The sequence below is a fragment of the Anomaloglossus baeobatrachus genome, chromosome 9 (genome assembly GCF_048569485.1).
Source record: "Anomaloglossus baeobatrachus isolate aAnoBae1 chromosome 9, aAnoBae1.hap1, whole genome shotgun sequence".
Lineage (NCBI taxonomy): Eukaryota > Metazoa > Chordata > Amphibia > Anura > Aromobatidae > Anomaloglossus > Anomaloglossus baeobatrachus.
Window position 1 is genome coordinate 167,849,808 of NC_134361.1, and position 72,089 is coordinate 167,921,896.

The 72,089-nt window shown below is 43.0% G+C and overlaps 1 long non-coding RNA gene across 1 annotated transcript; it reads left to right on the forward strand.

The window, feature by feature from the left end:
* The first annotated feature begins 18,336 nt into the window (after positions 1 to 18,336).
* On the forward strand, positions 18,337 to 21,466 carry LOC142250607 (uncharacterized). The gene is made up of 3 exons (XR_012725235.1): positions 18,337 to 18,466; positions 21,133 to 21,166; positions 21,417 to 21,466. It is a non-coding gene; the product is annotated as an uncharacterized LOC142250607 (long non-coding RNA).
* Positions 21,467 to 72,089: the final 50,623 nt, after the last annotated feature.

A 72,089-nucleotide genomic window follows, 5' to 3' on the forward strand; every position in this document is an offset into this window, starting at 1 on the left:
AAACGTGCGCTTCGGGCAACAGCTGAAGCGCTGCGCTCCAAGACGCCACGTGCGCACGGCTCCCACACAATCTTCATAGATTATGCAGGGGACGCAGGACGCATGCAGTTACGCTGCGCTGCAGCGTAACTGCATGCATATACGCAACGTGCGCACATAGCCTTACAATTCTCTGGTGCCAAAACAATGGCAGATCTTAATGGCTACGGAATTGGAGGTCGTCATGGGCCCCGGAGTCTCCAAATCACCTGCTATTTCAAGTCAGTAAAATCTGCCTATACACTAATCTCTTGTGTGAGTTAGTCATGCGCTCTAGACACTGCAGCAATGACTGCAGTCACCTGTTTTGTTGTTTTTTTTTTTGTGGTTTTTTTTTTTGGGAAATTCATCTAACTTATACAAGCACTGGAGCTTCATTCACGCAACACTGCCTGCGAATGCTCATAACCATATACCAGCACTGAGCTACAACTAATTTAATCACTGATCATCTACGTATATGCACTGTATCTTGCTTAGAGATAAATGTTAGCTGTTTTTATCCTGCATTCTTGATCTGTCTGATTCCAAACTGATTTCCTCTCTGACTCGTTTGCGCCACACCACTGCGCTCAAGAGTATGATAGCCGGATCCTAATTTGACTTAGGCTATGTGCCCACGGGCGCTCGTACCTGCGGATGTATCCGCAGGTACAAGCGCATGTTTCCCGCAGCTATTTTTAGCTGTGAGATTACAGCGGAATAGCTGCGGGAAACATGCGGACTTTCATGCAAATTACCTGCGGACGTCCCGGCCTCTATCTCCATAGCGCAGGGCCGCAGGTAATTCCGCAGGAATAATTGCATGCAATTATACTTGCGGATGCGGACATCCGTAGCATGTTTGGCAGCTGCACTTTCCGCAGCGTGGACACAGCACTCCCCATATCCCATAGGATAACATGGGGAGTGACTGTACATGCTAAAACCTGCGGATTTATCTGGAAAATCCAGAAAAATACGCAGGTTTTCCGCAGCAAAATCTGCAGAAACAAAGTCCCGTGGGCACATAGCCTTAGACTATTCCTGGCAAAGTGTCGATTAGCCAGTTTAGCAAAAAACCTTGGGCACAAAAAATAGGTTACTATTTGACACTAAGTGAAAAAAGTTACCCTCATTAGTGACGCCTGAACAAGTGGTCAGGGCAACTCCAGAACTAGTTGTTACGAGTGAACTACCAAACAAATAAGTGGAAAAAATTACCCTCACTAGTGACGCCTGAACAAGTTTTCAAAAACGCGTGTCCTGGATACCCCATTAACACAAGTTGCCTCAAAGTATAGACATTTAATGTATATAAGCATGTTCCATAATTACCTTGAGTCTTACAGACTTTACAAAAAAGTTGGATTTGTTTTCTTACCTTATCTCTAGGCTGATATTGAGGAAGGGTGACTAATTGCCTTTGAGGGCTGCCCCCTCCCCCTCTTCCTCCTCTTCTGTCTCTTGTAATGTTGTGTCATAAATGTTTTTTTACAGGTAAAATATATCTTTGTATTGTGTTAGGGTACTGTCTCACTTTAGCGACGCAGCAGCGATCTGACCTGGTCAGGATCGCTGCTGCGTCGCTCCATGGTCGCTGGTGAGCTGTCAACAGGCAGATCTCACCAGTGACCAGCCCCCAGCCAGCAGCGACGTGGAAGTGATGCTGCGCTTCCACGGAGCCGGCGTCTGGAAGCTGGGACACTGGTAACCAATGTAAACATCGGGTAACCAAGCGCTTGTTACCCGATATTTACATTGGTTACCAGTGTCCTCAGCTTCCAGACGCCGGCTCCGTGCATAGTAGCCAGAGTACACATTGGGTTAATTTTACCCGATGTGTAGTCTGGCTGTGTGTAGGATGCTGGGAGACAGCGCTGGCAGTGAGAGCACGGACGCTGATAACTAATGTAAATATCGGGTAACCAAGGAAGGGGATTCCCTGGTTACCCGATATTTACCTTGGTTACTGCTTACCGCAGGCTTCCAGACGCCGGCTCCGTGCATCCTGATTGCTGCTCTCTCGCTGTCACACACAGAGGTGTGTGCTTATGAGCCTTAACAGCGGGAGAGCAGCAATAAAAAAAATGAACCAGAGCTGTGTGCAACGAGCAGCGATCTCACAGCAGGGGCCAGATCGCTGCTCATTGTCACATACAGCGAGATCGCTAATGAGGTCACTGCTGCATCACGAAAACCACGACTCAGCAGCCATCTCGCTATGTGAGAAGTACCCCTTAGCCAGTACAGATAGAAAAAAAGGAAATTAGCCAGTTTTGCAAAAAACCTTGGGCACAAAAAATAGGTTACTATTTGACACTAAGTGAAAAATGTTACCGTCATTAGTGACGCCTGAACAAGTGGTCAGGGCAACTCCAGAACTAGTTGTTACGAGTGAACTACCAAACAAATAAGTGGAAAAAATTACCCTCACTAGTGTGACGCCTGAACAAGTTTTCTGAAACGCGTGTCCTGGATACCCCATTAACACAAGTTGCCTCAAAGTATAGACATTTAATGTATATAAGCATGTTCCATAATTACCTTGTGTCTTACAGACTTTACAAAAAAGTTGGATTTGTTTTCTTACCTTATCTGTAGGCTGATCTTGAGTCAATTAATCAACCAAATACCAGAATTACTCATGCCACTAGTAACAAGTAATACAACAAAGATTTTGTCCCCAAATCAGGCAACAAATGAGTGGGTCATGTTTAAAATATAATTTTTATTACATACCTTAAAAACATTACAACCATTAAAAAACAGAGAATAATCCTGAGGGGACCTGATATATACCCAGACACAAGTATATGACATTCATCAACAGGAGACCAGCAATAATAATATCTAGCTAGCACAAACCCAATTAATTGGTATATATCATTTTCTATATATGTGACTATAAAGTACAAAATGGATCTACAGTGCCAAGAAAAAACACATTACTACACACTGCCCTGTTTACCATGCATTGTTTTAATATACAGTCATGCTGCTAGTGTCTACCATACAGACCCTAGGGCACTATAGCAAAGTGAAAAACATTTTTTTATATTATAACTGCATTAGATGGGTTTAAGATGCTAATATCATGCTAATGCCTGCTGCCCTGTATATAATGAATGACACTACTGAACATCTTTATGCCAAAATAGCTACCTGATTGCAAATATCAACAGGATCTGGGTGCTCGGTCCCTCCACCCCAACGCCGTTTCGCCCTTGCTTCTTCCGGGGGCGTGTCTAATGGTGAATGGGGCTGCCTATTTATGGAAACCTCGGAGCTAATAAAGTGGTGACAGCTGATCGCTTGTAAGTGACGCTCGTTGTAAGGGGTGTGTATTGGCTGCAGAATTCGGCATATCGTACCTCCCACAGGAACTACCTGCGTCGCGCGTGTGGAACGCAAGCCTGACACGCAAGCCACGTCTCCATGTACGCGCGACCAGGAAGTTCGGAGGTCCTCAGCCCGATTCTGCGCACTACCATTCACAAGGAACATAGAAGAAATCTCACAAATGTGAGAGATCGTAACTTAACCTAATCTATGCATATTCAGTAAATATGATTACAACCTTATTACATGCTATGCCTGCAAGAATGTTAAGATATGTCTATCCCTATTACACTAATATTAGATCATTAATAAAGTGAATCTATTTAATTTATTGTGTCTTATAATATTGTACAACCAACCATAATTTAATTATAAATATTCAGTGCCCTATCACTCAAACTATGTCCATAAAAAATTAATTAAATTACCACCTTTATATAATACGAATACACTATACAAAATGGATTATATAACAGTACATACATAATTATGAATATAAATATATCAAATATATACCTCTCATCTCTAATCATGTAAAAATACCTTTAAAGCAAAACCCTTGTAAATCAATAAACTTATAAATACACCCATATAAATATACATATGAATAATAATAAAAATACCCTATAAACCTGGACAATAACTCCTATATTACACCTAATACACCTATAACAAAATTTCAATGCCACTTAGGACAGACTATATCTATAACTTATTCCTTAACAATACCCCACCCCCACTAATAAATAAAGAGATCAGAAATTGTAGAAGATCTTCAGGAACATCAAGACGACCACTTCAATGATGATTCTCAATTCTGTCCGAAAACCGAAACCACCAAAAATACACTCCGACTATTGGAACTAGAAAAGAATAAAACTGTTAAAACCAATAAAATAAGACAGACTATACCCACCCATAAAAGACCTCATACAGTACACTATCTATATATTCAGGATAGCCAGGAATGCATTACAAAAAAGACCCGAAACCTAAATTTTCATTTAGACCTTGAGGCGAGAGGGTCCCAAATCTGAAAATCCATCGGCTTTCGGTTTGGGCCAAAATTTTTCCCAAATCTCCACCTCTCAGACCAAGAGAGACCTGGTCAATGCCTTTGAAGACTATTTCATTGGACTTGCATCCATGATGGATCTTAAAATGCCTTGGTAAAGTCTTGAGTGATGAAATATCATCAACTTCCTTGGCATTCTCAATATCACGTATGTGCTCACGCACACGTACTTTTAATTCGCGTGTTGTTAATCCGATATAGATCTTATTACACGTACATTGGGCGTGATAAATAACACCCTTAGATGCACAGTTTAATAACTTACGGATTTCGAAATTACGTGATCCATCAAAATTACAGAAGGTTTTTGCCTTCTTCATATTGATACAGGCTTTGCACATATTGCATGGAAAGAAACCTTGAATAGAGTTGGTGGTCCGATTTTGAATACATGTTGGAGGCTTGTAATAGCTCCTAACCAAAAAATCACGCAAATTCCTCGATCTACGCGCAACCATGAGAGGACGAGATGGTATAATTTTTTTCAAAATGGGGTCCATCATCAAGACATTCCAGTGGTTCTCCAGAATAGTTCTGACTTCCCTCCACTGTGAGTTAAACGTCGTAATGAATCTCAATTGGTTGCCAGTACCTCGAGATTTCTTTTTGCTGCTGAATAACAAATCATTCCTATCTGCTTGAACCGCCTTCTTGAAGCCATTTTTTATATTGCGGCGACTGTAGCCCCTCTCTTCAAAACGTTCGGCCAAATCCTTTGATTGATCAATAAAAGCCCCATTCTCGGAGCAAATTCTCTTGGCTCTGAGAAACTGGCCAACCGGTATGCCTCTCTTTGTAGATGTAGGGTGGGATGAGGAGGCATGGAGGAATGAATTCGTGGATGTTGGTTTCCTGTACATATTGGTTATCAGATCACCATTATCAGAGACATCAATCTTGATGTCGAGAAATTCAATACTACGGCCATATTTGTATGTAAGCCGGATGTTTTGATCATTAATATTAAGTCTGGTGATAAATGACTCTAGATGTTTAATTGATCCTTCCCAAATAAACCAAATATCGTCTATGAATCTCATCCATTCTTTTACCTGCGAAATCTCCGGTATCGATTCATTCAAAAAAATGTCCCGTTCCCAGGCACCAAGAAAAAGATTGGCATAGGAGGGGGCACAAGATGCCCCCATTGCCGTGCCTTGAGCTTGCAAGAAATATTTGTTCTTAAAAATAAACACATTATGTGTTAACACAAATTCAAGCAAGATAAGAAGCAGCTTTATCAGAGGTTTCTCCAAGTTGCTCATATTCAGAAACAGAGCTGTTGCCTTCAAACCATCCTCATGCCTTATGGACGTATAGAGAGACTCCACATCTGCCGTGACCATAACCATGTCATCACTTAGATTTACATGGTTGAGTCTTTGTAAGGCAGATGTGGTGTCTCTCAAATACGATGGTAGAGAAATTACAAGGGGCTTCAAGTAATAATCAATCATTATTCCAATTTGTTCACAAAGACCCCCATTACCCGATATAATCGGTCGACCTGGAGGGTCCAGGGGGTCCTTGTGAATTTTTGGAATGAGATAAAGAGTTGGGGTGCGAGGATGCAAGTTAATGATAAAGTCCAAACATTTCTTTGGAATAATGCCTTCATCTACTGCCCCTTCCAAGATCTTAATTAAGTCACCCTTGAAGGCCGGTATCGGATTGGTCCACAATTTCTTATAGCACCTGGTATCATTAAGCAACCTGAATGCCTGCCTCTCATACATCTCAGAGGGCCAGACAACCAGGTTGCCCCCCTTGTCTGCTGGTTTAAATAAGATGTCCTCCATAGTTTGCAATTTCTCAAGAGCCCTTCGTTCTTGCCATTTTAGATTGGAAACCTCTCTCGCTTTAAACGCATTGTGTACTTTTTATATAGTTGTCTGAGTTTCCATGAGCTCGAGAAAGGAAAGCTGTACCAATGAAGGTCTACTCTGAGCACATCTGTACTGAGCGCTGCTTCTTATTTCTTTTCCAGGCTCTGCATTGGTCAGGTGGGAAAATTCAGCAGCTCCATACAAGTTACCATGAGTGGTTTGAAGTTCGGCTGGAATTGTTTGTGGCATAATCGCATATGATCTATCTGGTAGGTGTCTGTGTGTTGCCACTTTTCCCCTGAACAATTTTGTACATCAGTTTATGGCGCCTATATTTAGCTACATTAATAGGTGATACCAACTCATAGTGATCAAACCCCTTTAATTGTTCAACCTCGTTCACATGAACTGCAGGAAAGATTATTATTCAGAAGTTTGTGTAAAGGTACATTAAATTGCCATGCCCTGTGGATCGAGCAGTAGAAGAGGACAAGCAGGCATAAACACGTGCTAGGTCCCAAACTTGCTGTAATTATAATTTTTTAATTATTTAAAAGAAAATAAAACGCCATACCAGAACATTCTTATTTAACTAACATTACCAGAAAGATAATCTAAACTAAAAAAACACACACAGAATTATTACAAATTCTTGTCCTTTTTATAAATTCGGTAAACGCTTCAACAGGACCACCGGATCCATCCTAGGACGAGAGGTCCTGGGTTCTTCAGTGCTTTAAAGAAAAAGAGATACTGATGTCAAAATAGACTTAAACATAAAGCATACCAACTCTAAGGGTACCCTTACGCGCAGCAACCTTTTGCAGATATCTGAGACCGGTCAGTGGTTGCTGCATTGTTGGGCCGTTTGAGCTGCCCAACAGACCAAGCACTTAGTGAGTGTGAAGTATGTCGGGCAGATGGTGCAGGAACGTGAATCAGACTTGCACAACCACTGATGGGGCCACCGAGTAGGGAATGCGCCCACCATGGCTGCGTATGGGTGACACTGCTTAGTGGCTATTTGCCGTATTTACATGTGGCAACAAACTATCGGCCAAATTCAGTCCAGACGATTCAACTTATAAGTGGTGTCTAAGGTTACCCTCAATCAAACTGCAGTAATAGTTTCCTTTAAATGATGTAAAGTATCTTTATGCTTTACAGTTTTCAGAAACTCGTGTCCTGGCTATCACATTGTCACAAGTTTCCTCAAAAGACAGACCTTTAATGTATGTAAGAATGTTCCATAATTACCTTGAGGAGCTCAGTTTCATCGACTGGGCCGCCCTTGACCGTCTTGTAATGAAAATGTGTCCATACAATCTAAAATAAAAATTATTAGATGCCTACAGCAACCAAGCCGAAAACTCATTTTACCTGAGCAATTTAAGACATCCAAACTGAGCTCAGATTGGTTTCCATGGGCAACAAAGACAGTTTGTGGTGTTTTTTTTTTTTTTGTTTTTTTTTCCCCATTTTCAAAAACAAGGCCTTGTGTTTCTCCCTTTCCACTTACTTGTTATGGAAGCGCTCCAGGTCTTTTGTGAGATTTTTAACTTCTTGGCCATTTAAGGAAAGAAAAAACTGTTGCACCGTGGTTGATTGCGGTTTCTCAAGTGTTGGCCGTAGCTTCTCAAAATATGTGCTAAAAAGCTGTTACAGTGAAACATTGTGTTATGGATTTGCTTGTTCTTTGAGAAACATGATGAAGAGAGTATGTTTTGGTGTTTTATATAGGATTTCTAACACTGACCTGCTCCTCCTCATTGTCCAATATAATGACATTGTTTCTTGTGTAAATAGCTGTGAAGGTTTGTTCATTACTGTCTTGTACCTGCTTCCTCTGCAGCCATTCTTTTACCTATTGGATAAGAACCATAGAAAATACATGACATATGACACAGCATTACATCTGTCAATAGTGTGATAACTAAGTAGCTTACTGTCAGTGCTTTTGGTACAGATGGTCTACGCTTGTGTTTTAAAATGAGGAGTGCCATGAGATAATATCCAACTAGAGCCTTGTCATTGTCACTGATTATTTTATCCGCGCTTGCCTTCTCAAAGATGGTGATAATATATTTTTTAGACACGTCTAGAATTTTGCAGCATTCTGTATTTGTGAGTGGCTGGAGACCCAACCTGTATGTGATAAAAAGAATAAGACAAAAGTTACTTTCACATTTATACATTCTGTATGAATACTTTGTCATTTCCAAAAAATATCCAAGCTTTTCCGTGTCTTTTCATTGAGTCCTTGTTCAATTTTCTTTAAACCCTCTAAAAAAGATTTTGCAGCGATTTTGGTTTCCTCATCCAGGTCACCAGAGTAGTGACCACCTGTCAGAAAAATCACCAATTGACGCACATTTCCTATATATGTTTTTATAGTTTTTTCGGCTGTTTTTAGATTTGACAATGCATCAAAATATGCCATGGTCTTATCAAAGTCCTTAATAAAATCCAGGGTGAGTTCCTCGGGGCTGACATAATGAAGATATCTGGCAACATTGTTTACCTGAAATGAAGCACATAATTATTCATTAGGATGGGAATCTTTAAGGAGTATTCATCAACTACATGCAACTCATCAAACTTGCCATTTTCACAACAGTAATCTCTGAATAGGTCTTCTGTAAATAATTGGTAAAACTTGTCAACATAGGGGATTTTATATCCTGTTTCTGTTGCAGCCCGGCCTCTAACAATTGTTTGCGCAGGTGTAACCTGAAACAGAGGTAGACATATTAGGGCACAGAGTATTTTTTTGCTCATAATTAGTATCCTCTCCATATCTATTTTATTGTATCATGAGCCTATCTGACAACCCTATCCATATGCAGGGACATCCCTTCTGCATCACCAGTGACAAGTGAGGACTTCCCACCCAACAAAGGCATCCCGTATAGCACACATTACATGTATGTCACATGACTCAACCAGGATGAGAAGGACACATGGCCAGCCCCCATGACAACTTTGCATACCTGCTTGCAGTGACTAGTGTGGGTAATCAGTGATTGCATGCATATATCCACTGGATACTGAGCTGATCCACAGTGTCCATGTACCCTGTTATCTGACTAAATAACTGATATACACAAAGATATATCCGCACATGCCTACTTATAATATTTAATCTTACAAATACAGTACTTGGGCCTAATGGTAACTAGCACTTACTGAGATGTTTCACCGCTGCTGCTGGCAATGTCACAATCTGATATCCTAAGGAGATAAATTTAAATCTGCATTAATACTTTGTAAAGGCATTCATATCTGCCACTCTGCTTTCCACCCAGTATCTCACATCTGTATATGCCACCCAGCTTTACTTTAACTTCTAAGTGCTGTAAGACAGGTTACCCATCATGGAGCACTGTTACGTTATTAGCTTGTTGTTGTTAATAATATAATCTATATATTTATAATTGCCTTATTCTGTCTGTCTGTCTTGCTCCGAAATTGTCACCATGACAGTGTCGTTACAGTGACAACTGTCGGATTGGCCGCTGGGCTCGGCCTTGCCCCGCCACCTGCATGGATTAGCCGCTCGCCCCGGCCCTCCGCACGCATCGCCCGCTCCAGCGTACACCGGCTCCCGGTATACATGTGCAGGGAGCCGGCATACGCTGATGCCTCGCCTGCTAAGCCCCGCCCCCGTCACACGTTGCCACGCTCGGACCCGCCCCCGGCGGCCCCAGCATTGGGGATGGAGCACGATGGGGGGTGTACAGCATTGGGGATGGAGCACGATGGGGGGTGTACAGCATGGGGGATGGAGCACGATGGGGGATGGAGCATGATGGGGGGTGCACAGCATGGGGGATGGAGCACGATGGGGGGTGCGCAGCATGGGGGATGGAGCACGATGAGGGGTGCGCAGCATGGGGGATGGAGCACGATGAGGGGTGCGCAGCATGGGGGATGGAACACGATGGGAGGTGCGCAGCATGGGGAGATATATGGATACATGGATACAGAGATATATGGATACATGGATACAGAGATATATGGATACATGGATACAGAGATATATGGATACATGGATAGAGATATATGGATACATGGATATAGAGATATATATGGATACATGGATAAAGAGATACATGGATAAAGAGATATATATGGAAACATTAATATAGAGATATATGGATACATTAATATAGAAATATAGAGATATATGGATATAGAGATATATGGATATAGAGATATATGGATATAGAGATATATGGATATAGAGATATGGAGATAAAGCATACCAACTCTAAGGGTACCCTTACGCGCAGCAACCGTTTGCAGATATCTGTGAGACCAGTCAGTGGTTGCTGCATTGTTGGGCCGTTTGAGCTGCCCAACAGACCAAGCACTTAGTGAGTGCGAAGTATGTCGGGCAGATGGTGCAGGAACGTGAATCAGACTTGCACAACCACTGATGGGGCCACCGAGTAGGGAATGCGCCCACCATGGCTGCGTATGGGTGACACTGCTTAGTGGCTATTTGCCGTATTTACATGTGGCAACAAACTATCGGCCAAATTCAGTCCAGACGATTCAACTTATAAGTGGTGTCTAAGGTTACCCTCAATCAAACTGCAGTAATAGTTTCCTTTAAATGATGTAAAGTATCTTTATGCTTTACAGTTTTCAGAAACTCGTGTCCTGGCTATCACATTGTCACAAGTTTCCTCAAAAGACAGACCTTTAATGTATGTAAGAAATGTTCCATAATTACCTTGAGGAGCTCAGTTTCAGCGACTGGGCCGCCCTTGACCGTCTTGTAATGCCAGGTGGAGAGCCTAAACCTGCCCTGAAATAAAAACATGAATATTAGAGCTCTCAATGAGTGCACCCATTAGCTTGGCATCACAGTATAGAAGTAAATGTATACTAAGGCTATGTGCCCACGGGGACAGTGTCCTGCGGATATATCTGCAAGACATTCTGCAGGAGCTCCCAGAAATCCGGAGCACAACTTTTCTTTGTTTCAATGATGCGGAATGTCCTGCGGATATGGTGCGGGCATTCTGCATTGAGGACACAGGACCATGGCTTCGGCACTGCATCCTGAGACCAACTTATGGTTGAAGTGGATGAAATATACCGCCAATCAATATAAGTCTAATTGCTTTGTCTGTGCAGGGGCGAGACCCCACCTAGGATCTGTCCCTCTAGATCTTCCCCCAGATGTGGAAAAATGTTTCCTGAGTCTGTTCACTAACAAATCCCTTAGTGAATTAAATTGTGAAAACTGGAAAAAGAAGTACCCCATAGTCACAGACACACCTAACCCAGGTCAAGGCATCACCATATATCCAGGAAAATACATCTGTTATACTAGCACTGAGGGGAACACATTTGTGGGTAATTTCACAGAGGGATATTGCAGCAGATATAGTAATGCCACCAGAGAGGACCTGGTCAACCAGACCCAGTCCATTTCTGATGTCTTCTGGATATGTGGGGACATGAAGATCAGAACTCATTTAGAAGGTGAATGGATGGGGGAATGCACACTAGCCAAAGCCATAATGCCCTTCTACATAGCAGCAGAAGGAGAGGAAGCCCTAACGTCAGAAGAGCTACACAGAACAAAAAGAGAGACAAATCCCGAACCCAAAGGCAGTTTTGACCCCCATGTTTACATTGATGCTATAGGAGTCCCAAGGGGGGTACCAGAAGAATTTAAAGCCAGGGATCAAGTCAAAGCCGGTTTTGAGTCATTCATACTACCTCTAGTGACCATAAATAAAAATGTAGACTGGATCAATTACATCTATTATAACCAACAAAGATTTGTCAATTACACTAGAGAAGCTATTCAAGGTTTGGCAGATCAGCTAGGCCCCACATCAATAATGGCATTTCAAAACAGAATGGCCCTTGACATGATACTGGCAGAGAAAGGAGGTGTTTGTAAAATGGTGAAATCCGCGTGTTGTACCTATATTCTAGACAATACGGGTCCCACTGGGAAGGTTACGGTAGCCATAAAAAAGCTATCTTCTCTACAAAAAGAATTAAAAAGGAATTCAGGTGTAGAGGATCCCTGGGACCAATACTTCTCATGGATGAAGGGATGGCAGAGGTGGCTAGCTCAGATAGGCATAGTGATCCTTGTTGTCTTAATTGTTGTAGCTATTGTTGTTTGTTGTGTTTTTCCCTGCATAAGGAAGATGATCGAGAAAGGAGTAGAAACGTCAGCCCCCACTTTCCTAGCTCAGGAGGTTAGCTATTCTGTAGATATAGAGCAGCTAGGCCCCCTTCAGTCTTTCACAGTCCCCAGCTAGGCAGTCAGAGTAGGGCGAGTACATCAGGCTCCAATCGAAGTCTGTACCAATGGGGGCAAAGGCTTAGCATTGCTCGTATAGCGGGCAGCAAAAAGAAAAGAGTTGCAGCCAGGTATTGGAGACTGATGGGTTAGGAGTAGGGTCAGAAGGTTAATAAAGTATTTAGGGGGGACTGTTGAGGAGGACCTTTACATAAAATACTTAATTAACCTCTTGACAAGGGATTGTGGGACATATGTTGTTTTGCCTTACATAATTCAGGTTTCAGATTATGCATGACACAGATATAAAGATGGCCGCTATTTCCTGTTATCCACACCTTGCTTGGAATGCAAGGAATGTCCAGATGAAAGAAGACCTCCATATAAGGGAAAGACTCCTTGGTCAAGCTAGAAGACATCACAGACCAAACCATCAGCATGGATCCACTAAATGACGTCCCTCCCATCGTCATGGTTTCATCCACTGGAGTCAGACCCGCCCATCAACAGCAACACGGATCTCCCCATTGGCTAGCTCATGAACTGTCCCACTAAATGGGCATATCTGAACTTGTGTACGCCCCTAGCCTATATCAAGAGGACGCATGAGTCTCCTCAGTCTGTTTGGTGCCATTACTGTGACCAAGAAGAGACTTCATATCCGACTGTGTCTGGTGTGAATTCTTTTATGCATGCACTTGGCCCATATCAATTCGGCCAGGCAGTAGGCAACTAGTGATCTCTGGTTAAGAGTTCACCCTAACACTGCAGTGATGGGTGAGTTCATACTTGCCTCCATCACGCAGCACCTCGCTTTCCGGCGGCCGGGTCACTCTGTCAGCGTCTTCACTGTGCACAGGAGAAAGTGGGCGGGCCTGAACTAGCTCCGGCTGTCACATGACCGGAGCTCGTGCAGGCCCCGCCCACCTCCTCCTTCCTGTACCTGGATCAGCTACGCTGCTGTGCACCGGACGGAGAAAGTGACTCCGGTGTCTGCTATCAAGGCATAAGTAAGTATAGGGGACCCTGCGGAGAAATCCGCAGGAATAATTGACATGCTGCAGATTATTCCGCACGAAAATCCGCACGATTTCCGCTGCGGAAAAATCCGCAGCGTGGGCACAGCATTTCCCAAATGCCATAGAAATGGCTGGGGAGTAGCTGTGCTGCAGATTTCTGGAAAATCCACGGCTTTTCCGCGAGAAATCCGGGCAAAATCCGCGCATTTTCCGCAGCGTGGGCACATAGCCTAACTGTCCAGTCAGAGGTTCCCCAGTACCCTCTTCTGCAGCCCTTTAGAAGTGTTAAATCAAATATTAGTGTTTGTTACAAAGCAGGTTTGATTTTGTATTTTACAATTAAATACCTTGATGTGCTGGCTTGTGCTTCCTGCATTTCTTCATTCCATGATCGTAGGACTAGCGAGTGGCCATGACAGATGTTTTCCAGGGTATTTTCTCGGTAATTTCTTTCCGCTGTCTCATTAGAATGGCCTAGATACCTGGCAAAGAGATGTTTTTCGTGGTCTTTCAATTTTGAGATGGTCCATGATTCAATTACCTTCCTAATCATCTTGCTGGTGACAAGGGGAAGACTAAACCTAAAATATAATGTAGAAAATCAAACCTATAGCTATGCACATAGACTTTCAGAAAGATTTTAGACTTTATAAATCTTACTTTTTATGGTAACGCATAAGGTCATTAGAGACATTGTGGATAGGCTCCCCTGAGCTAGATAGGAAGAATGTATTTGCTGAGTTTGGCTTGACCATATTGGGTCGCACTTTCTCAAAATACACCTTTAACCACTGTAAAAGCAAAAACAAATACAAACATGGTAAGATGGAAAATCCCAGAGTCCATCGCCTGGAGGAAAGGAAATCTTACTTCTTCTTCAGTTGGAGTAAGCGCAAAGCAGGCGACTTGTTGTGCAGAGGTCTTGTGTGCTTTCACCCCAATGACAATGAAGTCTTGCCCCTCATATCCGTAAGGCAACCTCCTGGTCCACTCTGACACCTGAGAGTGAAGGTAAAATATATCTTTGTACCATGTTAGCCAGTAGAGATAAAAAATTATTTAAAAGAACTGAAGTCCTCAGTGGTTGATACCTTTTAATGGCTAACTGAAAAGATGGTAATAGCTCGAAAGCTTGCTAGTATTACCATCTTTTCAGTTAGCCATTAAAAGGTATCAACCACTGAGGACTTCATTTCTTTTAAACAATTTTTTACCTTAGAGTGAAGACAGTTGAGAAAGGTTAAGTGACAGGTGTCATTTAAGAAGATGAGTCAGAGGTGATTTACTTACTGTGAAATTCTTTATTACACCTGGCCGTTGTCCTTGCTTTAAAACCAGTAGGGTCTCCAAGTAATTCAAGACGTTAAACTGATGTTCCCTTTTTTTGCCACCAGACTTGATATATCTCAATGATTTCAAAAAGGATGGCTTGGCCACTTCCAGAATCTTCAGATAGTGTGCTGGTGGCAAATGCGACGATGTTAATGCGTCAAATCTAAGATGGATAAAACATATGAGTGTTACATTCGGCCATGTGCAAACCCTGGGGACAAAAGAGTGATTGTAACCAAATATACACAAATTCATATAAGCTGATAACTCGCCTGTTGCTTACCACCTCCTGTGAGACACCTTTTGCCAGCATGGTCTGGATATCCTTGGTCACACCTTTAAATATTTTGAAAGCTTTATACAGCTGCGGGTTTTCATGTGCCAAATTGGTTCCTCGTAGCTGATAACGCACAAATCTCTTAAGGTGTTTTAAATAATTGCATGCCGTCTGGCTTGAGAGCCCGACTTCACGCAGTTTGACAAAGAAAGACTGTGCCTTCTTAATGTCCTTCACGAAATCCAAACTCACACAGTCATTGTTCATGTAATTTAGAAATCTTGAGACGTCTGCAACCTCTTGGTTCACCTTCTTTACTGAGAGGTTTTGAGGATTATTTAAAGAAAAACCTTTCAGAACTGGATGTTCCTCTTTAAAACATTTATACAAACCAGCTTGCTTCATTTTTTGTTTTAGTCCTGTCCATTTTATCTTTAGAACTCTATAATATTGGATGAAAGAACAACAGTTAAGACTTGTTATATTTTACAGTTTACGAGAAAGACTGTGCATGTTTCCTGACCTGTTCATATCCTCATCAGAGGAGACAGCGGATTCTTGCTCCTGCTCAGCGGATTCTTGCTCCTGCTCAGCGGATTCTTGCTCCTGCTCAGCGGATTCTTGCTCCTGCTCAGCGGATTCTTGCTCCTGCTCAGCGGAGACAGCGGATTCCTCACCGGATGACTCTTTATCCTCTTCATCACTCTGGTCTTCACTAGACTCTTCCACAACTTGGAAGTCTTTTGACGCTTCAAGATCCATTCTCTCTGGGACCGTGAGGACTGGACTACCCACAATCGCCTCTTCAAATTCCTTGACTTTACATACTGGTGAGTTATCTTGCTGCATCAGCCCGGATGTGGATGGATCCTCTTGTTCAGTCCTAAAAAGGACAATGTTACCTGTTAATGCTTAGTTACATGCGAGTATATTATAATGAAAAGATTAAGCAAACTCACTCTACAGGCAATCTCTGGGAGTCTTCTTTATAAGGAGCGGTTTCAGTTGAATGAGCACAGGAGGGTACGGTACTAGCACTGGGAGGAGAGAAAGCAGTATTTGTATGTGTGACACACACACACACACACACACACACACACACACACCTACCTCTCTTTTTCTTGGACAACTTCAGTCTCCTCCTCACATTCCCCCACAGGTGCTTCGTAAGTGCTACTGGCCCCTGCATCCTGCTGCTCCTGAACTTGGACAGTACTGTAAATTAAAAAAAGCCACCTGATTACAGGACATGCATATCAAATAGTGATGAGCGATCCTAGTTTAGATGGGGTGAAAAGCATCGACCTCCATCTGACCGAGAATCGAGGATCGGCCCTAAACTCTAACTGCAAACCAAAGCACTGGATCCATCATTAAGTTGGGTCCATCATATTGTTAAAGGCTAATATTACACATATACAAAGTCATAAGTTTTATCCAAAACTTTGATAGACCAAAGTGGAGCCTACCTGGCCGCAATTGGCTTGTGGAGTATGAGGTACCCTCTTTCCTCCAGGAAAGAGATTGTGTTCTCTGGTGTTTTAAGGGCCAAAATATCCTCATATTCCATGGTTGTCCCTTTGGATGCAATGTTGCGAAGAGTGTCCCTTGCATCAGTCAGAGTAGCTGTCCTCTCCTCGGCAGAATTGTGCTTCATGCACTGTCGCTCGAGATGTTTGTCCAGTCGGTCTGTTACTATATAGCAAACTGGGCAGGTCAAGTGCATCCTCGTTGGACCGCTAAAAACACAGTGGTATAAGACTTGTGATGCTCAGTGCAACTACTGTCAAAGGGAATACAATGTACACATTCATAAAGCGCTCAGAAAGTTGTAGACATGCCAAAATAGTACACTTCACACCACAATGTAACCCATATAAAGTTCCATGTGGTGTAGATACAGAATCACTGTCACGAGACTCTGCATATTGCATTGGGTAAAGTAATGTAGCTGTAGCCATAGAAAGACACCCGGAAGTGAATAAAAGAAATTATGCATATTGGCAAATGTCTGACACACATTGGTAGGTAATGTACCTGCGCACAGCAGCCGGTGGCTCCACGACAGCCGGGGATCTGTATTCAAAAACACACCATGTGAAAATAAAACCTAGCCTGTAAGAATCATATCTACCAGCCTCTCTACCTGCAATAAAAACAGTCCTAACACTTTTACAGTGAGAAAGTAAACATATACCACATGAATTTTTGAGGTTGTGTTTTCAAAAAGACATAGCCTTTTTCAGGGAACTTTGCAAGTCCTATAAGACCCTTTGCTTTGCAATATGCTTTACCCCTCAAAACAACAAATGCATACTGGTCCTTTAACAGACCACATCTAATTTACCCTTTTATGGGGCAGCAGTAGCCCTGCACACTGTCAAAATCAGCATATTAAAGACAAAGTATAGATTATACTCACACATCCACATCAATGTTAGCTGGCTCCATTCCAACAGCTTTGCTCTACACAATCACACTGCAGACAACCTGATATATAATGTATTCACACAGACCAATCAGATGCAGGGACTGTGCCATGAACTTGTAAATCAGTCTAGAGGTTGAGCCTTATGAATGCTTACAGATGGGACACACTATTATCACACAAAATAGTTACTAAACAGTATTTCCTATCCTTGGTAATGTAGTATTTCCTATCCTTGGTAATGTTAGTGTGAATTAATGCGCCATATCTGGCTGAATGTCTGTTCATAGTGTGGAGATTGAGCGGTGTGAATGCTGACAGATGGGACACGCAATATTATCTCACAAAATACAGTGAACCTTGGATTACAAGCATAATTTGTTTCAGCAGTGTGCTCTTAAACCAAGTTACTCTTGGTAGTAGTAGTAGTTTTATGTGGCCCCCATATAGCATTATGTGGGGGTGCATAATGCATAATCAGGCCACATAAAACTGTGGGGTGCATAATGCTAAATGGGGCTGTGTAAAGCTGAAAGTGATGAATAGTTGTATGAAGGCTGCATCCCCGGTATATGTATCCCCCCCCACCCCAGGACCTCTGCCAGTGCTGCCTGCATGCAGACTCCAGCGTCCACAGTATGTGTGTGCCCCGCGGCGCCCTCAATTTTAAAATACAATAATTTGCTTATTCATTTTTATTTTTTTCTTCAAGTAGGTAACCTACCAACTTGGGGTGATGCGGACGTTATTATCGAGGGACACTTCTCTCTCCTTTTCCCGCATCCATGAAAATGTAGGACTATTGTCTTAATTATCTGAGCTGTCTTCTTTCATGTGGCTGGGGAGGACCGCGTGGAGCATACCTCCTGCGTCTGGTGAGTATGATTGTGGGGTCTTCTGTCTTTGTTTGTCTTTTCTTTCTTCTCTGTTGGCTTTCCTGCAATACATTTGTTCTCGCATATTGATTAAAATCTGCAAGAGAAAAGGCATTAAAAACTGCAACGTGTGTACGGGGCCTTAGAGGTCATCCCACATATATACATTAGGGCCTGTGCACATGGTGCAGTTATCGTGATTTTTTTTTCTGTTTTCTGTCTTGCAGATTTTAATAAATATGCAATGAAAAATGCATCTGAGCAAAGTCTATGGGAATCCTGAAGTGCTGTGCACACGTTCCAAATTCTCTTTGGTGCAGATATTTTCTGCACCAAAATCTGCACAAAGAATGAACACTTCAATTGTTTCAGAGAAAACTGTGGAAAAAGAAAGCGCAATAGGGTCTTACCCCAATATATACAGGGTAAAGCAAGGAGTAAATTGAATTGTTTCAGCATTTTTTCCAGCATTTTTCCTTATCTCCATTCTATTAAAAAAAAAAAAAATGCATGAACGCTGCCTTTAGCTGCAGGGATTCTCCTGCCAAAACATGCAGTTTTATGTGCAGAAAAAAAAAATCTGCAGCGTGTGCACATAACCTTAAAGTATGTGCCCACGATCAGGACCCGCTGCGTCCTGAACGCGGCGAGTATCCTCCGCCTGATCGTGGGCACAGGCCGCTGCAGTCTCTGGTTTGTCTTTTTTCTCTAGGAAGAACGCTTGCGACTCCGCCGCAGAGAATTGATATGCAGCAGCTCAATAAGCCACACCGCAGGTCAGTTTTCGCTGCAGGCCGCACATTTACAGTGGACACGAATTTCTAGAAATCCATCCACTGTGATTGTAGTAATAATCTTTATTTCTATAGCGCCAACATATTCTGCAGCGCTTTATAATTCAGGAGGTTCATATATTAGGGCAGGGGGCACAAAAACAGTAAAATACAGCACCAGCAAGGCCTATGTGTCTGAGACTGTTTTTGTGCCCCCTGCCCTAATAGCTAGGCTGTAATAAAGAATCTCCTTAGGCTGCGTGCCCACCATCAGTGTTAGCAGCGTTTTGGATGTAGTATGCTTCAGCTGTGTGCAAAATGCTGCAATGTACAGTACAAGCACAGTGGATGGTATTGGTAGAAATCCTGTGCCCACTGTGCATGCACGGCCCGCAGCAAACACTGACCTGCGGTGCGGCTTTCCGAGGCCACAAAATGTCAATTATTTGCTGTGGAGTCGCATAAGGAGAACACAAGCAGGAGACTGCAGCGCACCGAACCCTGATCGTGGGCACGAGCAGCTGCGTTCTGTGGAGGAGACTTGTGGCCCCGCAGGTCAGAATGCCCATCCGTTACAGATGGAAGATAAATAGAAATCTGTTAACGTATCTTTCCTCCATAGACTCAGATTTGGAAAAAAAAAGGATTTTGCAGAAATCATTTTTCCCAGCAGATGATTACAGGACATGTGGACTCAGCCTAATTCTGCCTTATGTGGCATTTCTTGTTCACAACCCCCCCTCAGCTCTCATAAAGAACAACCATCAGTATAAATCTCAGCTTAAAACGCCATGCATGGCCGGGCACCGATCTCCTGACCTGCGCCTCATCCTCGTATATGCTATGAAGCTGCTGAGGTTAGGAGACCATGGCCAGACCATGCACTGTCCAGGTGTAGACCAGTTTTCACAGACTGCTGAATGAGCCTTAAAGTGAATCTGTCAGTGGGTTTTTTTTTCTCCCCCATCTGAGAGCAGTATAATGTAGAGACAGAGACCCTGATTCCAGCGATTTCACTTACTGAGCTGTTTGCTGTCATTGTGATTTAAAATCAATGTTTTCACTGCTGCAGATCTAGCAGTTATACAGAGCTCATGAATATGCTGCACTACCTGTAGCATGCCAAGTAGTCCTGTAATAATCTCCTGCTGATGAACCTGTGATATCAAAACTACACTGAGCAGCTCAATAAGTGACAATCGCTGGAATCAGGATCTCTTCCCCTACGTTATGCTTCACTTAGATTAGGTGTTAAAAACCTGGTGACAGATTCCCTTTAAAGGGGTTGTCAGGTCTAAATCCACAAGTCTGCATTATCAGAATTTGGTTTCAATTAGTTTAAAAACCTGTATGACACATTCCCTTTTAAAGAAAAAAAAACAGATATACCAAAAATGTATACCAAAGAAGTTCCACACCCATGCTGCAAGGCAAAGCCCCCAAGGCTCCAGGCCGCGCCACCCCGCCCACCCCGCCCACACCACCACACCACCACACCACACCACCACACCACCACCACACCACACCACACCACCACACCACCACACCACCACACCACCACACCACCACACCACCACACCACCACACCACCACACCACCACCACACCACCACCACACCACCACACCACCACACCACCACACCACCACACCACCACACCACCACACCACCACACCACGAGAGGAGCTGTGCACTCACCTCCCACTGGCTCCCATATGTGAACTGGGAGCAAAAAGAAGGCTGACCCCTCTTGCAGTCTCCTGCTGATTAAAATCACCTGTGCCAAATGGGGAGAGTGCAGATCCAAGAAAAAAAATCCAGCAGATCCAGCGCTTTGTTGCTGCGGCGGTAGTCAGGATATAAACTTTTTTTTTATGTGCTTTAATATCTTAAAGATGCCCTGGAGGCCCGGGACAAGATGATGGAACAGTAAGTAAATGCACAAAGCTACATTAAGAATAATTTTACATGGGATCATCTGTCAGGCTTTCACTCACCTGACAAATCATCCCATGCAGTTGGTCGCAAATTGTGGCTGTGTAATTACACAGTGACCATTAACAATAGTGAATTGGGGGTGGGACCTTTGTAGCTTCAGTTAGTTGGCTTGTGTAAAGATGCCTTTATAGTATACAGCATTGTGCAATATTTTTTAATTTTATTTTTTTTCTCCCCACAGAATGCAAGGTGCAAGTACCGTATGTTACGGTCCACTGGAATGATGATGCTAAAATGTTTTTGTTTTGTTTTTTTAAACATTAAAATTTTATTGAAATATAAATTTTGTTTTCTATAATAAAAAAAAATGTCAAACGGTTTCAAAATTTTGTCTTGTTAGTTTTAGTACGAGGGGCTGCTGATAAGTCTTTGGCTTTACCCAGAAAGAAATGAAATAGGATGATGAAACTTTACATTTATTCCACATACTCTCCACTGATGACAACACACTTCTTACATTGGTATTCCTGGTTCTGTAAGCCTAGCAAAAAAGAAAGATTCCAGTTGTGCCTCATACCAGGCATCCGTAGCAGCCATAGCATCAGAAATGGTGTTAAATTTAGTACCTTGATGTGTTTCTTCAGCTTTAGAAACAGATGATAGTTGGAGGGAGCTAGATTTGGTGAATAAGGTGGGTGGTCAACCAACTGGAAGCCCAGCTCAGCCAGTTTTGCCGTGGTCGCTTGTGCAGTGTGAGCAGAGGCGTTGTCTTACAGGAACAAGATTCCTTTGGACAGCTTGTCGTGCCTTTTGGCCTTCAGTCCTGCTTTCAATTGGTTGAAAAGTTCAATGTAATACCTTATATTAATGGTGGAACCTTTTTGAAGGTAGTCCACTAGCAGCACGCCCTCCTTATCCCAGAACACAGACGCCATCACCTTAGTACAAAAAGAGAGACAGTGCTGCACAGCTATGATTATGAAGGGAATAAGTCAGAAGGTGAGGGTGCAAGGCCTACCAAGTCAATTGCATATAGAGAAAAAGAAGTAGGCAAGAAGCACTCAGCTCACCAAATAGCTACTAATACATTTTGTGTTATTTTTTGTAAGTATATCAGTGCAAACAGCATAAAAACATTTAAAAAGCAGGACACTCTATTATTGGGTCCATGGGATGAGTGTCCTGCTTTATAAATTGTTTTTATGGTGTTTGCACTGATATACTTACAAAAAAATAACACAATGTATTAGTAGGTATTTGGTGATATGAGTGCTTCTTGCCTACTTCTTTTTCTCTATATGTCATCACCTTAGTGGCTGAATTTTGCCCCCCTCAACTTCTTTGGATGAGGAGAACCACTGTGCCTCTGCTCTTTTGACTGCTCCTTGTTTTCAGGGTCATACAAATAAATCCAGGTCTCATCCATAGTGACCAGTCGATCATGGAAATTCTTATCAGTCCTGAAACGCTGACATATGGACCAGGAAGTTTTCACTCGCATGCTACTCTGTTGTCAAACATTTGGGGACCCACTTTGCAGATGGCTTCCTAATGTCCAAATGTTCATGGATAATGACACACACACACACACACACACACACACACACACAATATTCATAATGTCTGTTATTGCTTTATCTGAAATTCGTGGATTCTCCAGTATGAGGTTGTGCACAGCATCGATGATCTCCGGAACAACCACCACTCTGGCGTCCAGGACGTTCCTCACCGTTGCTGCTGAAGTGACCCCTTTTATATTTGGCAATCTAGTTCTTAACTGTGGAATATGAAGGGCACTGATGCCCCAAAATCTGCGACATATCACCGTGAATATCCTCCATGGACTTTCCTTGCAGAAAGAAGAATTTGATCACTCCTCTGCTCTCAATTGCTGTGACTATCACCTTAGACGCCGCCATTTTGTTTTCTCGTGTGCATAGAACTCATGCCATAAGCTACATACACAAAATTTTGGGGATAAGATGCTCAGGGGGTACAGGGGATGGGAAAAAAGATTGCCACGCCCACCAATGAAGTTGGTCACCCCTACAAACCAAGTCCTTCTAGCTACTGGGATTTCCCCATCTGTTGTGCAGCCCTCCTCTCACCATGTTTCCCTCCATCCTTGGCCAACAAATCCTGTCATCGTGTATCCTTCCATCATTGTACAGCTAATTTTGTCACTGTATCACTCTATTCCTGTATAACACCTGTCATGTGTATTCCTCTAACCCTGTAGAACACCACCTGTCACCGTGTATAACTCTATCCCCATATAACACCACCTATCATCGTGTTTCCGTTCATCCTTGTACAGCTCCTCCTGATACCGTGTATCTCTTTCCCTGTATAACACCTCCTGTCACCATGTATCCCTGCGTCACTTATCCTGTTACCATTTATCCCTGTAAAACACCTCGTCACCATGTATCCTTGCGTCACATCTGTTAAAGTGTATCCCTCCATCCCTGTACAGCACTTCCTGTCGTGTATCTTCCCATCATTGTACAGCTCCTCCTGTCACTATGTATCCTTCTATTCCTGTATAACACCTGTCATCCCTCCATCGCTTCTCCTGTCACCATGTATCCCTCCATCCCTGTGCACCTGTCATCATGTATCCTTTTATCCTTGAGCAGCTCCTGTTACCATGTATCTCTCTCCCTGTATAATACCTGTCATTGTGCATCCCTCTATCCCTGTATAACACCTCATATCACTGTGTTTCCTTCTATCCCTGTATATCACCTCCTGTGTCCGTGTATCCTCCATCCCTGTACAACACCTCCTGTGTATCTTTACATTAGCAAGTTTCCAGTGTCTTCTCTGAAAGTACACAGTAGTTTTCTAAATCTGGCTATCAGAACGTTACTTAATGAAGGACATGAGCCAGTTTCCCAGTCTTTTCCCTGAACTTACCCAGTAGTTCTCCTAATCTGGCTAACAGAAGAGGACTTACCGAAGCGTTAGCCCGATTTGGAGATACACATCGGAATGGCAGAGATGAGACTGGAAAACGGGCTATCAGAACACCTTACCTTACATGAAGCCGTTAGCCGGGTTTACCTTTTGACGTCTAAATTCCCGAAGTGTATTTCATAATCTGGCTAACTACGTTACGTACAGAAGTACATTAGCCAGTTGCAAGGTCACTTGTCTGATTGTAGAAAGTGTATCAAGGACACAGACTTGATAGCCCAGAACTGTTTTCGTGCACGCCCCGATAGGGCGTAAAAGTCTGACCGCCGCCAAAATCTTGCACCAGAAAAACAATCAAATTTACATTTTGATAACATAAATCACCTAATAAGCGTAAAAACGGGTGCTGCGATGAACGGGAGTGTAACCGCACTCATGTTTTTTTACGTGTTTCCAGAAAACCAACTGACGCCACATTACTGAGAGACAAGCGTATCCAATTTAAACAGTCTTCCACCTATACAAACATTTTCTCAACATCTGGCTGTCGAACGTTACTTACAGAAGGACATTAGTCAGTTTCCCATTGATATATGTATGCATACCTATGTATATAGATGTATACACGTATGGATATATGTGTATATACTCTCTTTTATATCTATCTATCTCTATATCTCTCTATCTCTCTCTCTCTAGAGATATATAGATATAGATAGATATACCGTGTTTCCCCGAAAATAAGACCTCCCTGGAATTTTCAGGGAAGCTGTAATATAAGACATCCCCTGAAAATAAGGCCTAGCCGCGGTCAATAATGAAGTGTCATGCAGCGGTGAAAGAGTTAAAGACACTGCAGGACACTTCATTATAGGCAGCGGGCATCCCCAGAAGAGAAAAGAAAGACGACCCCCAATCATACTCACCAGAAGCCGTCCGGGAGCAGGTGAGCGCATCAAGGTCCTGCAGCAGAACACACACACACACACACACACATCAGATCGCATCCACACACAACATCCAGTGATATTGCTTTCTTCTCGGCGGCGATACTGTGCGTGCAGTGATCTTCCAGGACCTGCCGAGGATCACATGGCCAGAATCATGTGGTATCTCCAGATGTTGTGAATGCGTGCGCACTTATGTGCGATATTGTGTGTGTGTGAATGTGAATGTATGCAATCGTATCTGTCAATGTCGGCAGTGGGCAGAGGAGCACGGCGTGCAGCACAGCTGCTGGGACTGCCCACCGGAGAGCACAGGGAGAAGTGGTGTGTGTGTGTGTGAGTGATCTGATGTTGGCCAGACGCAGGGGAGGCATGCAGCATACTTGACGGGAGATCATAGGAGGATCTGGGAGCCATACAAATGCCATGGGCTGGTAAATATGATGATCCTGGAATGGGGGGCTGCTTTTTGTAGGGGGTAAACTTACCCCCAACCATGTCTCCTCGAGAATAAGACCTCCCCTGAAAATAAAACTTAGCGCTTTTTTTCAGGGCAGAAATATATATAAGACAGTGTCTTATTTTCGGGGAAACAGGGTATGTTTAGGATGATCAGGAGCGTAACCACAACATTTTTTTACGTGTTTCCAGAAAACCAACTGACGCCACATTACTGAGAGACAAGCGTATCCAATTTAACAGTCTTCCACCTATACAAACATTTTCTCAACATCTGGCTGTCAGAACGTTACTTACTGGTGGTACCTTTTATACTGTTTATATTGAAAAAAATTTTTTTATTATAATCTAATATATAAAGGGGTGTGTGTGTGTCCATGTGTGTGTCCGGGATTGGCATCTGCACCGTCGCAGCTACAGCCACAAACTTTTGCACACTCACACTTCTGGACGCCAAGAGCGTCATAGGCTATGTTTTGAGGGGAAATTTTAACCCCGCGCTTTACAGTTATTCACCAAAAAACCTGCCTCTATTAAAGCGAATGGAGCTGGGAGCCATAGGCTCCCAGTAGTCAGGTGTCCCATAAGTCGTCATTACAGCCTCGTGTGACCATGACAATGATCAGGCACTAGCGATTACATGACGGAGGTCCCGATTGGGGGGGAAAGTGATCCCTTTCCTAATCCCCTAAGTTTCGCTATCGGTATTGATTGCAGCAATTAGGAAGTTAAACAGCCGGGGACGGCACAGGCACTATCTGTGGCTGCGGGAGTAGTGACTCTGCTGTCGGATAAGCCAAGTCACTGGCCTTGATCACAGCCCCTTGTGCCCCACGATAGTTAGGACGTAATGGTAGATCCCTTGGTCGTTAAGTCACGTTAAAATAAGACGTACCGTCTTGTCCTGCGGTTGTGAAGGGGTTAACGAAATCTGTCAGGTGCAATATGCACTCAGAACCATGAGCAGTTCTGGGTGAATATTGCTAATCCTTTTCTAAAATTTCATATCTAGTAACATACATAAGAGATCATAAGAAAAAGCATTTCTAAAGACCCTTTATGAAAATATGCTAATGAACGCAGGGACTAGTCACAAGGGTGCTATTTCCTGTGCTCATTCCAACCTCTTAGCGTGTTAGCATGCCCACAGGGGCATACTAACATGCTATTCCATACCTATGGCCCATCGTCAGTGACGAGGGTACCTGTGTGCGTTGCACCGCCTCAGAACGCCGGCTTAGGGTCAGTAATCATGGATCTGAATGCTCAGCACTTCTGGTCACGCGCATTATGAAGTTGTGTGTTTTTGTCTTGGCTTCAGAGAGGTCTAGTGCGCATGATCGGAAGTACGGTGATTTCTGATTCATGCTTCTGGGTGCATATTGTACCTGACAGGTTCCCTTTAAGAAAACACAATACTAAAAGGTTCAATTTAATATATTCTTCAGAAGGAGCCCTGACCCTATATATTCCATCAAGTTATAATGTCTGATGGCATATACAGACACATACCTAAGTGGCATTACAAGATTCCCCTTCAAACTCAAAATTATAGCCAAAACTACAACCCCATTTAGAGTTAGAATGTATAACAAAATCTAATAATAGGTACAGACTAACATATGTACAAACATGTACAAAACACATCTTACCTTTACGAAGCCTGGCCATTTCCCTACGATATATCACATCGTAGTTGTACTCTACCCTTTCCTTGAAGCGAAGACGATCACTCCGACGAAGTGTAAAATTATCAATATTGAAGAAAGTACGGCTCCTGATTAATGACACGAAAAAAAAATAATTAGGTAATATTTACTACATATTGTATCTACTTTGTAACAGCATCATTTCTAGAGTTGAGCGCGGTTCGTGGTTCGTGGTTCTCCAGTTCGCGGCTCGAGTGATTTTGGGGCATGTTCTAGATCGAACTAGAACTCGAGCTTTTTGCAAAAGCTCGATAGTTCTAGAAACATTCGAGAACGGTTCTAGCAGCCAAAAAACAGCTAAATCCTAGCTTGGTTTCTGCTGTAATAGTGTAAGTCACTCTGTGAATCAAACTATTATCACATTTCAGTGTATAGTGTGCGTGAACAGCGCCTTCAGATCACTGCTGTTTCTATAATGGCGATCGCCATTTTTTTTTTTTCTTGTCTTCCTTCCCTAAGCGCGCGCGTCTTGTGGGGCGGGCCAGCATGTCAGCCAATCACAGACACACACACACCTAAGTGGACTTTGAGCCAGAGAAGCAACGGCATGTGTGATAGGATCTGCATGTCACATGTCCCTGCATTATAAAACCGGACATTTTCTTCACGAACGCCATTATCTGCCTTCTGCGTCTTTGGTGTCAGACATCAGTGTCGCAGCTCCGTCCTCCTGAGTCCTATAGCCGATACAGCTGTATGCGCTGCATACACAGCGTTAGACAGCTTAGGGAGAGCACATTCTAGCAGTCCTTTTAAGGGCTCAAAGCGGCAGGGTCAGAGAGCCATAAGTGACAGGTCCTGCAAACAGCAACAGCGTCTGTGTAGCCCAGGTCAGGGATTTCCTCCCTGCATTTCACCATTAGGAGGGAATAGAAAGGCAGGCTTCCATTCCTCTACCCAGAGCACCACAATCCTGCCACTGTACCCTCTTGTCCTCTGCACACTCCAACTCATTCTAAGTAAGCCATTATACTAGCAAACACTCAGTGTACCTAGTGGCATCCTAAACGTGGCTATTGGACTTTGCTATAGTCCCACTAGTGCAAAGACATTAGCAGAGCACATCTGCCTGCATTGCACACTCCAACTTTTTTAAACTAAGCAATTTTACTAGCAAACACTCAGTGTACCTAGTGGCATCCTATACGTGGCTATTGGACTTTGCTATAGTCCCACTAGTGCAAATACATTTGCAGAGCACGTCTGCCTGCATTGCACACTACAACTTTTTTAAACTAAGCAATTTTACTAGCAAACACTCAGTGTACCTAGTGGCATCCTATACGTGGCTATTGGACTTTGCTATAGTCCCACTAGTGCCAAGACATTTGCAGAGCGCATCTGCCTGCGTTGCACACTCCAACTAATTATAACGAAGCCATTATACTAGCAAACACTCAGTGTACCTAGTGGCATCCTATACGTGGCTATTGGACTTTGCTATAGTCCCACTAGTGCAAAGACATTAGCAGAGCACATCTGCCTGCATTGCACACTCCAAGTTTTTTAAACTAAGCAATTTTACTAGCAAACACTCAGTGTACCTAGTGGCATCCTATACGTGGCTATTGGACTTTGCTATAGTCCCACTAGTGCAAAGACATTTGCAGAGCACGTCTGCCTGCATTGCACACTACAACTTTTTTAAACTAAGCAATTTTACTAGCAAACACTCAGTGTACCTAGTGGCATCCTATACGTGGCTATTGGACTTTGCTATAGTCCCACTAGTGCAAAGACATTTGCAGAGCACGTCTGCCTGCATTGCACACTACAACTTTTTTAAACTAAGCAATTTTACTAGCAAACACTCAGTGTACCTAGTGGCATCCTATACGTGGCTATTGGACTTTGCTATAGTCCCACTAGTGCCAAGACATTTGCAGAGCGCATCTGCCTGCGTTGCACACTCCAACTAATTATAACGAAGCCATTATACTAGCAAACACTCAGTGTACCTAGTGGCATCCTATACGTGGCTATTGGACTTTTGTCAATTCACAGTATTGGAACGTTATTTGCATGACATCTGCCTGCATTGCACACTCTAACTTTTTTAAACTCAGCCATTATACTAGCAAACACTCACTGTACCTAGTTGTATCCTAAACGTGGCTATTGTACTTTTGTCAATTCACAGTATTGGAACGTTATTTGCAGGACGTCTGCCTGCATTGCACACTCAAACTTTTTTAAACTCAGCCATTATACTAGCAAACACTCACTGTACCTAGTTGTATCCTAAACGTGGCTATTGTACTTTTGTCAATTCACAGTATTGGAACGTTATTTGCAGGACGTCTGCCTGCATTGCACACTCAAACTTTTTTAAACTCAGCCATTATACTAGCAAACACTCACTGTACCTAGTTGTATCCTAAACGTGGCTATTGTACTTTTGTCAATTCACAGTATTGGAACGTTATTTGCAGCACGTCTGCCTGCATTGCACACTCAAACTTTTTTAAACTCAGCCATTATACTAGCAAACACTCACTGTACCTAGTTGTATCCTAAACGTGGCTATTGTACTTTTGTCAATTCACAGTATTGGAACGTTATTTGCAGGACATCTGCCTGCATTGCACACTCAAACTTTTTTAAACTCAGCCATTATACTAGCAAACACTCACTGTACCTAGTTGTATCCTAAACGTGGCTATTGTACTTTTGTCAATTCACAGTATTGGAACGTTATTTGCAGCACGTCTGCCTGCATTGCACACTCAAACTTTTTTAAACTCAGCCATTATACTAGCAAACACTCACTGTACCTAGTTGTATCCTAAACGTGGCTATTGTACTTTTGTCTATTCACAGTATTGGAACGTTATTTGCAGCACGTCTGCCTGCATTGCACACTCAAACTTTTTTAAACTCAGCCATTATACTAGCAATCACTCACTGTACCTAGTTGTATCCTAAACGTGGCTATTGTACTTTTGTCAATTCACAGTATTGGAACGTTATTTGCAGCACGTCTGCCTGCATTGCACACTCAAACTTTTTTAAACTCAGCCATTATACTAGCAAACACTCACTGTACCTAGTTGAATCCTAAACGTGGCTATTGTACTTTTGTCAATTCACAGTATTGGAATGTTATTTGCAGGACATCTGCCTGCATTGCACACTCAAACTTTTTTAAACTCAGCCATTATACTAGCAAACACTCACTGTACCTAGTTGTATCCTAAACGTGGCTATTGTACTTTTGTCAATTCACAGTATTGGAACGTTATTTGCAGCACGTCTGCCTGCATTGCACACTCAAACTTTTTTAAACTCCGCCATTATACTAGCAAACACTCACTGTACCTAGTTGTATCCTAAACGTGGCTATTGTACTTTTGTCAATTCACAGTATTGGAACGTTATTTGCAGGACGTCTGCCTGCATTGCACACTCAAACTTTTTTAAACTCAGCCATTATACTAGCAAACACTCACTGTACCTAGTTGTATCCTAAACGTGGCTATTGTACTTTTGTCAATTCACAGTATTGGAACGTTATTTGCAGCACGTCTGCCTGCATTGCACACTCAAACTTTTTTAAACTCAGCCATTATACTAGCAAACACTCACTGTACCTAGTTGTATCCTAAACGTGGCTATTGTACTTTTGTCAATTCACAGTATTGGAACGTTATTTGCAGCACGTCTGCCTGCATTGCACACTCAAACTTTTTTAAACTCAGCCATTATACTAGCAAACACTCACTGTACCTAGTTGTATCCTAAACGTGGCTATTGTACTTTTGTCAATTCACAGTATTGGAACGTTATTTGCAGGACATCTGCCTGCCTTGCACACTCAAACTTTTTTAAACTCAGCCATTATACTAGCAAACACTCACTGTACCTAGTTGTATCCTAAACGTGGCTATTGTACTTTTGTCAATTCACAGTATTGGAACGTTATTTGCAGGACATCTGCCTGCATTGCACACTCAAACTTTTTTAAACTCAGCCATTATACTAGCAAACACTCACTGTACCTAGTTGTATCCTAAACGTGGCTATTGTACTTTTGTCAATTCACACTACTGCAAATCTATGTGCAGCACCTCTGCATGACAACCTCGTGCTCTGTTTTTAATAAGCTATAATGATAGCACAAAATACTGCCATTTTGTGGCATCATAGAACTGGCTGTTGTATTCCATTAGTGCCCCACTGGTGACAAGCTATTTCTAGCACCTCTACATCACACCCTCATGCACATTTTGCTACGCTAATGTTATAGCAAACTCATGGAATTCATTGCTGCATTTCATAATTCGGAGGGATAGAAAGTCAGGCTTCCTTTAGCTTTTCCTTCTGTTCATAGACAGCATCTCCAAGACAAATTTCCCCTCCACGTCTAAGTGTGGAGAGGCAGCTAGTGCGCATGCGTGTGCCGATGTACCCCAGCTGCAGCATAATTACAGTGTTTCGCCTAGTGAGTATGCTCAGCCTGACTGTGCCATTCCTGACGCTAAGTTTTCATTTCGGGATACAGCGCATGCTCCCACACTAAGTGTGAAAAGCCTCTTTGCACAGGTGCTTGCATTCCGTGCCGGGTATAAGTCCTGTTTTGGGCATAGACACCATGCTAAAGCTGATAGTCTTTTTTCAGAGACTGTATTTCATGCTACTGAGCATGCTCAGGCACTTCCTGCATCAGAGACTAGGTCCGGTAATGAACTCTTTGGCCCTGGCCCTGATGTGGGGGTCCCATATAGACCACAGGGCATCAGGTGTCCTCCCAAATGGCTTGCAGAGGCCCACACCTATGACTTGTCACCGCATTATTGATGCTCAGACGATGACTGGTGAGGTGTTTGGGTCATGGCAGCCATGAGGTCATCATTGAAGTTGCGTTTCCAAATAGGACGCTAGTTATGCCACTCATGACGTGTCACTCTACTTTTGTCTCCAGGAGGTGCATTGTGGTTCACCATGGTTTGGGGCGGACCCAGGTTATAAAAGGGGCTGGAGCCAACAAGGAGGTGCGCAGTCTTCTATTATGCTCCGAAAGAGCACACCTCCATGTGTTGAACCCATTGCGGCTTTAGGCCAGAGGTAGGCAGGGATCGGGTGGTGGATGCAGGCCACCACCACAGTTGGTAACGCAGAACGGTTAAGACCAGCTCCTGTCCTAACAGTCCTGCTTGTGCAGCCCAGTGGCATTAACAGGCCTGCTGCTGCTGATGCGCCTGCTGTCCACAGGTGTGGCCCCTACGCACACGGTCAGCGTACTCAATGGCCCCTGTGTTGTTAACAGGGAGTTCCTGGGCTGGGTGGGCATGTGGACCCTGTGACGCTAACAGGGCTCACAGTCTCCAGATCCGAATGGCGTCTAACTCGGTTCAGGCTACTATTAGTTTCATAGCCACACAGCTCTGTATCCTCCACCAAACCTTCAAGTTGCCAACCTCTCCTTTTCCAACTGGGAGCACGGTGGACACTGACTGCTGATGGGGATATATACCTTTCTCTTTCTTTTCTTATTAATTTTCGTTATATAGCGGTCACAGATTATATACCACTTTATCCAAATCTGCCAGTCCCACTGTAACAGATGTTGTTTCTTCAGCAAATGTTACAGTTGCTTAACCACCAAATCCACGGACCAAAACTTTTTTCCCCTTTCCAACACACCTGTTCCCCTTTCCAACAGCATCTGTCCTTTTTCAACTCATTTTGGGATATGACCAAAAGTGCAACTGTGCAGGGACACCGTACTCAACGCCATCTCAGCACAGCAGCCATCCCTCGGTCCCTCCGATGTGGACAAGTAAAAGACCATTTCCTCCTATCCATGACAAAGCGTTGAGATTCACTCTGTGCAGCACTGGTGTTTAGTGGACAAGTAGATCTAAGATTGCGTACCACATTCTGCAGATACTCCTGTATACGTGCGTCTATTTCTATGGCAGGAATTAGTTCGCCAAATTTTGTCTTGTACCGGGGATCTAACAGTGTGGCAACCCAGTATTCAGGATTAGTTCAAATTCATACAATCCGAGGGTCATGTAGGTAGTGCAGCAAGAAGGCGCTCATGTGTCTTGTGCATCCAGGAGGACCAAGTCCTTGGTGTGTTGGTGGCAGAGAGGTGAGAATCGTGCATCCTTCCTCTGCCCTCTCCCCCCAACCTCGCACAACCGAAATGTGAGCAAGCTCTCACTCATCTGCTGAGTCTTCCATGCCCATCGCCAGTTCGTCCTCCATTTCTTCATGGGCTCCTGCACTTTCATCAACACTTTTTGCTGATACTATGCGCCCTTGTTAATCCCTCTCCCTCACCATGACTGCCGCATAGGTGCCGCTGACCATCTGGACCTCGTAGATCTTGTTATCCCTTCCGCATATGACTCCTCCTGTACTTCCTCCCCTTCCTCTTGTCCCAACACCTGACTCCGAATAATAATTACAGTGTGCTCCATCATGTAGATGACCAGAATTGTCACGCTGAGAATGACATTGCCAGTGCTAAACATCTTCGTCGACATTTCAAAACTGTGTAGCAGGGTGCATAGGTCCTTGATCTGACACCACTCCAGCAGCGTGATCTGCACCACCTCTGGATCAAGTTATCCCAGGCTATATGTCTTACCGTATTTCAGCAGGGCTCTGCGGTGCTGCCACACACGCTGCAACATGTGCAGATTCCAATTCCTGCGTGTCGAAACATCGCATTTACGGCGTTTAACTGCCAGACCCTAAGACTTCCGGAGTGATGAAAGTTGTTGAGCTGCTGTGTGCGCACGATGGAAGTGAGCACATAGCGAGCGTGCCCACTGCACAAGGCCATGTAGGCCGTGATGGTGTTTTAAAAATTGCTGGCGAATTCGGTTCAACACGTGAGCCCTAAAAGGCACGTGTGTCACATTGCCCTAAGGATGGCCCGCAGCCAGGTTTGCATCATTGCCGCACACGGCTGTTAAGTCACCAACGGAGTCCGCTCCGTCAATTTGTACTCCGGTCGCCAGGTGACAACGTGTTCCTTTCATGAATAGTGCTGATGATGGGAGAGTAGTCGATGCCAGCGGCGCAGGTGGACGCAGGTTATGCTCACCCACTGGGCTGCATTACCTTGACAGATGCAGAATCTCTGGCTGAATGTAGCTGGTGGGTATCTCACAGATGAAATACCATCATTCAGCTACAACCAATGGGAAGACACCACACCCTTTTTTATGCCCATCCTGTCTGCAGACCACTGCCAGACATAGCTATGAACCTCTGGTTAATTTTACCCCCAGTTCAGTTTTATGATTTTGTGTGCTTGTTACCTGACTACTTTTCCTGCTTGCTGTTTATGTACCTTGTTGGCCGATACGCATTTCACCTCTGCTTGTTTTCTGATTCTTTCCTGGCCGTCCCATTCTGTTCCTGTTCCTCAATTAATGTTTTGACCCTGCCTGACTACTATTCTCTGTAATAGCGGTGTGACTCACATTTCCCATACATTTCAAAGTAAAACTTTGACCGCCTGATGGCATTGAGCTCTGCTGCCAGCATAGTAAGGAGGTGTGTGGTAGTCCTTGTGCGCAGTTGCAAGGAAGGGTGGCCTGACCACACAGGGTTTGCGCCAAGGTAGAGGACCCACACGAGGTTGAAGAGGCAGAAGCAGTGTATTAACTTCTACATACAGAACAAGGATTGAAACAACTCGTGGGGACGGCAAGACTTGTACAGCAGACCCTTCTCCATCTCTCACCATAGTTTGCCAGTGCCCAGTCAGTGACATGTAATGACCCTGTCTATGCTTACTGGTCCAAGTATCTGTGTTGAAATGCACCCTGTCGCACACAGATTTTCTCAAGGAAGTGGTGATGTTGTGTGCGACATGCTGGTGTAGCGCGGGCATGCTTTTCTTGGAGAAGCAGTGGTGATTGGGCATCTGGTACTGGGGCACAGCGACAGACATAAGGTCTGTAAAATCCTGTGTGTCCACTACGCGTAAAGGCAGCATTTCGGTAGCCAACAGCTTACAGAGGGATAGAGTCAACCACTTAGCTTTGTCATGGGTCGCAGTAAGTGGCCTTTTATTTGACCACATCTGAGGGACAGAGATCTGGCTGCTGTCTGTAGACGGTGTTGAGTAGGGTGTCCCTGGAAAAATGCAGGTTTGTGAGAAAAGTGCAGGCGGAGACATGATGTTGCCTTCATCTTGCCTTCAGATCTGTTCATCTTGTATCATTTTTAAAAAACACAGCAAGCAAGGGTTACTCCAAGCGGAGTCTACCTTTTTTCCCCAAATTGGGCACACAGACACCCCATCAGTGGCAGGACTTGTGCCCTAGTTGCAAACAGGATGTTTTGATTTGCATCAAGCACATTCCAAATCCACAAGCATTTACTCTCCCCAGGATGACACAGGGGTAGTAAATTCCTTCTGGATCCATGACTTGTTCATTTTGATGAACGTCAGTCGGTCCACATTGTCACTGGACAGACGCGTGCGCTTATCTGTCAGCACACACCCAGCAGCACTGAAGACACGTTCAGAGACAACGCTGGCAGCTGGACACGACAAAATCTTCAAGGCGTAACTGGAGAGCTCTTGACATTTTTCTAGATTTGAAGCACAAAAGGAGCAAGGCTCCATTTGCAAAGTCATTGCATCGATGTTCATTTGGAGATACTCCTGTATCATCCTCTCCATCCGTTGACTATGTGACACACTTGATGTCTCTGGTGGCCTTGCAAAGGAGGGTCTAAAAAAATTATGAAAAGATTCCATAAAATTGCTGTTACCAGCACCAGATACGGTCCTACTGGTACGGGTAGACTGTTGAAGATGACGAGGCCGTCCCATGTTTGTCAAGTTACAACTGGGAGAATCACTCCCTTCACCTGCACGGTTGTTTGGTGGAAAAGCCGAGCTAAGATCGAGTAACAGCTTCTGCTGATACTCCTGCATACGTGCGTCCCTTTCTATGGGTGGAATTATGTCACAAAATTTGGACTTGTCCCGGGGATCTAATAGTGTGGCAAGCCAGTAGTCATCATCACTTCTAATTTTGACAATACGAGGGTCATGTTGGAGGTAGTGCAACAAGAAGGCACTCATGTGTCTTGCGCAGCCATGCGGACCAAGTCCACGCTGTGTTTGTGGCATAGAGGTGCTAACCGTTCTTTCTTCCTCTGTCATCTCCCCCCAACCTCTTTCAACTTAAATTTGACCAAGGTCCCCCTCATCAGCTGAGTCTTCCATGTCCATGGACAGTTCGTCCTCCATATCTTCATGTCCTCCTGCACCTTCCTCAACATCTCGCCTGCTACCATGCGCCCTTGTTGATCCCTGTCCCCCATGGTCCCATGCCTGCCGCGTTGGTGATGATGAACGTCTGGACCTTGGTGATGTTGTTGTGTCTTGCGCATATGAATCCTCCTGTAGTTCCTCCCCTTCCTGTTGTCCCACCCCCTGACTCCGAATAGTGTTTAGCGTGTGCTCCAGCATGTAAATGACTGTAATCGTCATGCTGATAATGGCATTGTCAGCGCTAAACATATTCGTCGCCATGTCGAAACTGTGCAGAAGGGTGCATAGGTCCGTGATCTGAGATCACTCCATCAGGGTGATCTGCCCCACCTCTGCATCTCGTTGGCCCAGGCTATACGTCATGACGTATTGCACCAGGGCTCTGCGGTGCTGCCACAGTCGCTGTAACATGTGGAGAGTTGAATTCCAGCGTGTCGCCACATCGCATTTCAGGCGATGAACCGGCAGGCCGAAAGACTTCTGGAGCGATGCAAGTCGCTCAGCTGCGGCGCTTGAACGGCGGAAGTGAGCACTGCAGACAGTTTCCGTGCCCTGGTCAGAAGGCCATCTAGGCCGGGATAGTGTGTTAAAAATTGCTGGACAACAAGGTTCAACACGTGAGCCATACAAGGCACGTGTGTCACCTTGCCCAGTTGAAGGGCCGCACCCAGGTTTGCAGCATTGTCGCACACGGCCTTACCAGGCTGCAGGTTGAGTGGAGACAACCATTTATTAAACTCGGACCGCAGAGCTGACCACAACTCCTCAGCTATGTGACTCTTATTCCCAAGACATGTCAAGCTAAAGACCGCCTGATGCCGTTGCGCTCTGCTGCCAGCATAGTAATGAGGGGTGCGTGATTCCTTCTGCGCAGTGAGAACGCTGGTGGCCTGACCAGGCAGGCTTGGGGCGGAGGTGGAGGACCCAGATGAGGTGGAGGATGCAGAAGCAGTGGCGGAACTTGGACAGACAGAGGATTGACACACAAGTCGTGGGGACGGCAAGACTTGTGCAGCAGACCCTTCACCATCTATCACCATAGTTACCCAGTGCCCAGTCAGCGACATGTAACGTCCCTGTCCATGCTTACTGGTCCAAGTATCGGTGCTGAAATTCACCCGTTCACACACAGAGTTTCTCAAGGAAGCGGTGATATTGTGTGCGACATGCTGGTGTAGCGCGGGCACACCTTTCTTAGAGAAGTAGTGGCGACTAGGCATCTGGTACTGGGGCACAGCGACAGATATAAGGTCTCTAAAATCCTGTGTGTCCACTAGGCGGAAAGGCAGCATTTCTGTAGCCAACAGCTTACAGAGGGATAGAGTCAACCTCTTCGCTTTGTCATGGGTCGAAGGAAGTGGCCTTTTATTTGACCACATCTGAGGGACAGAGATCTGGCTGCTGTGTGTAGACGGTGTTGAGTAGGGTGTCCCTGGAAAAATGCAGCTTTGGGAGGAAAGTGCAGGCGGAGACATGATGTTGCCTTCATCCAAAGTTGGTGCTATCGATGTCTGAGAGAGCTGTACACACTCACTTGTTTCCCCTTCCAAACCAACTGACGACCTACCAAGCAAACTGCCTGTTGCGGTTACAGTGGTGGAAGTTGTGGGTGGAAAAACAGGTGTGACAGCTGTCCCCACAGTCCTAGAAGATGACGAGCGCGCGGATGCCCTGGAAGGGGCAGGCGGTGGATGGTTGGCTCCACTAGGCCGCATTGCAGCACGGTGAGCTTCCCACCAGGCCATATGATATTTATTCATGTGACGATTCATGGAAGAAGTTGTCAAACTGCTGAGGTTTTGACCTCTACTAAGATAACCATGGCAAATGTTACAGATCACATAATTTGGCCGATCTTTTTTTATGTCAAAAAAGGACCAGGCTGGCAAGGCTTAGAGGCCATGCGACCTGTTGATCCACCCCGAATAATGCTCAGAGGCAGAGTGGTGGCTGAGGATGCAGTTGTAGACGTGCTACCAGTGCTCCGACTGTGTCCAGGAAGGCGCCAGGTTACTTCGACGTCGGTTGCATCCTCCTCCACCGCCTCTATTGACCTCCTCGAGTGTCTGACTGTGGGTTGACAGTAGGTGGGATCTAGAACTTCATCATCAATTGTTGTGTTTGCACTCCCCTCCCCCTCAGACCGAGTTTCTTCTTGCCCTGACCGAATATTTAAGTTGTCATCCCAATCGGGTATCTGCGTCTCATCTTCATCAGTATGTTCCTCATTGCCTATAACCACAGTTGTTGGAAAGGCAGCATTTTGGTAGCCAACAGTTTGCATTTTATGAAAGTCAACCTCCAAGCCATGTCATGCCCTTCTAAAAGCATGTATAACACAGCGAGGGGACTCCAACCACAGTCTCCCTCGTTGCCACTCACTGGGCCACACACACCCCACTTGACTGGCATCGGTTGAGCCCCCTTTTGAAAAAGAAAAAGATGCTTTGCATGAAGCACTCTCAAAAATACGCGTGCCTTTCCCGTCCCCTGGCTGACCCCGGGGAAGAAAAGTCCTCTGAGAGCCATGACTTGTTCATCTTGGTTCTTTTAGAAACACAGCGAGGGGACTCCAACCACAGTCTCCCTCGTTGCCACTCACTGGGCCACACACACCCCACTTGACTGGCATCGGTTGAGCCCCCTTTTGAAAAAGAAAAAGATGCTTTGCATGAAGCACTCTCAAAAATACGCGTGCCTTTCCCGTCCCCTGGCTGACCCCGGGGAAGAAAAGTCCTCTGAGAGCCATGACTTGTTCATCTTGGTTCTTTTAGAAACACAGCGAGGGGACTCCAACCACAGTCTCCCTCGTTGCCACTCACTGGGCCACACACACCCCACTTGACTGGCATCGGTTGAGCCCCCTTTTGAAAAAGAAAAAGATGCTTTGCATGAAGCACTCTCAAAAATACGCGTGCCTTTCCCGTCCCCTGGCTGACCCCGGGGAAGAAAAGTCCTCTGAGAGCCATGACTTGTTCATCTTGGTTCTTTTAGAAACACAGCGAGGGGACTCCAACCACAGTCTCCCTCGTTGCCACTCACTGGGCCACACACACCCCACTTGACTGGCATCGGTTGAGCCCCCTTTTGAAAAAGAAAAAGATGCTTTGCATGAAGCACTCTCAAAAATACGCGTGCCTTTCCCGTCCCCTGGCTGACCCCGGGGAAGAAAAGTCCTCTGAGAGCCATGACTTGTTCATCTTGGTTCTTTTAGAAACACAGCGAGGGGACTCCAACCACAGTCTCCCTCGTTGCCACTCACTGGGCCACACACACCCCACTTGACTGGCATCGGTTGAGCCCCCTTTTGAAAAAGAAAAAGATGCTTTGCATGAAGCACTCTCAAAAATACGCGTGCCTTTCCCGTCCCCTGGCTGACCCCGGGGAAGAAAAGTCCTCTGAGAGCCATGACTTGTTCATCTTGGTTCTTTTAGAAACACAGCGAGGGGACTCCAACCACAGTCTCCCTCGTTGCCACTCACTGGGCCACACACACCCCACTTGACTGGCATCGGTTGAGCCCCCTTTTGAAAAAGAAAAAGATGCTTTGCATGAAGCACTCTCAAAAATACGCTTGCCTTTCCCGTCCCCTGGCTGACCCCGGGGAAGAAAAGTCCTCTGAGAGCCATGACTTGTTCATCTTGGTTCTTTTAGAAACACAGCGAGGGGACTCCAACCACAGTCTCCCTCGTTGCCACTCACTGGGCCACACACACCCCACTTGACTGGCATCGGTTGAGCCCCCTTTTGAAAAAGAAAAAGATGCTTTGCATGAAGCACTCTCAAAAATACGCGTGCCTTTCCCGTCCCCTGGCTGACCCCGGGGAAGAAAAGTCCTCTGAGAGCCATGTCCACATTGTCAGTGGACAGACACGTGTGCTTATCTGCCAGCAGACCCACAGCAGCACTGAAGACAGGTTCAGAGAGAACGCTGGCTGCAGGACACGACAAGATCCCCAAGACGTACGTGGCGAGCTCAGGCAATTTATCAAGATTGGAAGCCAAGAATGAGCAGGGCTCAAGTTGCACAATAATGGCATGTTTCCTTGCATATACTCATATATCTGTGTGTCCTCCTCTTTTTCCTTGTCCAGCTCTTTTGTTTTCGCATGAGAATATGTCCTTGTCACTTTCCCATGTGTTGTGAGTTGTTTGTGACCTTTTGGACACCTTTGAGGGTGTTTTCTAGGTGTTTTTCTGTGTTTGTGATCGCCTGCCATTGTTTCCTATGCAGTTCGAGTTCGGTTCGTCGAACGTTCGACGAACCGAACTCGAACGGGAGGTCCGTTCGGCGAACCAACCTCGAGCCGAACCGCGACCGGTTCGCTCATCTCTAATCATTTCTAAAATGTTAGAAGGTTTAAACATTCTAACACTAAATGTGACTTAAGTCACTTCAAAGGTTATGAGAGCCATAAAAATATGCTTTTGTAAATTTTGTTGCAAAAAAGAGAAATTACTGATAAACATCAGTCTAACATCTAACAAAAAAAAAACAACAAAATTTTTTCAACAATGGTGCTGATGTAAAGTAGAGAAATGGGAAATGTTATTTATTAACCATTTTGTGTGATATAAATCTCTGGTTTAAAGGTGTAAAAATTCAAAGCTTGAAAATTGCAAAATTGGCTCAGTCATTAAGAGGTTAAGGCCTAAGACACACGGCATGAATATCGGAGCGAGTAGAATTTGATAAAACATCGCATTCCACTCTTCAGGCAGTCATTACCTGCAAAGGATTCTCTACAAAGTATTAACCCCTTCACGACCAAGGATGTACTGGTACGTCCTTGGCCGTGTCTGTCCTATGTGGGAGCCCGCGGTAATCCCTCCACATGTCTGCTGATATGATCAGCAGACATGCGGCTAACAAGAGCGGATGGATCAGACTAGCAAAATCAATAATAAATGGAAAAAATAAATAAAAAATTTCAAATCATTGCCGTTTGGTCCCATTGAAAATAAAACAGTTATAAAAATACACACATATTTAGTATCGCCACGTTCAGAAATGCCTGATCTATCAACATAGAAAAGCAATTAATCTGACCGGCACATGGCGTAGCGAGAAAAAAATTCCAAACAACAAAATTACGTTTTTTTGATTGCCGAAACATTGATTCATAAAGAAGTTCTGGGGCTGCTTGTATTCTCTGCTTGCAAATATGGCAAGATGCATAAAATTAATTAGCTGGAATGTTAGGGGCCTTGAATCTAGCAGTAAAAGGCAGGCTGTATTTCAATTTCTACGGGCAGAAAAATCTGATCTGATTTGTTTGCAGGAAACACATAAGGTACCAGAGAGACTGCATCTACTAAATAGAAATTGGCTCGGAGTGGGGTACCACTTCACATATTCGGATTACTTTAGGGGGTTAGCATACTAGTTTGATTGGGCACTCTGTTCGTATATCTGAGGGTCATCACAGAAAGGGCGGTCGGTATGTATGTATGTCAAGTTGGCTGGGGGCTAGACCTGTATTAATGATATCCCTATATATCTCTGCCATACTGTAATAATTTATTCACAGCTTGCTAATATAATTACGGAGTTTCCGGGGATTCCCTTTGTGCAAATTGGAGACTTTAATATTGTTCCAAACTCTCACTGGGATAAGGGGAGGCATGAGACGCGAAAAGTGGGTGGAAACTGTACGCCGTTTGGTAATTTACTTACGGAAACAGCACTAATTGACCTGTGGAGGACTCGCCACCCAGAGGTGTATCAGTACTTCTGGTATTCGGCTACATTTTCATCCCTCTCACGTATAGATTTGGCCTTAGGTAATGAAGCAATGCAATGATTGCTAGTGGGAACCAAATACTTCCCTAGAACGGTGTCAGACCACTCACCTTTATGTGTAGAATTGGATTAGGGGGAACAACGGAAACCAGGGTAGGCTCTTATGGAAATTAAATACCTTTTGTCTGCAGTTGGTGTAAGAAGTTGGCGGTATTTGAGAGGGTGTGTGGGAATATCTTAGGTTTAATGAAGGATCGGCATCTATTGGCATGGTTTGGGAAGCTATGAAGGCGTATTTTAGGGGACTATATATATAAGGAATCTCTAGAATTAAATTGGAGGCAAAGAGGCAGGATCAGCTTGCATTCCAGGAATTCGGGAAGGCGGAGTGTGTTCAGATATAGGACCCAACGGCGGCAGCATAGGATAGGATGAGGGCGGCTCAAAAAATGATCACCAAATTGACTCTACAGGCAGCGGAGTGAAAGAAAATGTTTCAAACCGTGCAGTCTGTTGAAAACGGGGAGTGGGCCGGTCATTTATTGTCTGGGATAGCTGCAGCACAAAGAGAATCGGCATACATTGCATACCTACAGTCGGTGGAAAGGGCAGTAGTCAAAGATAAATCCTGATATTTTGAAAGTGCTGGGGCATTTTTCTCTGACTTGTATTCTGCTAAGGTGCATCAGGAGGTGGATGAATTCCTGAATTCAGCCCAATGGGAGTTTGGAACAGAACATGGCCCTGTATGCGGATGAACTTTTATTGTTTTTGGGAGATACAAGGGGATCCTTGGAAAAGGTAATGTGAGTCATTTGTAGCATTGGAAGCATATCAGGATATATTAGGAACACAAAGGTGTACTGCAGGTTTTATATCAATGATATGTGGGGGGCTGCTGGCCATGTTTATTGTTAGGCACCCAATTGGGGCCTTTGCGAAGTGGGGGGAGGATCTGGGAGAGACTGTAGCGGACAAATTGAATTCCATTATTCAATATGTTACCAAAGTATCTCTGAGTGAGATGAAGAGGCTCTCACAGATATATGTTTTATATAGAGTCTACAAGACTCCTGTGTGTATGTATAAAGCGGGAGTGAGGGCGGACTCCAAATGCCCTAAGTGCACAGTAGAAGAAGCAAAGATTGTACACATGCTGTGGGAGTACCCGTGCCTACAGGGGTTCTGGATCATAGTATTAAACTTTATCCAATTTGTACACAGGTGGTGCTATCCAGGAATCCTTTGGTGTTTGTGCTGGGCTACGTGGACGAAGTGGGGATGGAAGAACATGAGAAATTAGCAATTGCGCGCTTTTTATTTGTGGCCAAGAATCTTAATGCCTCGTATTGGCTGTATGAAAAGGCACCAACTAGTAAGGAATCTGTTCAGAAAGTTAATTTCATTATTCTTCTGGAGAAAAATATTTATCCTAAGAAAAGTAAAAGGGCACAATTTGAAAGGAAAGTGGCTGGACTTCCCAGGATTAACATAATTTGAACTTCTGAAAGACAGGCTGTTTGGGCTATAAGATCTATGGGAGAGCCAATGGACGATGATATAGAAGAAGAATGGTTCTTTATGAAGGAAAGGAGAGTCGGGAGGTACAAATAGGTGAGACTGTCAACCGGGGAGGGTGGAGGATGGGATGTTTGTGTGAGGTAACTCCTTGCACAGGGTTTTTCTATGTTTGTAGTGTAAATGTTTAAAATGCAATAAAAATGTATCTGATAGACTGAATCTGTTAGCTTAAAAGTTTTTGCAGCACATATGTATGTGTGGCATTGAAGATATGTCCACTGGGGAGGGGCGGGAGTATTAATACGCTTATGTAATATGGATCACCTACCTCTTTGCAGGTTGGACATTGTTAGGTTGCTCAATGAGACTGGCTGATAAATTCAGTGCCCCACTCCTGGGCCTTTCTGTTTGTAATGTAAATGGTTAAAATGCACTAAAAATGTATCTGATTACAAAAAAAAATAGAGAGAGAGAGACTGAATCTGTTAGCGGAAAAGTCTTTGTAGCATATATGTATGTCTGGTATTGAAGATATGTCCACTGGGGGGGGGGCGGCGGGAGTAATAATATGCTTATGTAATGATCGCGGAGTCAGTGATGGATCACTTACCTGTTTGCAGGTTGCCCATTTTCAGGTTGCTCAATGAGACTGGCTGATAAATCCAGTGCCCCACTCCTGGGCCTTTTCCCCATAGACTTGCCAGTCAGTTGAGAGGGGGTTGTGCTGAAAACGAAAGTACAAAAGCTGGCGTCACTGGTGTAGCTACAGGTGCCTGACAAGCAATCGGGAGGTACAATTAGGTGAGACTGTCGACCGAGGACTGTGGGGGTATGGGATGTTTGTGTGAGGTAACTCCTTATGTCGCGGCAGGGGCGACTGACCACGGCAGGGAAGGGTACCCAAGGCGCTTGGATCCCTTTAAGAAAACACAATACTAAAAGGTACAATTTAATATATTCTTCAGAAGGAGCCCTGACCCTATACATTCCATCAAGTTATAATGTCTGGTGGCGTATACAGACACATACTTAAGTGGCATTACAAGATTCCCCTTCAAACTCAAAATTATGGCCAAAACCACAACCCCATCTAGTGTTAGAATGTATAACAAAATCTAATAATAGGTACAGACTAACATATGTACAAACATGTACAAAACACATCTTACCTTTACGAAGCCTGGCCATTTCGTTATGATATATCACATCGTAGTTGTACTCTGCCCTTTCCTTCAAGCGAAGACGATCACTCCGACAAAGTGTAAAATTATCAATATTGAAGAAAGTACGGCTCCTGATTAATGACACGGAAAAAAAAATAATTAGGTAATATTTACTACATATTGTATCTATTTTGTAACAGCATCATTTCTAAAATGTTAGAAGGTTTAAACATTCTAACACTAAATGTGACTTAAGTCACTTCAAAGGTTATGAGAGCCATAAAAATATGCTTTTGTAAATTTTGTTGCAAAAAAGAGAAATTACTGATAAACATCAGTCTAATATCTAACAAAAAAAAAAAACTAAATTTTTTCAACAATGGTGCTGATGTAAAGTAGAGAAATGGGAAATGTTATTTATTAACCATTTTGTGTGATATAAATCTCTGGTTTAAAGGTGTAAAAATTCAAAGCTTGAAAATTGCAAAATTGGCTCAGTCATTATGAGGTTAAGGCCTAAGACACACGGCATGAAAATCGGAGCGAGTAGAATTTGATAAAACATCGCATTCCGCTCTTCAGGCAGTCATTACCTGCAAAGGATTCTCTACAAAGTATTAACCCCTTCACGACCAAGGATGTACTGGTACGTCCTTGGCCGTGTCTGTCTTATGTGGGAGCCCGCGGTAATCCCTCCACATGCCTGCTGATCTGATCAGCAGACATGCGGCTAACAAGAGCGGATGGATCAGACTAGCAAAATCAATAATAAATGGAAAAAATAAATAAAAAATTTCAAATCATTGCCGTTTGGTCCCATTGAAAATAAAACAGTTATAAAAATACACACATATTTAGTATCGCCACGTTCAGAAATGCCTGATCTATCAACATATAAAAGCAATTAATCTGACCGGCACATGGCGTAGCGAGAAAAAAATTCCAAACAACAAAATTACGTTTTTTTGATTGCCGAAACATTGATTCATAAAGAAGTTCTGGGGCTGCTTGTATTCTCTGCTTGCAAATATGGCAAGATGCATAAAATTAATTAGCTGGAATGTTAGGGGCCTTGGCTCTAGCAGTAAAAGGCAGGCTGTATTTCAATTTCTACGGGCAGAAAAATCTGATCTGATTTGTTTGCAGGAAACACATAAGGTACCAGAGAGACTGCATCTACTAAATAGAAATTGGCTCGGAGTGGGGTACCACTTCACATATTCGGATTACTTTAGGGGGTTAGCATACTAGTTTGATTGGGCACTCTGTTCGTATATCTGAGGGTCATCACAGAAAGGGCGGTCGGTATGTATGTATGTCAAGTTGGCTGGGGGCTAGACCTGTATTAATGATATCCCTATATATCTCTGCCATACTGTAATAATTTATTCACAGCTTGCTAATATAATTACGGAGTTTCCGGGGATTCCCTTTGTGCAAATTGGAGACTTTAATATTGTTCCAAACTCTCACTGGGATAAGGGGAGGCATGAGACGCGAAAAGTGGGTGGAAACTGTACGCCGTTTGGTAATTTACTTACGGAAACAGCACTAATTGACCTGTGGAGGACTCGCCACCCAGAGGTGTATCAGTACTTCTGGTATTCGGCTACATTTTCATCCCTCTCACGTATAGATTTGGCCTTAGGTAATGAAGCAATGCAATGATTGCTAGTGGGAACCAAATACTTCCCTAGAACGGTGTCAGACCACTCACCTTTATGTGTAGAATTGGATTAGGGGGAACAACGGAAACCCGGGTAGGCTCTTATGGAAATTAAATACCTTTTGTCTGCAGTTGGTGTAAGAAGTTGGCGGTATTTGAGAGGGTGTGTGGGAATATCTTAGGTTTAATGAAGGATCGGCATCTATTGGCATGGTTTGGGAAGCTATGAAGGCGTATTTTAGGGGACTATATATATAAGGAATCTCTAGAATTAAATTGGATGCAAAGAGGCAGGATCAGCTTGCATTCCAGGAATTCGGGAAGGCGGAGTGTGTTCAGATATAGGACCCAACGGCGGCAGCATAGGATAGGATGAGGGCGGCTCAAAAAATGATCACCAAATTGACTCTACAGGCAGCGGAGTGAAAGAAAATGTTTCAAACCGTGCAGTCTGTTGAAAACGGGGAGTGGGCCGGTCATTTATTGTCTGGGATAGCTGCAGCACAAAGAGAATCGGCATACATTGCATACCTACAGTCGGTGGAAAGGGCAGTAGTCAAAGATAAATCCTGATATTTTGAAAGTGCTGGGGCATTTTTCTCTGACTTGTATTCTGCTAAGGTGCATCAGGAGGTGGATGAATTCCTGAATTCAGCCCAATGGGAGTTTGGAACAGAAAGTGGCCCTGTATGTGGATGAACTTTTATTGTTTTTGGGAGATATAAGGGGTTCCTTGGAAAAGGTAATGTGAGTCATTTGCAGCATTGGAAGCATATCAGGATATATTAGGAACACAAAGGTGTACTGCAGGTTGTATATCAATGATATGTGGGGGGCTGCTGGCCATGTTTATTGTTAGGCACCCAATTGGGGCCTTTGCGAAGTGGGGGGAGGATCTGGGAGAGACTGTAGCGGACAAATTGAATTCCATTATTCAATATGTTACCAAAGTATCTCTGAGTGAGATGAAGAGGCTCTCACAGATATATGTTTTATATAGAGTCTACAAGACTCCTGTGTGTATGTATAAAGCGGGAGTGAGGGCGGACTCCAAATGCCCTAAGTGCACAGTAGAAGAAGCAAAGATTGTACACATGCTGTGGGAGTACCCGTGCCTACAGGGGTTCTGGATCATAGTATTAAACTTTATCCAATTTGTACACAGGTGGTGCTATCCAGGAATCCTTTGGTGTGTGTGCTGGGCTACGTGGACGAAGTGGGGATGGAAGAACATGAGAAATTAGCAATTGCGCGCTTTTTATTTGTGGCCAAGAATCTTAATGCCTCGTATTGGCTGTATGAAAAGGCACCAACTAGTAAGGAATCTGTTCAGAAAGTTAATTTCATTATTCTTCTGGAGAAAAATATTTATCCTAAGAAAAGTAAAAGGGCACAATTTGAAAGGAAAGTGGCTGGACTTCCCAGGATTAACATAATTTGAACTTCTGAAAGGCTGTTTGGGCTATAAGATTTATGGGAGAGCCAATGGACGATGATATAGAAGAAGAATGGTTCTTTATGAAGGAAAGGAGAGTCGGGAGGTACAAATAGGTGAGACTGTCAACCGGGGAGGGTGGGGGATGGGATGTTTGTGTGAGGTAACTCCTTGCACAGGGTTTTTCTATGTTTGTAGTGTAAATGTTTAAAATGCAATAAAAATGTATCTGACAGACTGAATCTGTTAGCTTAAAAGTCTTTGCAGCACATATGTATGTGTGGCATTGAAGATATATCCACTGGGGAGGGGCGGGAGTATTAATACGCTTATGTAATGTGGATCACTTACCTCTTTGCAGGTTGGACATTGTTAGGTTGCTCAATGAGACTGGCTGATAAATCCAGTGCCCCACTCCTGGCCTTTCTGTTTGTAATGTAAATGGTTAAAATGCACTAAAAATGTATCTGATTACAAAAAAAAATATAGAGAGAGAGACTGAATCTGTTAGCGGAAAAGTCTTTGTAGCATATATGTATGTCTAGTATTGAAGATATGTCCACTGGGGGGGCGGCGGGAGTAATAATACGCTTATGTAATGATCGCGGAGTCAGTGATGGATCACTTACCTGTTTGCAGGTTGCCCATTTTCAGGTTGCTCAATGAGACTGGCTGATAAATCCAGTGCCCCACTCCTGGGCCTTTTCCCCATAGACTTGCCAGTCAGTTGAGAGGGGGTTGTGCTGAAAACGAAAGTACAAAAGCTGGCATCACTGGTGTAGCTACAGGTGCCTGACAAGCAATCGGGAGGTACAATTAGGTGAGACTGTCGACCGAGGACTGTGGGGGTATGGGATGTTTGTGTGAGGTAACTCCTTATATCGCGGCAGGGGCGACTGACCACGGCAGGGAAGGGTACCCAAGGCGCTTGGATCCCTTTAAGAAAACACAATACTAAAAGGTACAATTTAATATATTCTTCAGAAGGAGCCCTGACCCTATACATTCCATCAAGTTATAATGTCTGATGGCGTATACGGACACATACTTAAGTGGCATTATAAGATTCCCCTTCAAACTCAAAATTATGGCCAAAACTACAACCCCATCTAGAGTTAGAATGTATAACAAAATCTAATAATAGGTACAGACTAACATATGTACAAACATGTACAAAACACATCTTACCTTTACGAAGCCTGGCCATTTCCCTACGATTTATCACATCATAGTTGTATTCTACCCTTTCCTTCAAGCGAAGGCGATCACTCCGACAAAGTGTAAAATTATCAATATTGAAGAAAGTACGGCTCCTGATTAATGACACTAAAAAAAAAATAATTAGGTAATATTTACTACATACTGTATCTACTTTGCAACAGCATCATTTCTAAAATATTAGAAGGTTTAAACATTCTAACACTAAATGTGACTTAAGTCACTTCAAAGGTGATGAGAGCCATAAAAATATGCTTTTGTAAATTTTGTTGCAAAAAAGAGAAATTACTGATAAACATCAGTCTAACATCTAACAAAAAAAAACAACAGAATTTTTTCAACAATGGTGCTGATGTAAAGTAGAGAAATGGGAAATGTTATTTATTAACCATTTTGTGTGATATAAATCTCTGGTTTAAAGGTGTAAAAATTCAAATCTTGAAAATTGCAAAATTGGCTCAGTCATTAAGAGGTTAAGGCCTAAGAAACGGCATGAAAATCGGAGCGAGTAGAATTCGATAAAACATCGCATTCCACTCTTCAGGCAGTCATTACCTGCAAAGGATTCTCTACAAAGTATTAACCCCTTCACGACCAAGGATGTACTGGTACGTCCTTGGCCGTGTCTGTCCTATGTGGGAGCCCGCGGTAATCCCTCCACATGTCTGCTGATATGATCAGCAGACATGCGGCTAACAAGAGCGGATGGATCAGACTAGCAAAATCAATAATAAATGGAAAAAATAAATAAAAAATTTCAAATCATTGCCGTTTGGTCCCATTGAAAATAAATCAGTAATAAAAATACACACATATTTAGTATCGCCACGTTCAGAAATGCCTGATCTATCAACATATAAAAGCAATTAATCTGACCGGCACATGGCGTAGCGAGAAAAAAATTCCAAACAACAAAATTACGTTTTTTTGGTTGCCGAAACATTGATTCATAAAGAAGTCCTGGGGCTGCTTGTATTTTCTGCTTGCAAATATGGCAAGATGCATAAAATTAATTAGCTGGAATGTTAGGGGCCTTTGCTCTAGCAGTAAAAGGCAGGCTGTATTTCAATTTCTACGGGCAGAAAAATCTGATCTGATTTGTTTGCAGGAAACACATAAGGTACCAGAGAGACTGCATCTACTAAATAGAAATTGGCTCGGAGTGGGGTACCACTTCACATATCGGATTACCTTAGGCGGTTAGCATACTAGTTCGATTGGGCACTCTGTTCGTATATCTGAGGGTCATCACAGATAAGGACGGTCGGTATGTATGTTTGTCAAGTTGGCTGGGGGCTAGACCTGTATTAATGATATCCCTATATATCTCTGCCATACTATAATAAATTTATTCACAGCTTGCTAATATAATTACGGAGTTTCCGGGGATTCCCTTTGTGCAAATTGGAGACTTTAATATTGTTCCAAACTCTCACTGGGATAAGGGGAGGCATGAGACGCGAAAAGTGGGTGGAAACTGTACGCCGTTTGGTAATTTACTTACGGAAACAGCACTAATTGACCTGTGGAGGACTCGCCACCCAGAGGTGTATCAGTACTTCTGGTATTCGGCTACATTTTCATCCCTCTCACGTATAGATTTGGCCTTAGGTAATGAAGCAATGCAATGATTGCTAGTGGGAACCAAATACTTCCCTAGAACGGTGTCAGACCACTCGCCTTTATGTGTAGAATTGGATTAGGGGGAACAACGGAACCAGGGTAGGCTCTTATGGAAATTAAATCCCTTTTGTCTGCAGTTGGTGTAAGAAGTTGGCGGTATTTGAGAGGGTGTGTGGGAATATCTTAGGTTTAATGAAGGATCGGCATCTATTGGCATGGTTTGTGAAGCTATGAAGGCGTATTTTAGGGGACTATATATAAAAGAATCTCTAGAATTAAATTGGAGGCAAAGAGGCAGGATCAGCTTGCATTCCAGGAATTCGGGAAGGCGGAGTGTGTTCAGATATAGGACCCAACGGCGGCAGCATAGGATAGGATGAGGGCGGCTCAAAAAATGATCACCAAATTGACTCTACAGGCAGCGGAGTGAAAGAAAATGTTTCAAACCGTGCAGTCTGTTGAAAACGGGGAGTGGACCGGTCATTTATTGTCTGGGATAGCTGCAGCACAAAGAGAATCGGCATACATTGCATGCCTACAGTCGGTGGAAAGGGCAGTAGTCAAAGATAAATCCTGATATTTTGAAAGTGCTGGGGCATTTTTCTCTGACTTGTATTCTGCTAAGGTGCATCAGGAGGTGGATGAATTCCTGAATTCAGCCCAATGGGAGTTTGGAACAGAAAGTGGCCCTGTATGCGGATGAACTTTTATTGTTTTTGGGAGATACAAGGGGATCCTTGGAAAAGGTAATGTGAGTCATTTGCAGCATTGGAAGCATATCAGGATATATTAGGAACACAAAGGTGTACTGCAGGTTGTATATCAATGATATGTGGGGGGCTGCTGGCCATGTTTATTGTTAGGCACCCAATTGGGGCCTTTGCGAAGTGGGGGGAGGATCTGGGAGAGACTGTAGCGGACAAATTGAATTCCATTATTCAATATGTTACCAAAGTATCTCTGAGTGAGATGAAGAGGCTCTCACAGATATATGTTTTATATAGAGTCTACAAGACTCCTGTGTGTATGTATAAAGCGGGAGTGAGGGCGGACTCCAAATGCCCTAAGTGCACAGTAGAAGAAGCAAAGATTGTACACATGCTGTGGGAGTACCCGTGCCTACAGGGGTTCTGGATCATAGTATTAAACTTTATCCAATTTGTACACAGGTGGTGCTATCCAGGAATCCTTTGGTGTGTGTGCTGGGCTACGTGGACGAAGTGGGGATGGAAGAACATGAGAAATTAGCAATTGCGCGCTTTTTATTTGTGGCCAAGAATCTTAATGCCTCGTATTGGCTGTATGAAAAGGCACCAACTAGTAAGGAATCTGTTCAGAAAGTTAATTTCATTATTCTTCTGGAGAAAAATATTTATCCTAAGAAAAGTAAAAGGGCACAATTTGAAAGGAAAGTGGCTGGACTTCCCAGGATTAACATAATTTGAACTTCTGAAAGACATGCTGTTTGGGCTATAAGATCTATGGGAGAGCCAATGGACGATGATATAGAAGAAGAATGGTTCTTTATGAAGGAAAGGAGAGTCGGGAGGTACAAATAGGTGAGACTGTCAACCGGGGAGGGTGGGGGATGGGATGTTTGTGTGAGGTAACTCCTTGCACAGGGTTTTTCTATGTTTGTAGTGTAAATGTTTAAAATGCAATAAAAATGTATCTGATAGACTGAATCTGTTAGCTTAAAAGTCTTTGCAGCACATATGTATGTGTGGCATTGAAGATATGTCCACTGGGGAGGGGCGGGAGTATTAATACGCTTATGTAATATGGATCACTTACCTCTTTGCAGGTTGGACATTGTTAGGTTGCTCAATGAGACTGGCTGATAAATCCAGTGCCCCACTCCTGGGCCTTTCTGTTTGTAATGTAAATGGTTAAAATGCACTAAAAATGTATCTGATTACAAAAAAAAATAGAGAGAGAGACTGAATCTGTTAGCGGAAAAGTCTTTGTAGCATATATGTATGTCTGGTATTGAAGATATGTCCACTGGGGGGGGGGGGGCGGCGGGAGTAATAATACGCTTATGTAATGATCGCGGAGTCAGTGATGGATCACTTACCTGTTTGCAGGTTGCCCATTTTCAGGTTGCTCAATGAGACTGGCTGATAAATCCAGTGCCCCACTCCTGGGCCTTTTCCCCATAGACTTGCCAGTCAGTTGAGAGGGGGTTGTGCTGAAAACGAAAGTACAAAAGCTGGCGTCACTGGTGTAGCTACAGGTGCCTGACAAGCAATCGAGAGGTACAATTAGGTGAGACTGTCGACCGAGGACTGTGGGGGTATGGGATGTTTGTGTGAGGTAACTCCTTATGTCGCGGCAGGGGCGACTGACCACGGCAGGGAAGGGCACCCAAGGCGCTTGGATCCCTTTAAGAAAACACAATACTAAAAGGTACAATTTAATATCTTCTTCTGAAGGAGCCCTGACCCTATACATTCCATCAAGTTATAATGTCTGGTGGCGTATACAGACACATACTTAAGTGGCATTACAAGATTCCCCTTCAAACTCAAAATTATGGCCAAAACTACAACCCCATCTAGAGTTAGAATGTATAACAAAATCTAATAATAGGTACAGACTAACATATGTACAAACATGTACAAAACACATCTTACCTTTACGAAGCCTGGCCATTTCGTCATGATATATCACATCGTAGTTGTACTCTACCCTTTCCTTCAAGCGAAGACGATCACTCCGACGAAGTGTAAAATTATCAATATTGAAGAAAGTACGGCTCCTGATTAATGACACGGAAAAAAAAATAATTCGGTAATATTTACTACATATTGTATCTACTTTGTAACAGCATCATTTCTAAAATGTTAGAAGGTTTAAACATTCTAACACTAAATGTGACTTAAGTCACTTCAAAGGTTATGAGAGCCATAAAAATATGCTTTTGTAAATTTTGTTGCAAAAAAGAGAAATTACTGATAAACATCAGTCTAATATCTAACAAAAAAAAAAACAACAACATTTTTTCAACAATGATGCTGATGTAAAGTAGAGAAATGGGAAATGTTATTTATTAACCATTTTGTGTGATATAAATCTCTGGTTTAAAGGTGTAAAAATTCAAAGCTTGAAAATTGCAAAATTGGCTCAGTCATTAAGAGGTTAAGGCCTAAGACACACGGCATGAAAATCGGAGCGAGTAGAATTTGATAAAACATCGCATTCCGCTCTTCAGGCAGTCATTACCTGCAAAGGATTCTGTACAAAGTATTAACCCCTTCACGACCAAGGATGTACTGGTAAGTCCTTGGCCGTGTCTGTCCTATGTGGGAGCCCGCGGTAATCCCTCCACATGTCTGCTGATCTGATCAGCAGACATGCGGCTAACAAGAGCGGATGGATCAGACTAGCAAAATCAATAATAAATGGAAAAAATAAATAAAAAATTTCATATCATTGCCCTTTGGTCCCATTGAAAATAAAACAGTTATAAAAATACACACATATTTAGTATCGCCATGTTCAGAAATGCCTGATCTATCAACATATAAAAGCAATTAATCTGACCGGCACATGGCGTAGCGAGAAAAAAATTCCAAACAAAATTACGTTTTTTTGGTTGCCGAAACATTGATTCATAAAGAAGTTCTGGGGCTGCTTGTATTCTCTGCTTGCAAATATGGCAAGATGCATAAAATTAATTAGCTGGAATGTTAGGGGCCTTGGCTCTAGCAGTAAAAGGCAGGCTGTATTTCAATTTCTACGGGCAGAAAAATCTGATCTGATTTGTTTGCAGGAAACACATAAGGTACCAGAGAGACTGCATCTACTAAATAGAAATTGGCTCGGAGTGGGGTACCACTTCACATATTCGGATTACTTTAGGGGGTTAGCATACTAGTTCGATTGGGCACTCTGTTCGTATATCTGAGGGTCATCACAGATAAGGACGGTCGGTATGTATGTTTGTCAAGTTGGCTGGGGGCTAGACCTGTATTAATGATATCCCTATATATCTCTGCCATACTGTAATAAATTTATTCACAGCTTGCTAATATAATTACGGAGTTTCCGGGGATTCCCTTTGTGCAAATTGGAGACTATAATATTGTTCTAAACTCTCACTGGGATAAGGGGAGGCATGAAACGCGAAAAGTGGGTGGAAACTGTACGCCGTTTGGTAATTTACTTACGGAAACAGCACTAATTGACCTGTGGAGGACTCGCCACCCAGAGGTGTATCAGTACTTCTGGTATTCGGCTACATTTTCATCCCTCTCACGTATAGATTTGGCCTTAGGTAATGAAGCAATGCAATGATTGCTAGTGGGAACCAAATACTTCCCTAGAACGGTGTCAGACCACTCACCTTTATGTGTAGAATTGGATTAGGGGGAACAACGGAACCAGGGTAGGCTCTTATGGAAATTAAATACCTTTTGTCTGCAGTTGGTGTAAGAAGTTGGCGGTATTTGAGAGGGTGTGTGGGAATATCTTAGGTTTAATGAAGGATCGGCATCTATTGGCATGGTTTGGGAAGCTATGAAGGCGTATTTTAGGGGACTATATATATAAGGAATCTCTAGAATTAAATTGGAGGCAAAGAGGCAGGATCAGCTTGCATTCCAGGAATTCGGGAAGGCGGAGTGTGTTCAGATATAGGACCCAACGGCGGCAGCATAGGATAGGATGAGGGCGGCTCAAAAAATGATCACCAAATTGACTCTACAGGCAGCGGAGTGAAAGAAAATGTTTCAAACCGTGCAGTCTGTTGAAAACGGGGAGTGGGCCGGTCATTTATTGTCTGGGATAGCTGCAGCACAAAGAGAATCGGCATACATTGCATACCTACAGTCGGTGGAAAGGGCAGTAGTCAAAGATAAATCCTGATATTTTGAAAGTGCTGGGGCATTTTTCTCTGACTTGTATTCTGCTAAGGTGCATCAGGAGGTGGATGAATTCCTGAATTCAGCCCAATGGGAGTTTGGAACAGAAAGTGGCCCTGTATGCGGATGAACTTTTATTGTTTTTGGGAGATACAAGGGGATCCTTGGAAAAGGTAATGTGAGTCATTTGCAGCATTGGAAGCATATCAGGATATATTAGGAACACAAAGGTGTACTGCAGGTTGTATATCAATGATATGTGGGGGGCTGCTGGCCATGTTTATTGTTAGGCACCCAATTGGGGCCTTTGCGAAGTGGGGGGAGGATCTGGGAGAGACTGTAGCGGACAAATTGAATTCCATTATTCAATATGTTACCAAAGTATCTCTGAGTGAGATGAAGAGGCTCTCACAGATATATGTTTTATATAGAGTCTACAAGACTCCTGTGTGTATGTATAAAGCGGGAGTGAGGGCGGACTCCAAATGCCCTAAGTGCACAGTAGAAGCAAAGATTGTACACATGCTGTGGGAGTACCCGTGCCCACAGGGGTTCTGGATCATAGTATTAAACTTTATCCAATTTGTACACAGGTGGTGCTATCCAGGAATCCTTTGGTGTGTGTGCTGGGCTACGTGGACGAAGTGGGGATGGAAGAACATGAGAAATTAGCTATTGCGCGCTTTTTATTTGTGGCCAAGAATCTTAATGCCTCGTATTGGCTGTATGAAAAGGCACCAGCTAGTAAGGAATCTGTTCAGAAAGTTAATTTCATTATTCTTCTGGAGAAAAATATTTATCCTAAGAAAAGTAAAAGGGCACAATTTGAAAGGAAAGTGGCTGGACTTCCCAGGATTAACATAATTTGAACTTCTGAAAGACAGGCTGTTTGGGCTATAAGATCTATGGGAGAGCCAATGGACGATGATATAGAAGAAGAATGGTTCTTTATGAAGGAAAGGAGAGTCGGGAGGTACAAATAGGTGAGACTCAACCGGGGAGGGTGGGGGATGGGATGTTTGTGTGAGGTAACTCCTTGCACAGGGTTTTTCTATGTTTGTAGTGTAAATGTTTAAAATGCAATAAAAATGTATCTGATAGACTGAATCTGTTAGCTTAAAAGTCTTTGCAGCACATATGTATGTGTGGCATTGAAGATATATCCACTGGGGAGGGGCGGGAGTATTAATACGCTTATGTAATATGGATCACTTACCTCTTTGCAGGTTGGACATTGTTAGGTTGCTCAATGAGACTGGCTGATAAATCCAGTGCCCCACTCCTGGGCCTTTCTGTTTGTAATGTAAATGGTTAAAATGCACTAAAAATGTATCTGATTACAAAAAAAAATAGAGAGAGAGACTGAATCTGTTAGCGGAAAAGTCTTTGTAGCATATATGTATGTCTGGTATTGAAGATATGTCCACTGGGGGGGGGGGGCGGCGGGAGTAATAATACGCTTATGTAATGATCGCGGAGTCAGTGATGGATCACTTACCTGTTTGCAGGTTGCCCATTTTCAGGTTGCTCAATGAGACTGGCTGATAAATCCAGTGCCCCACTCCTGGGCCTTTTCCCCATAGACTTGCCAGTCAGTTGAGAGGGGGTTGTGCTGAAAACGAAAGTACAAAAGCTGGCGTCACTGGTGTAGCTACAGGTGCCTGACAAGCAATCGGGAGGTACAATTAGGTGAGACTGTCGACCGAGGACTGTGGGGGTATGGGATGTTTGTGTGAGGTAACTCCTTATGTCGCGGCAGGGGCGACTGACCACGGCAGGGAAGGGCACCCAAGGCGCTTGGATCCCTTTAAGAAAACACAATACTAAAAGGTACAATTTAATATATTCTTCAGAAGGAGCCCTGACCCTATACATTCCATCAAGTTATAATGTCTGGTGGCGTATACAGACACATACTTAAGTGACATTACAAGATTCCCCTTCAAACTCAAAATTATGGCCAAAACTACAACCCCATCTAGTGTTAGAATGTATAACAAAATCTAATAATAGGTACAGACTAACATATGTACAAACATGTACAAAACACATCTTACCTTTACGAAGCCTGGCCATTTCCCTATGATATATCACATCGTAGTTGTACTCTACCCTTTCCTTCAAGCGAAGACGATCACTCCGACAAAGTGTAAAATTATCAATATTGAAGAAAGTACGGCTCCTGATTAATGACACGAAAAAAAAAATAATTAGGTAATATTTACTACATATTGTATCTACTTTGTAACAGCATCATTTCTAAAATGTTAGAAGGTTTAAACATTCTAACACTAAATGTGACTTAAGTCACTTCAAAGGTTATGAGAGCCATAAAAATATGCTTTTGTAAATTTTGTTGCAAAAAAGAGAAATTACTGATAAACATCAGTCTAATATCTAACAAAAAAAAAATAAAAATTTTTTTCAACAATGATGCTGATGTAAAGTAGAGAAATGGGAAATGTTATTTATTAACCATTTTGTGTGATATAAATCTCTGGTTTAAAGGTGTAAAAATTCAAAGCTTGAAAATTGCAAAATTGGCTCAGTCATTACTAGGTTAAGGCCTAAGAAACGGCATGAAAATCGGAGCGAGTAGAATTTGATAAAACATCGCATTCCGCTCTTCAGGCAGTCATTACCTGCAAAGGATTCTCTACAAAGTATTAACCCCTTCACGACCAAGGATATACTGGTACGTCCTTGGCCGTGTCTGTCCTATGTGGGAGCCCGCGGTAATCCCTCCACATGCCTGCTGATCTGATCAGCAGACATGCGGCTAACAAGAGCGGATGGATCAGACTAGCAAAATCAATAATAAATGGAAAAAATAAATAAAAAATTTCAAATCATTGCCCTTTGGTCCCATTGAAAATAAAACAGTTATAAAAATACACACATATTTAGTATCGCCACGTTCAGAAATGCCTGATCTATCAACATATAAAAGCAATTAATCTGACCGGCACATGGCGTAGCGAGAAAAAAATTCCAAACAACAAAATTACGTTTTTTTGGTTGCCGAAACATTGATTCATAAAGAATTTCTGGGGCTGCTTGTATTCTCGGCTTGCAAATATGGCAAGATGCATAAAATTAATTAGCTGGAATGTTAGGGGCCTTGGCTCTAGCAGTAAAAGGCAGGCTGTATTTCAATTTCTACGGGCAGAAAAATCTGATCTGATTTGTTTGCAGGAAACACATAAGGTACCAGAGAGACTGCATCTACTAAATAGAAATTGGCTCGGAGTGGGGTACCACTTCACATATTCGGATTACTTTAGGGGGTTAGCATACTAGTTCGATTGGGCACTCTGTTCGTATATCTGAGGGTCATCACAGATAAGGACGGTCGGTAAGTATGTTTGTCAAGTTGGCTGGGGGCTAGATCTGTATTAATGATATCCCTATATATCTCTGCCATACTGTAATAAATTTATTCACAGCTTGCTAATATAATTACGGAGTTTCCGGGGATTCCCTTTGTGCAAATTGGAGACTATAATATTGTTCTAAACTCTCACTGGGATAAGGGGAGGCATGAGACGCGAAAAGTGGGTGGAAACTGTACGCCGTTTGGTAATTTACTTACGGAAACAGCACTAATTGACCTGTGGAGGACTCGCCACCCAGAGGTGTATCAGTACTTCTGGTATTCGGCTACATTTTCATCCCTCTCACGTATAGATTTGGCCTTAGGTAATGAAGCAATGCAATGATTGCTAGTGGGAACCAAATACTTCCCTAGAACGGTGTCAGACCACTCACCTTTATGTGTAGAATTGGATTAGGGGGAACAACGGAACCAGGGTAGGCTTTTATGGAAATTAAATCCCTTTTGTCTGCAGTTGGTGTAAGAAGTTGGCGGTATTTGAGAGGGTGTGTGGGAATATCTTAGGTTTAATGAAGGATCGGCATCTATTGGCATGGTTTGGGAAGCTATGAAGGCGTATTTTAGGGGACTATATATATAAGGAATCTCTAGAATTAAATTGGAGGCAAAGAGGCAGGATCAGCTTGCATTCCAGGAATTCGGGAAGGCGGAGTGTGTTCAGATATAGGACCCAACGGCGGCAGCATAGGATAGCATGAGGGCGGCTCAAAAAATGATCACCAAATTGACTCTACAGGCAGCGGAGTGAAAGAAAATGTTTCAAACCGTGCAGTCTGTTGAAAACGGGGAGTGGGCCGGTCATTTATTGTCTGGGATAGCTGCAGCACAAAGAGAATCGGCATACATTGCATGCCTACAGTCGGTGGAAAGGGCAGTAGTCAAAGATAAATCCTGATATTTTGAAAGTGCTGGGGCATTTTTCTCTGACTTGTATTCTGCTAAGGTGCATCAGGAGGTGGATGAATTCCTGAATTCAGCCCAATGGGAGTTTGGAACAGAAAGTGGCCCTGTATGCGGATGAACTTTTATTGTTTTTGGGAGATACAAGGGGATCCTTGGAAAAGGTAATGTGAGTCATTTGCAGCATTGGAAGCATATCAGGATATATTAGGAACACAAAGGTGTACTGCAGGTTGTATATCAATGATATGTGGGGGGCTGCTGGCCATGTTTATTGTTAGGCACCCAATTGGGGCCTTTGCGAAGTGGGGGGAGGATCTGGGAGAGACTGTAGCGGACAAATTGAATTCCATTATTCAATATGTTACCAAAGTATCTCTGAGTGAGATGAAGAGGCTCTCACAGATATATGTTTTATATAGAGTCTACAAGACTCCTGTGTGTATGTATAAAGCGGGAGTGAGGGCGGACTCCAAATGCCCTAAGTGCACAGTAGAAGAAGCAAAGATTGTACACATGCTGTGGGAGTACCCGTGCCTACAGGGGTTCTGGATCATAGTATTAAACTTTATCCAATTTGTACACAGGTGGTGCTATCCAGGAATCCTTTGGTGTGTGTGCTGGGCTACGTGGACGAAGTGGGGATGGAAGAACATTAGAAATTAGCAATTGCGCGCTTTTTATTTGTGGCCAAGAATCTTAATGCCTCGTATTGGCTGTATGAAAAGGCACCAACTAGTAAGGAATCTGTTCAGAAAGTTAATTTCATTATTCTTCTGGAGAAAAATATTTATCCTAAGGGCACAATTTGAAAGGAAAGTGGCTGGACTTCCCAGGATTAACATAATTTGAACTTCTGAAAGACAGGCTGTTTGGGCTATAAGATCTATGGGAGAGCCAATGGACGATGATATAGAAGAAGAATGGTTCTTTAGGAAGGAAAGGAGAGTCGGGAGGTACAAATAGGTGAGACTGTCAACCGGGGAGTGTGGGGGATGGGATGTTTGTGTGAGGTAACTCCTTGCACAGGGTTTTTCTATGTTTGTAGTGTAAATGTTTAAAATGCAATAAAAATGTATCTGATAGACTGAATCTGTTAGCTTAAAAGTCTTTGCAGCACATATGTATGTTTGGCATTGAAGATATGTCCACTGGGGAGGGGCGGGAGTATTAATACGCTTATGTAATATGGATCACTTACCTCTTTGCAGGTTGGACATTGTTAGGTTGCTCAATGAGACTGGCTGATAAATCCAGTGCCCCACTCCTGGGCCTTTCTGTTTGTAATGTAAATGGTTAAAATGCACTAAAAATGTATCTGATTACAAAAAAAAATAGAGAGAGAGAGACTGAATCTGTTAGCGGAAAAGTCTTTGTAGCATATATGTATGTCTGGTATTGAAGATATGTCCACTGGGGGGGGCGGCGGGAGTAATAATACGCTTATGTAATGATCGCGGAGTCAGTGATGGATCACTTACCTGTTTGCAGGTTGCCCATTTTCAGGTTGCTCAATGAGACTGGCTGATAAATCCAGTGCCCCACTCCTGGGCCTTTTCCCCATAGACTTGCCAGTCAGTTGAGAGGGGGTTGTGCTGAAAACGAAAGTACAAAAGCTGGCGTCACTGGTGTAGCTACAGGTGCCTGACAAGCAATCGGGAGGTACAATTAGGTGAGACTGTCGACCGAGGACTGTGGGGGTATGGGATGTTTGTGTGAGGTAACTCCTTATGTCGCGGCAGGGGCGACTGACCACGGCAGGGAAGGGTACCCAAGGCGCTTGGATCCCTTTAAGAAAACACAATACTAAAAGGTACAATTTAATATATTCTTCAGAAGGAGCCCTGACCCTATACATTCCATCAAGTTATAATGTTTGGTGGCGTATACAGACACATACTTAAGTGGCATTACAAGATTCCCCTTCAAACTCAAAAATATGGCCAAAACTACAACCCCATCTAGAGTTAGAATGTATAACAAAATCTAATAATAGGTACAGACTAACATATGTACAAACATGTACAAAACACATCTTACCTTTACGAAGCCTGGCCATTTCGTTATGATATATCACATCGTAGTTGTACTCTACCCTTTCCTTCAAGCGAAGACGATCACTCCGACAAAGTGTAAAATTATCAATATTGAAGAAAGTACGGCTCCTGATTAATGACACGGAAAAAAAAATAATTAGGTAATATTTACTACATATTGTATCTACTTTGTAACAGCATCATTTCTAAAATGTTAGAAGGTTTAAACATTCTAACACTAAATGTGACTTAAGTCACTTCAAAGGTTATGAGAGCCATAAAAATATGCTTTTGTAAATTTTGTTGCAAAAAAGAGAAATTACTGATAAACATCAGTCTAATATCTAACAAAAAAAAAAAATTTTTTTCAACAATGGTGCTGATGTAAAGTAGAGAAATGGGAAATGTTATTTATTAACCATTTTGTGTGATATAAATCTCTGGTTTAAAGGTGTAAAAATTCAAAGCTTGAAAATTGCAAAATTGGCTCAGTCATTAAGAGGTTAAGGCCTAAGACACATGGCATGAAAATCGGAGCGAGTAGAATTTGATAAAACATCGCATTCCGCTCTTCAGGCAGTCATTACCTGCAAAGGATTCTCTACAAAGTATTAACCCCTTCACGACCAAGGATGTACTGGTAAGTCCTTGGCCGTGTCTGTCCTATGTGGGAGCCCGCGGTAATCCCTCCACATGTCTGCTGATCTGATCAGCAGACATGCGGCTAACAAGAGCGGATGGATCAGACTAGCAAAATCAATAATAAATGGAAAAAATAAATAAAAAATTTCATATCATTGCCCTTTGGTCCCATTGAAAATAAAACAGTTATAAAAATACACACATATTTAGTATCGCCACGTTCAGAAATACCTGATCTATCAACATATAAAAGCAATTAATCTGACCGGCACATGGCGTAGCGAGAAAAAAATTCCAAACAAAATTACGTTTTTTTGGTTGCCGAAACATTGATTCATAAAGAATTTCTGGGGCTGCTTGTATTCTCGGCTTGCAAATATGGCAAGATGCATAAAATTAATTAGCTGGAATGTTAGGGGCCTTGGCTCTAGCAGTAAAAGGCAGGCTGTATTTCAATTTCTACGGGCAGAAAAATCTGATCTGATTTGTTTGCAGGAAACACATAAGGTACCAGAGAGACTGCATCTACTAAATAGAAATTGGCTCGGAGTGGGGTACCACTTCACATATTCGGATTACTTTAGGGGGTTAGCATACTAGTTCGATTGGGCACTCTGTTCGTATATCTGAGGGTCATCACAGATAAGGACGGTCGGTATGTATGTTTGTCAAGTTGGCTGGGGGCTAGATCTGTATTAATGATATCCCTATATATCTCTGCCATACTGTAATAAATTTATTCACAGCTTGCTAATATAATTACGGAGTTTCCGGGGATTCCCTTTGTGCAAATTGGAGACTATAATATTGTTCTAAACTCTCACTGGGATAAGGGGAGGCATGAGACGCGAAAAGTGGGTGGAAACTGTACGCCGTTTGGTAATTTACTTACGGAAACAGCACTAATTGACCTGTGGAGGACTTGCCACCCAGAGGTGTATCAGTACTTCTGGTATTCGGCTACATTTTCATCCCTCTCACGTATAGATTTGGCCTTAGGTAATGAAGCAATGCAATGATTGCTAGTGGGAACCAAATACTTCCCTAGAACGGTGTCAGACCACTCACCTTTATGTGTAGAATTGGATTAGGGGGAACAACGGAACCAGGGTATGCTCTTATGGAAATTAAATCCCTTTTGTCTGCAGTTGGTGTAAGAAGTTGGCGGTATTTGAGAGGGTGTGTGGGAATATCTTAGGTTTAATGAAGGATCGGCATCTATTGGCATGGTTTGGGAAGCTATGAAGGCGTATTTTAGGGGACTATATATATAAGGAATCTCTAGAATTAAATTGGAGGCAAAGAGGCAGGATCAGCTTGCATTCCAGGAATTCGGGAAGGCGGAGTGTGTTCAGATATAGGACCCAACGGCGGCAGCATAGGATAGGATGAGGGCGGCTCAAAAAATGATCACCAAATTGACTCTACAGGCAGCGGAGTGAAAGAAAATGTTTCAAACCGTGCAGTCTGTTGAAAACAGGGAGTGGGCCGGTCATTTATTGTCTGGGATAGCTGCAGCACAAAGAGAATCGGCATACATTGCATGCCTACAGTCGGTGGAAAGGGCAGTAGTCAAAGATAAATCCTGATATTTTGAAAGTGCTGGGGCATTTTTCTCTGACTTGTATTCTGCTAAGGTGCATCAGGAGGTGGATGAATTCCTGAATTCAGCCCAATGGGAGTTTGGAACAGAAAGTAGCCCTGTATGCGGATGAACTTTTATTGTTTTTGGGAGATACAAGGGGATCCTTGGAAAAGGTAATGTGAGTCATTTGCAGCATTGGAAGCATATCAGGATATATTAGGAACACAAAGGTGTACTGCAGGTTGTATATCAATGATATGTGGGGGGCTGCTGGCCATGTTTATTGTTAGGCACCCAATTGGGGCCTTTGCGAAGTGGGGGGAGGATCTGGGAGAGACTGTAGCGGACAAATTGAATTCCATTATTCAATATGTTACCAAAGTATCTCTGAGTGAGATGAAGAGGCTCTCACAGATATATGTTTTATATAGAGTCTACAAGACTCCTGTGTGTATGTATAAAGCGGGAGTGAGGGCGGACTCCAAATGCCCTAAGTGCACAGTAGAAGAAGCAAAGATTGTACACATGCTGTGGGAGTACCCGTGCCTACAGGGGTTCTGGATCATAGTATTAAACTTTATCCAATTTGTACACAGGTGGTGCTATCCAGGAATCCTTTGGTGTGTGTGCTGGGCTACGTGGACGAAGTGGGGATGGAAGAACATGAGAAATTAGCAATTGCGCGCTTTTTATTTGTGGCCAAGAATCTTAATGCCTCGTATTGGCTGTATGAAAAGGCACCAACTAGTAAGGAATCTGTTCAGAAAGTTAATTTCATTATTCTTCTGGAGAAAAATATTTATCCTAAGGGCACAATTTGAAAGGAAAGTGGCTGGACTTCCCAGGATTAACATAATTTGAACTTCTGAAAGACAGGCTGTTTGGGCTATAAGATCTATGGGAGAGCCAATGGACGATGATATAGAAGAAGAATGGTTCTTTAGGAAGGAAAGGAGAGTCGGGAGGTACAAATAGGTGAGACTGTCAACCGGGGAGTGTGGGGGATGGGATGTTTGTGTGAGGTAACTCCTTGCACAGGGTTTTTCTATGTTTGTAGTGTAAATGTTTAAAATGCAATAAAAATGTATCTGATAGACTGAATCTGTTAGCTTAAAAGTCTTTGCAGCACATATGTATGTGTGGCATTGAAGATATGTCCACTGGGGAGGGGCGGGAGTATTAATACGCTTATGTAATATGGATCACTTACCTCTTTGCAGGTTGGACATTGTTAGGTTGCTCAATGAGACTGGCTGATAAATCCAGTGCCCCACTCCTGGGCCTTTCTGTTTGTAATGTAAATGGTTAAAATGCACTAAAAATGTATCTGATTACAAAAAAAAATAGAGAGAGACTGAATCTGTTAGCGGAAAAGTCTTTGTAGCATATATGTATGTCTGGTATTGAAGATATGTCCACTGGGGGGGGGGCGGCGGGAGTAATAATACGCTTATGTAATGATCGCGGAGTCAGTGATGGATCACTTACCTGTTTGCAGGTTGCCCATTTTCAGGTTGCTCAATGAGACTGGCTGATAAATCCAGTGCCCCACTCCTGGGCCTTTTCCCCATAGACTTGCCAGTCAGTTGAGAGGGGGTTGTGCTGAAAACGAAAGTACAAAAGCTGGCGTCACTGGTGTAGCTACAGGTGCCTGACAAGCAATCGGGAGGTACAATTAGGTGAGACTGTCGACCGAGGACTGTGGGGGTATGGGATGTTTGTGTGAGGTAACTCCTTATGTCGCGGCAGGGGCGACTGACCACGGCAGGGAAGGGTACCCAAGGCGCTTGGATCCCTTTAAGAAAACACAATACTAAAAGGTACAATTTAATATATTCTTCAGAAGGAGCCCTGACCCTATACATTCCATCAAGTTATAATGTCTGGTGGCGTATACAGACACATACTTAAGTGGCATTACAAGATTCCCCTTCAAACTCAAAATTATGGCCAAAACTACAACCCCATCTAGAGTTAGAATGTATAACAAAATCTAATAATAGGTACAGACTAACATATGTACAAACATGTACAAAACACATCTTACCTTTACGAAGCCTGGCCATTTCGTTATGATATATCACATCGTAGTTGTACTCTACCCTTTCCTTCAAGCGAAGACGATGACTCCGACAAAGTGTAAAATTATCAATATTGAAGAAAGTACGGCTCCTGATTAATGACACGGAAAAAAAAATAATTAGGTAATATTTACTACATATTGTATCTACTTTGTAACAGCATCATTTCTAAAATGTTAGAAGGTTTAAACATTCTAACACTAAATGTGACTGAAGTCACTTCAAAGGTTATGAGAGCCATAAAAATATGCTTTTGTAAATTTTGTTGCAAAAAAGAGAAATTAGTGATAAACATCAGTCTAATATCTAACAAAAAAAAAAAAAAATATTTTTCAACAATGGTGCTGATGTAAAGTAGAGAAATGGGAAATGTTATTTATTAACCATTTTGTGTGATATAAATCTCTGGTTTAAAGGTGTAAAAATTCAAAGCTTGAAAATTGCAAAATTGGCTCAGTCATTAAGAGGTTAAGGCCTAAGACACACGGCATGAAAATCGGAGCGAGTAGAATTTGATAAAACATCGCATTCCGCTCTTCAGGCAGTCATTACCTGCAAAGGATTCTCTACAAAGTATTAACCCCTTCGTGACCAAGGATATACTGGTACGTGCTTGGCCGTGTCTGTCCTATGTGGGAGCCCGCGGTAATCCCTCCACATGCCTGCTGATCTGATCAGCAGACATGCGGCTAACAAGAGCAGATGGATTAGACTAGCAAAATCAATAATAAATGGAAAAAATAAATAAAAAATTTCATATCATTGCCCTTTGGTCCCATTGAAAATAAAACAGTTATAAAAATACACACATTTAGTATCGCCACGTTCAGAAATGCCTGATCTATCAACATATAAAAGCAATTAATCTGACCGGCACATGGCGTAGCGAGAAAAAAATTCCAAACAAAATTACGTTTTTTTGGTTGCCGAAACATTGATTCATAAAGAAGTTCTGGGGCTGCTTGTATTCTCTGCTTGCAAATATGGCAAGATGCATAAAATTAATTAGCTGGAATGTTAGGGGCCTTGGCTCTAGCAGTAAAAGGCTGGCTGGATTTCAATTTCTACGGGCAGAAAAATCTGATCTGATTTGTTTGCAGGAAACACAAGGTACCAGAGAGACTGCATTTACTAAATAGAAATTGGCTCGGAGTGGGGTACCACTTCACATATTCGGATTACTTTAGGGGGTTAGCATACTAGTTCGATTGGGCACTCTGTTCGTATATCTGAGGGTCATCACAGATAAGGACGGTCGGTATGTATGTTTGTCACGTTGGCTGGGGGCTAGACCTGTATTAATGATATCCCTATATATCTCTGCCATACTGTAATAAATTTATTCACAGCTTGCTAATATAATTACGGAGTTTCCGGGGATTCCCTTTGTGCAAATTGGAGACTTTAATATTGTTCCAAACTCTCACTGGGATAAGGGGAGGCATGAGACGCGAAAAGTGGGTGGAAACTGTACGCCGTTTGGTAATTTACTTACGGAAACAGCACTAATTGACCTGTGGAGGACTCGCCACCCAGAGGTGTATCAGTACTTCTGGTATTCGGCTACATTTTCATCCCTCTCACGTATAGATTTGGCCTTAGGTAATGAAGCAATGCAATGATTGCTAGTGGGAACCAAATACTTCCCTAGAACGGTGTCAGACCACTCACCTTTATGTGTAGAATTGGATTAGGGGGAACAACGGAACCAGGGTATGCTCTTATGGAAATTAAATACCTTTTGTCTGCAGTTGGTGTAAGAAGTTGGCGGTATTTGAGAGGGTGTGTGGGAATATCTTAGGTTTAATGAAGGATCGGCATCTATTGGCATGGTTTGGGAAGCTATGAAGGCGTATTTTAGGGGACTATATATATAAGGAATCTCTAGAATTAAATTGGAGGCAAAGAGGCAGGATCAGCTTGCATTCCAGGAATTCGGGAAGGCGGAGTGTGTTCAGATATAGGACCCAACGGCGGCAGCATAGGATAGGATGAGGGCGGCTCAAAAAATGATCACCAAATTGACTCTACAGGCAGCGGAGTGAAAGAAAATGTTTCAAACCGTGCAGTCTGTTGAAAACGGGGAGTGGGCCGGTCATTTATTGTCTGGGATAGCTGCAGCACAAAGAGAATCGGCATACATTGCATACCTACAGTCGGTGGAAAGGGCAGTAGTCAAAGATAAATCCTGATATTTTGAAAGTGCTGGGGCATTTTTCTCTGACTTGTATTCTGCTAAGGTGCATCAGGAGGTGGATGAATTCCTGAATTCAGCCCAATGGGAGTTTGGAACAGAAAGTGGCCCTGTATGCGGATGAACTTTTATTGTTTTTGGGAGATACAAGGGGATCCTTGGAAAAGGTATTGTGAGTCATTTGCAGCATTGGAAGCATATCAGGATATATTAGGAACACAAAGGTGTACTGCAGGTTGTATATCAATGATATGTGGGGGGCTGCTGGCCATGTTTATTGTTAGGCACCCAATTGGGGCCTTTGCGAAGTGGGGGGAGGATCTGGGAGAGACTGTAGCGGACAAATTGAATTCCATTATTCAATATGTTACCAAAGTATCTCTGAGTGAGATGAAGAGGCTCTCACAGATATATGTTTTATATAGAGTCTACAAGACTCCTGTGTGTATGTATAAAGCGGGAGTGAGGGCGGACTCCAAATGCCCTAAGTGCACAGTAGAAGAAGCAAAGATTGTACACATGCTGTGGGAGTACCCGTGCCTACAGGGGTTCTGGATCATAGTATTAAACTTTATCCAATTTGTACACAGGTGGTGCTATCCAGGAATCCTTTGGTGTGTGTGCTGGGCTACGTGGACGAAGTGGGGATGGAAGAACATGAGAAATTAGGAAATTGCGCGCTTTTTATTTGTGGCCAAGAATCTTAATGCCTCGTATTGGCTGTATGAAAAGGCACCAGCTAGTAAGGAATCTGTTCAGAAAGTTAATTTCATTATTCTTCTGGAGAAAAATATTTATCCTAAGAAAAGTAAAAGGGCACAATTTGAAAGGAAAGTGGCTGGACTTCCCAGGATTAACATAATTTGAACTTCTGAAAGACAGGCTGTTTGGGCTATAAGATCTATGGGAGAGCCAATGGACGATGATATAGAAGAAGAATGGTTTTTTATCAAGGAAAGGAGAGTCGGGAGGTACAAATAGGTGAGACTGTCAACCTGGGAGGGTGGGGGATGGGATGTCTGTGTGAGGTAACTCCTTGCACAGGGTTTTTCTGTGTTTGTAGTGTAAATGTTTAAAATGCAATAAAAATGTATCTGATAGACTGAATCTGTTAGCTTAAAAGTCTTTGGAGCACATATGTATGTGTGGCATTGAAGATATGTCCACTGGGGAGGGGCGGGAGTATTAATACGCTTATGTAATATGGATCACTTACCTCTTTGCAGGTTGGACATTGTTAGGTTGCTCAATGAGACTGGCTGATAAATCCAGTGCCCCACTCCTGGGCCTTTCTGTTTGTAATGTAAATGGTTAAAATGCACTAAAAATGTATCTGATTACAAAAAAAAATAGAGAGAGACTGAATCTGTTAGCGGAAAAGTCTTTGTAGCATATATGTATGTCTGGTATTGATGATATGTCCACTGGGGGGGTGCGGCGGGAGTAATAATACGCTTATGTAATGATCGCGGAGTCAGTGATGGATCACTTACCTGTTTGCAGGTTGCCCAGTTTCAGGTTGCTCAATGAGACTGGCTGATAAATCCAGTGCCCCACTCCTGGGCCTTTTCCCCATAGACTTGCCAGTCAGTTGAGAGGGGGTTGTGCTGAAAACGAAAGTACAAAAGCTGGCGTCACTGGTGTAGCTACAGGTGCCTGACAAGCAATCGGGAGGTACAATTAGGTGAGACTGTCGACCGAGGACTGTGGGGGTATGGGATGTTTGTGTGAGGTAACTCCTTATGTCGCGGCAGGGGCGACTGACCACGGCAGGGAAGGGTACCCAAGGCGCTTGGATCCCTTTAAGAAAACACAATACTAAAAGGTACAATTTAATATATTCTTCAGAAGGAGCCCTGACCCTATACATTCCATCAAGTTATAATGTCTGGTGGCGTATACAGACACATACTTAAGTGACATTACAAGATTCCCCTTCAAACTCAAAATTATGGCCAAAACTACAACCCCATCTAGTGTTAGAATGTATAACAAAATCTAATAATAGGTACAGACTAACATATGTACAAACATGTACAAAACACATCTTACCTTTACGAAGCCTGGCCATTTTGTTATGATATATCACATCGTAGTTGTACTCTACCCTTTCCTTCAAGCGAAGACGATCACTCCGACAAAGTGTAAAATTATCAATATTGAAGAAAGTACGGCTCCTGATTAATGACACGGAAAAAAAATAATTAGGTAATATTTACTACATACTGTATCTACTTTGCAACAGCATCATTTCTAAAATATTAGAAGGTTTAAACATTCTAACACTAAATGTGACTTAAGTCACTTCAAAGGTGATGAGAGCCATAAAAATATGCTTTTGTAAATTTTGTTGCAAAAAAGAGAAATTACTGATAAACATCAGTCTAACATCTAACAAAAAAAAAACAACAAAATTTTTTCAACAATGGTGCTGATGTAAAGTAGAGAAATGGGAAATGTTATTTATTAACCATTTTGTGTGATATAAATCTCTGGTTTAAAGGTGTAAAAATTCAAAGCTTGAAAATTGCAAAGTTGCCTCAGTCATTAAGAGGTTAAGGCCTAAGACACACGGCATGAAAATCGGAGCGAGTAGAATTTGATAAAACATCGCATTCCACTCTTCAGGCAGTCATTACCTGCAAAGGATTCTCTACAAAGTATTAACCCCTTCACGACCAAGGATGTACTGGTACGTCCTTGGCCGTGTCTGTCCTATGTGGGAGCCCGCGGTAATCCCTCCACATGTCTGCTGATATGATCAGCAGACATGCGGCTAACAAGAGCGGATGGATCAGACTAGCAAAATCAATAATAAATGGAAAAAATAAATAAAAAATTTCAAATCATTGCCGTTTGGTCCCATTGAAAATAAAACAGTTATAAAAATACACACATATTTAGTATCGCCACGTTCAGAAATGCCTGATGTATCAACATATAAAAGCAATTAATCTGACCGGCACATGGCGTAGCAAGAAAAAAATTCCAAACAATAAAATTACGTTTTTTTGGTTGCCGAAACATTGATTCATAAAGAAGTTCTGGGGCTGCTTGTATTCTCTGCTTGCAAATATGGCAAGATGCATAAAATTAATTAGCTGGAATGTTAGGGGCCTTGGCTCTAGCAGTAAAAGGCTGGCTGGATTTCAATTTCTACGGGCAGAAAAATCTGATCTGATTTGTTTGCAGGAAACACAAGGTACCAGAGAGACTGCATTTACTAAATAGAAATTGGCTCGGAGTGGGGTACCACTTCACATATTCGCATTACTTTAGGGGGTTAGCATACTAGTTCGATTGGGCACTCTGTTCGTATATCTGAGGGTCATCACAGATAAGGACGGTCGGTATGTATGTTTGTCAAGTTGGCTGGGGGCTAGACCTGTATTAATGATATCCCTATATATCTCTGCCATACTGTAATAAATTTATTCACAGCTTGCTAATATAATTACGGAGTTTCCGGGGATTCCCTTTGTGCAAATTGGAGACTTTAATATTGTTCCAAACTCTCACTGGGATAAGGGGAGGCATGAGACGCGAAAAGTGGGTGGAAAC